Consider the following 72,089-nt stretch of genomic DNA (forward strand, 5'->3'; position numbering starts at 1 on the left):
CATCTGTCAGTTTGGCTAGATTTGCACTGAACATTGAATGAAGCAGCTTTCTCTAATAGAGAGACAAGCTTTTGAGCAGATTTGGGCTAGATTTCACTTCATTTGAACAGAAGCACTATTTCAACATTACTGGACTCAGAAACCTGTAAACTGACAATCTTGAGCATTGAAGTCCTAAAATAACTTTTTGTGCATATAACTTCTAACACATTAAAAACTGTCTTACAGCATTGCAGAAAACATTTTATTTCATAAGACATAAGCATCTGTCAGTTTGGCTAGATTTGCACTGAACATTGAATGAAGCAGCTTTCTCTAATAGAGAGACAAGCTTTTGAGCAGATTTGGGCTAGATTTCACTTCATTTGAACAGAAGCACTATTTCAACATTACTGGACTCAGAAACCTGTAAACTGACAATCTTGAGCATTGAAGTCCTAAAATACCTTTTTGTGCATATAACTTCTAACACATTAAAAACTGTCTTACAGCATTGCAGAAAACATTTTATTTCATAAGACATAAGCATCTGTCAGTTTGGCTAGATTTGCACTGAACATTGAATGAAGCAGCTTTCCCTAATAGAGAGACAAGCTTTTGAGCAGATTTGGGCTAGATTTAACTTCATTTGAACAGAAGCACTATTTCAACATTACTGGACTCAGAAACCTGTAAACTGACAATCTTGAGCATTGAAGCTCTAAAATAACTTTTTGTGCATATAACTTCTAACACATTAAAAACTGTCTTACAGCATTGCAGAAAACATTTTATTTCATAAGACATAAGCATCTGTCAGTTTGGCTAGATTTGCACTGAACATTGAATGAAGCAGCTTTCTCTAATAGAGAGACAAGCTTTTGAGCAGATTTGGGCTAGATTTCACTTCATTTGAACAGAAGCACTATTTCAACATTACTGGACTCAGAAACCTGTAAACTGACCATCTTGAGCATTGAAGTCCTAAAATAACTTTTTGTGCATATAACTTCTAACACTTTAAAAACTGTCTTACAGCATTGCAGAAAACATTTTATTTCATAAGACATAAGCATCTGTCAGTTTGGCTAGATTTGCACTGAACATTGAATGAAGCAGCTTTCTCTAATAGAGAGACAAGCTTTTGAGCAGATTTGGGCTAGATTTCACTTCATTTGAACAGAAGCACTATTTCAACATTACTGGACTCAGAAACCTGTAAACTGACAATCTTGAGCATTAAAGTCCTAACATAAGTTCCTTTTCAGGAACTCGAGCTGCGTCGAAACGCTTTTGGGGGAACGTCCCTGACGAGACCGACTCTGAATATCGTGTGCAATCAGTCCATCGGAAAGGCGTGACGTCACGGGCGGGGTGACGTAGCGACCAGGAAGCTATAAAAGCACGTGCCGTGCAGCTGGCTTCAGCTTCGAATCTGTCAGCAAGCGCTCTGTGTGTGCATGTGCAAAAGTCTGTCTGTTGGTCCTATTTATTGTTGTCTGTCCCTTAGCTTAAAAAGATCGCTAAAACAGCTACAATATGCCTAAACAAAAGCAAAAGACCAAACATTTGAAGGGCGATTCCAAGCCGCGTTACAGACTGTGTGTTCCTCCCTGCACTCGCTACATTACGAGTGGGGATACACACATGCTGTGCGTGGCTTGCCTGGGATCGAAGCACGCTGAGTCGGCTCTCGAGGGGGCCGACTGCCCGCATTGTGAACGTTTGCCAATGCGGACGCTTCGATCCCGGAGGGCTCTCTTCGAGGAGGGAGCCTTTACCAGCGTTCCTCGCGGTGCTGGCCCCGCTTCTGCCGAGGCAGAGCGGCTGCTGCACTCGTGGGGCTCGCAGGTGGATCTGTCAGAAGGAATGGAGACGGGCCAGTCCTTATCTCCTTCCTCATCTGCCAGATCCGGCGCCCAAACCCTGGGTTCGGAAGCACGCTCGTCGGTTTCTTCCCCCCAGGGTGAGGGATCAGCTCTTCACCTCTCGTCCTCCGAGGAGGTCGATGTGGAGACTGTTGCTGGGGATTCGCCACCCCTGTCGCCCCAGTATGAGGAGCTGTTGGAGGTGGTCACGCGGGCAGTAGATAAATTAAAAATTGACTGGCCTGCTGAAAAACAGACTGAGCCGCAGAGAAGCAAATTAGATGAACGCTTTCTGCGGCCGCAGCAACCACCTCCACGTCGGAGCCTTCCATATTTTCCCGATCTCCATGACGAGTTATCGAGATCGTGGAAACACCCGTATTCGACCCGCCTCTTTGGCCCTGATTCACTATACTATGGCAACGTGATGGGGCTGGGAGAGCGTGGTTATAGAGCGATGCCACGGGCTGAACAGACGCTCGCGAGCTATCTGTCACCCGGTTCGGCCTCGTCTCTAAAGGCTCCGACATTGCCCACTAAGCCGCTTCGAGTTACATCATCGCTAGTGGGCAAAGGTTATGTGGCAGCAGGTCAGGCTGGGGCGTGCCTTCATACTATGGCAGTCCTGCAAGCTTATCAGGCTGACCTGCTGAGAGATGTCGATGAGGGGGAGGGGATTAAGTCTGAGGAGATTGAAGAACTCAGGAAGACCGCTGATCTCTCCCTCCGCGCCACTAAGGAGACCGCTCGCGCAATTGGGCGGTCTATGGCAGCTTTAGTGGCCGCGGAGAGGCATTTGTGGCTGACCCTGTCAGAAATTAAAGAACGGGACAGGGTCTGCCTCCTGGACGCCCCGCTTCAAGCCTCGGGCCTGTTCGGCGACACAGTTAATACTGTCGTCGACAGGTTCCAGGAGGCGCACAAGCAGGCGGCGGCGTTCCAGAGTTTCCTCCCTCGTCGCTCTCGTGGTACATCTGGGCGGGAGATGACCACGCCACATACCGGCTCCTCACACCGGGTAGCGCAAAAACAGAGCGTCGCCACTCGTGCTCCCCCACGTCGGGACCGAGGGCAACGACGCTCTGAGTCGGGGGCTTCTAGGGCGAAAGCCGATTTAAGATCTGTCATCGAAGCCCGGAAGTCCTCGACGAAACGATCCTGACGCCAGGATCCAGAGGGTAGCCCCTGCTGGGGTAGAGCGCGGTTCACCTCATTACACGGTGCCCGTCTCACCTCAGTACCCTCAGGAGGTCGGTCTGCCAACCCTGCCAGAGTTTCAGGGCGCAGCGGCCTCCAGCGAGCACCACTCCCAGTTACTTCCGCCCGTGACCGTAGCGGAGCTGGGATGCTCGCCGCCCCTTCGGGGGCCTCTTACACCAGAGGTCAGTCTCGAGAGACTGATTCCCTTAGTAGATTATTTAGCAGCGTGGAAGCTACTGCCAAATGTATCTCAATGGGTCCTGCGTACAATAGAAAGAGGCTATTGCATTCAGTTCGGTCATCCACCACCGAAGTTCAACGGGGTTACACCGACTGTGGTCGGCCCCCAGCAGGCTCTGGTTATGGAACAAGAAGTGAATACCCTATTAAGGAAGGAGGCCATCGAGGTGGTCCCTCCTCTAGACAGGGAATCCGGATTTTACAGCCGGTATTTCATAGTTCCAAAGAAGGATGGGGGGTTGCGTCCGATCCTGGACTTGCGTCTCCTGAACCGCTCAGTTATGTCACTGAAGTTCAAGATGCTCACTGTCAACCAGGTTGTAGCTCAAATCAGATCCGAGGACTGGTTTGTCACAATAGATCTCAAAGATGCATACTTCCACATATCCATCCTTCCACAACACAGGAAGTTTCTGAGGTTCGCTTTCGGGGGCAAAGCTTATCAATATCGAGTACTTCCCTTTGGCCTCGCACTCTCACCCCGCACGTTCACGAAATGTATGGATGCGGCTCTGGTATCCCTCCGTATGCAGGGCATCCGCATTTTAAATTATATCGACGATTGGTTGATCCTAGCTCAATCAGAGCAGATGGCGGCTCGACATCGAGATGTCGTTCTCGCACACATGGGGGAGCTGGGTTTGAGACTAAACGCCAAGAAGAGTGTACTTTCTCCAGTTCAGAGAACCACCTATCTAGGCGTAGTGTGGAATTCGACCACGATGCAGGCACGCTTGTCTCCTGCTCGGATCGAGTCGATCCTCACATCAGTCGAGAGAGTCAAAGATGGCCAGTCACTCACTGTCAAACAATTCCAGAGATTGTTAGGGCTGATGGCAGCTGCGTCCAACGTGATACCTTTTGGCCTGCTGTACATGAGACCCCTACAGTGGTGGCTCAAGTCCAAGGGTTTTTCCCCGAGGGGAAATCCACGTCGAGTTATCAAGGTCACGCGGCGGTGCCTTCGTGCCTTAGACATGTGGAGGAAACCTTGGTTCTTGAATCAGGGCCCGGTGCTGGGAGTTCCTTGTCGCCGTGTAACGCTAGCGACAGATGCGTCCCTCACCGGTTGGGGTGCGGTCATGAGTGGCCACCCTGCCCGCGGTCTGTGGAGTGGTCGCCATCTAACATGGCACATCAATTGCCTAGAGATACTAGCGGTCTATCGAGCATTGAAATATTTCCTCCCGGACCTGAGAGGTCACCATGTGTTGGTGCGCACCGACAACACATCAGTGGTCTCTTATATCAGTCACCAGGGGGGTCTGCGTTCGCGCCCCTTGTACAAGCTGGCACACCAGATCCTTCTGTGGTCCCAGGGCAAGCTCCTCTCGATCAGAGCAGCGTATATTCCTGGGAGATTGAATGTGGGAGCAGACATACTGTCGAGACAGGGGCCGAGGCCCGGGGAATGGATGCTTCACCCCGAGGTGGTGAAGCAGATATGGAGAGTATTTGGTACAGCTCAGGTGGACCTCTTTGCGACTCAGGAGACATCGCAATGTCCCCTCTGGTTCTCTCTAGTTCATCCAGCTCCTCTGGGACTGGACGCTATGGTACAGACCTGGCCGAGGCTTCGTCTTTACGCTTTTCCCCCTATCGCTCTGCTCCCGGGAGTTCTGGCGAGAGTACGCCGGGACGGGGCCCGTCTACTACTAGTAGCCCCGTTCTGGCCGGGCCGAGTATGGTTCTCAGATCTAGTCTCGCTCCTCGACGGCTCTCCGTGGGAGATACCGATCAGGACAGACCTACTCTCACAGGCGCAGGGCACGATAATTCACCCTCGCCCGGAGTTGTGGAGGCTGTGGGTGTGGCCCCTGAGGGGGCACAGCTGTTAGCAGCCGGTCTCTCAACCGAGGTTGTTGAGACCCTACTCCAATCCAGAGCTCCCTCTACGAGGAAACTGTACGCCCTGAAGTGGAAGCTCTTCACTTCATGGTGCAGAGACCGCCAGCTTGACCCAGCAGACTGCCCAGTTGGTACAGTTCTGGAGTTTTTACAAGCCAGGCTCTCTGCGGGGTTATCCCACTCCACCTTAAAGGTTTACGTGGCGGCCATAGCTGCTTTCCACGTCCCTTTCAATGGTCAGTCAGTGGGTAGACACCCCCTAGTTACACGTTTCCTCCGCGGTGCGCTGAGGCTGAGACCTCCAGTACGATCCCGTGTTCCCCCCTGGGATTTGGTTGTGGTTCTAGAGGCTCTTTGTAAAGCTCCATTCGAGCCTATACAAGATATCTCAGATAGACATCTGACACTTAAAACTGCCCTATTACTGGCAATCACCTCACTAAAGAGAGTTGGAGATCTTCAGGCCCTTTCGGTGGCCCCTACCTACTTAGACTTTGCCCCTGGTATGGCCAAAGCATTTTTATACCCTCGAGCGGGTTACGTTCCGAAGGTTCCCTCTGTTACACCACAGCCTATCGTACTGCAGGCCTTCTGTCCTCCTCCCTTTCGGGAGCACGACCAAGAGAAGCTAAACTGTATGTGTCCAGTGCGAGCACTGGACGCATACGTCCACAGAGCTGCCCTGTGGAGAAAATCAGACCAATTGCTTGTTTGCTACGGTCCTTCTAACAAGGGTTCTCCTGCCACCAAGCAGACCCTTAGTCGTTGGATAGTCGAGGCTATCAACCTCTCCTATGAGTCCTCTGGTCTTCCCCCCCCTTTGGGGGCCAAGGCTCACTCTACTCGGAGTATGGCGCCCTCCAAGGCCTTCTCAGCAGGTGTGTCCCTCTTGGACATCTGCAACGCTGCGGGGTGGTCCACGCCCTCCACATTTGTCCGATTTTACGATCTTGACATGCGAGCCACGCCGGGCTCTTCTGTCCTCTCGTCTTAGCTGTGCTCTTTTGACTACACACTAGGCAGGGATTTGGAAGTCTGGCAGCGTTGGCACATCGTTCCCCAAAAGCGTTTCGACGCAGCTCGAGTTCCTGAAAAGGAACGTCCCAAGGTTACGTATGTAACCCTAGTTCCTTGAAGGAACGAGACGCTGCGTCGCAGAGCCATACTCCCGGCACCCCTGCCGGCGCTTGCTTCCCTACTCGAAGCTGAAGCCAGCTGCACGGCACGTGCTTTTATAGCTTCCTGGTCGCTACGTCACCCCGCCCGTGACGTCACGCCTTTCCGATGGACTGATTGCACACGATATTCAGAGTCGGTCTCGTCAGGGACGTTCCCCAAAAGCGTTTCGACGCAGCGTCTCGTTCCTTCAAGGATCTAGGGTTACATACGTAACCTTGGGACGTTTTTGTGCATATAACTTCTAACACATTAAAAACTGTCTTACAGCATTGCAAAAACATTGTATTTCATAAGGCATTAGCATCTTTCAGTTTGGCAAGATTTGCACTGAATATTGAATGAAGCAGCTTTCTCTAATAGAGAGACAAGCTTTTGAGCAGATTTGGGCTATGTTTCCCTTCATTTGAACAGAAGCACTATTTCAACATTACTGGACTCAGAAACCTGTAAACTGACAATCTTGAGCATTGAAGCTCTAACATTAGTTTTTGTGCATATAACTTCTAACACATTAAAAACTGTCTTACAGCATTGCAGAAAACATTGTATTTCATAAGACATACGCATCTTTCAGTTTGGCAAGATTTGCACTGAACATTGAATGAAGCAGCTCTATCTCACAGAGAGAGAAGCTTTTTAGCAGATTTGGGCTAGATTTCACTTCATTTGAACAGAAGCACTATTTCAACATTACTGAACTCAGAAACCTGTAAACTGACCATCTTGAGCATTAAAGTCCTAAAATAACTTTTTGTGCATATAACTTCTAACACATTAAAAACTGTCTTACAGCATTGCAGAAAACATTTTATTTCATAAGACATAAGCATCTGTCAGTTTGGCTAGATTTGCACTGAACATTGAATGAAGCAGCTTTCTCTAATAGAGAGACAAGCTTTTGAGCAGATTTGGGCTAGATTTCACTTCATTTGAACAGAAGCACTATTTCAACATTACTGGACTCAGAAACCTGTAAACTGACAATCTTGAGCATTGAAGTCCTAAAATAACTTTTTGTGCATATAACTTCTAACACATTAAAAACTGTCTTACAGCATTGCAGAAAACATTTTATTTCATAAGACATAAGCATCTGTCAGTTTGGCTAGATTTGCACTGAACATTGAATGAAGCAGCTTTCTCTAATAGAGAGACAAGCTTTTGAGCAGATTTGGGCTAGATTTCACTTCATTTGAACAGAAGCACTATTTCAACATTACTGGACTCAGAAACCTGTAAACTGACAATCTTGAGCATTGAAGTCCTAAAATACCTTTTTGTGCATATAACTTCTAACACATTAAAAACTGTCTTACAGCATTGCAGAAAACATTTTATTTCATAAGACATAAGCAACTGTCAGTTTGGCTAGATTTGCACTGAACATTGAATGAAGCAGCTTTCCCTAATAGAGAGACAAGCTTTTGAGCAGATTTGGGCTAGATTTAACTTCATTTGAACAGAAGCACTATTTCAACATTACTGGACTCAGAAACCTGTAAACTGACAATCTTGAGCATTGAAGCTCTAAAATAACTTTTTGTGCATATAACTTCTAACACATTAAAAACTGTCTTACAGCATTGCAGAAAACATTTTATTTCATAAGACATAAGCATCTGTCAGTTTGGCTAGATTTGCACTGAACATTGAATGAAGCAGCTTTCTCTAATAGAGAGACAAGCTTTTGAGCAGATTTGGGCTAGATTTCACTTCATTTGAACAGAAGCACTATTTCAACATTACTGGACTCAGAAACCTGTAAACTGACCATCTTGAGCATTGAAGTCCTAAAATAACTTTTTGTGCATATAACTTCTAACACATTAAAAACTGTCTTACAGCATTGCAGAAAACATTTTATTTCATAAGACATAAGCATCTGTCAGTTTGGCTAGATTTGCACTGAACATTGAATGAAGCAGCTTTCTCTAATAGAGAGACAAGCTTTTGAGCAGATTTGGGCTAGATTTCACTTCATTTGAACAGAAGCACTATTTCAACATTACTGGACTCAGAAACCTGTAAACTGACAATCTTGAGCATTGAAGTCCTAAAATACCTTTTTGTGCATATAACTTCTAACACATTAAAAACTGTCTTACAGCATTGCAAAAACATTGTATTTCATAAGGCATAAGCTTCTTTCAGTTTGGCAAGATTTGCACTGAATATTGAATGAAGCAGCTTTCTCTAATAGAGAGACAAGCTATTGAGCAGATTTGGGCTAGATTTCACTTCATTTGAATAGAAGCACTATTTCAACATTACTGGACTCAGAAACCTGTAAACTGACCATCTTGAGCATTGAAGTCCTAAAATAACTTTTTCTGCATATAACTTCTAACACATTAAAAACTGTCTTACAGCATTGCAGAAAACATTTTATTTCATAAGACATAAGCATCTGTCAGTTTGGCTAGATTTGCACTGAACATTGAATGAAGCAGCTTTCTCTAATAGAGAGACAAGCTTTTGAGCAGATTTGGGCTAGATTTCACTTCATTTGAACAGAAGCACTATTTCAACATTACTGGAATCAGAAACCTGTAAACTGACCATCTTGAGCATTGAAGTCCTAAAATAACTTTTTGTGCATATAACTTCTAACACATTAAAAACTGTCTTACAGCATTGCAGAAAACATTTTATTTCATAAGACATAAGCATCTGTCAGTTTGGCTAGATTTGCACTGAACATTGAATGAAGCAGCTTTCCCTAATAGAGAGACAAGCTTTTGAGCAGATTTGGGCTAGATTTCACTTCATTTGAACAGAAGCACTATTTCAACATTACTGGACTCAGAAACCTGTAAACTGACAATCTTGAGCATTGAAGTCCTAAAATACCTTTTTGTGCATATAACTTCTAACACATTAAAAACTGTCTTACAGCATTGCAAAAACATTTTATTTCATAAGACATAAGCATCTGTCAGTTTGGCTAGATTTGCACTGAATATTGAATGAAGCAGCTTTCTCTAATTGAGAGACAAGCTTTTGAGCAGATTTGGGCTAGATTTCACTTCATTTGAACAGAAGCACTATTTCAACATTACTGGACTCAGAAACCTGTAAAACTGACAATCTTGAGCATTGAAGTCCTAAAATAACTTTTTCTGCATATAACTTCTAACACATTAAAAACTGTCTTACAGCATTGCAGAAAACATTTTATTTCATAAGACATAAGCATCTGTCAGTTTGGCTAGATTTGCACTGAACATTGAATGAAGCAGCTTTCTCTAATAGAGAGACAAGCTTTTGAGCAGATTTGGGCTAGATTTCACTTCATTTGAACAGAAGCACTATTTCAACATTACTGGACTCAGAAAACTGTAAACTGACAATCTTGAGCATTGAAGTCCTAAAATACCTTTTTGTGCATATAACTTCTAACACATTAAAAACTGTCTTACAGCATTGCAGAAAACATTTTATTTCATAAGACATAAGCATCTGTCAGTTTGGCTAGATTTGCACTGAATATTGAATGAAGCAGCTTTCTCTAATAGAGAGACAAGCTTTTGAGCAGATTTGGGCTAGATTTCACTTCATTTGAACAGAAGCACTATTTCAACATTACTGGACTCAGAAACCTGTAAACTGACCATCTTGAGCATTGAAGTCCTAAAATAACTTTTTCTGCATATAACTTCTAACACATTAAAAACTGTCTTACAGCATTGCAGAAAACATTTTATTTCATAAGACATAAGCATCTGTCAGTTTGGCTAGATTTGCACTGAACATTGAATGAAGCAGCTTTCTCTAATAGAGAGACAAGCTTTTGAGCAGATTTGGGCTAGATTTCACTTCATTTGAACAGAAGCACTATTTCAACATTACTGGAATCAGAAACCTGTAAACTGACCATCTTGAGCATTGAAGTCCTAAAATACCTTTTTGTGCATATAACTTCTAACACATTAAAAACTGTCTTACAGCATTGCAGAAAACATTTTATTTCATAAGACATAAGCATCTGTCAGTTTGGCTAGATTTGCACTGAACATTGAATGAAGCAGCTTTCCCTAATAGAGAGACAAGCTTTTGAGCAGATTTGGGCTAGATTTCACTTCATTTGAACAGAAGCACTATTTCAACATTACTGGACTCAGAAACCTGTAAACTGACAATCTTGAGCATTGAAGTCCTAAAATACCTTTTTGTGCATATAACTTCTAACACATTAAAAACTGTCTTACAGCATTGCAAAAACATTGTATTTCATAAGGCATAAGCTTCTTTCAGTTTGGCAAGATTTGCACTGAATATTGAATGATGCAGCTTTCTCTAATAGAGAGACAAGCTATTGAGCAGATTTGGGCTAGATTTCACTTCATTTGAATAGAAGCACTATTTCAACATTACTGGACTCAGAAACCTGTAAACTGACCATCTTGAGCATTGAAGTCCTAAAATAACTTTTTCTGCATATAACTTCTAACACATTAAAAACTGTCTTACAGCATTGCAGAAAACATTTTATTTCATAAGACATAAGCATCTGTCAGTTTGGCTAGATTTGCACTGAACATTGAATGAAGCAGCTTTCTCTAATAGAGAGACAAGCTTTTGAGCAGATTTGGGCTAGATTTCACTTCATTTGAACAGAAGCACTATTTCAACATTACTGGAATCAGAAACCTGTAAACTGACCATCTTGAGCATTGAAGTCCTAAAATAACTTTTTGTGCATATAACTTCTAACACATTAAAAACTGTCTTACAGCATTGCAGAAAACATTTTATTTCATAAGACATAAGCATCTGTCAGTTTGGCTAGATTTGCACTGAACATTGAATGAAGCAGCTTTCCCTAATAGAGAGACAAGCTTTTGAGCAGATTTGGGCTAGATTTCACTTCATTTGAACAGAAGCACTATTTCAACATTACTGGACTCAGAAACCTGTAAACTGACAATCTTGAGCATTGAAGTCCTAAAATACCTTTTTGTGCATATAACTTCTAACACATTAAAAACTGTCTTACAGCATTGCAAAAACATTTTATTTCATAAGACATAAGCATCTGTCAGTTTGGCTAGATTTGCACTGAATATTGAATGAAGCAGCTTTCTCTAATTGAGAGACAAGCTTTTGAGCAGATTTGGGCTAGATTTCACTTCATTTGAACAGAAGCACTATTTCAACATTACTGGACTCAGAAACCTGTAAAACTGAAAATCTTGAGCATTGAAGTCCTAAAATAACTTTTTCTGCATATAACTTCTAACACATTAAAAACTGTCTTACAGCATTGCAGAAAACATTTTATTTCATAAGACATAAGCATCTGTCAGTTTGGCTAGATTTGCACTGAACATTGAACGAAGCAGCTTTCTCTAATAGAGAGACAAGCTTTTGAGCAGATTTGGGCTAGATTTCACTTCATTTGAACAGAAGCACTATTTCAACATTACTGGACTCAGAAAACTGTAAACTGACAATCTTGAGCATTGAAGTCCTAAAATACCTTTTTGTGCATATAACTTCTAACACATTAAAAACTGTCTTACAGCATTGCAGAAAACATTTTATTTCATAAGACATAAGCATCTGTCAGTTTGGCTAGATTTGCACTGAATATTGAATGAAGCAGCTTTCTCTAATAGAGAGACAAGCTTTTGAGCAGATTTGGGCTAGATTTCACTTCATTTGAACAGAAGCACTATTTCAACATTACTGGACTCAGAAACCTGTAAACTGACCATCTTGAGCATTGAAGTCCTAAAATAACTTTTTCTGCATATAACTTCTAACACATTAAAAACTGTCTTACAGCATTGCAGAAAACATTTTATTTCATAAGACATAAGCATCTGTCAGTTTGGCTAGATTTGCACTGAACATTGAATGAAGCAGCTTTCTCTAATAGAGAGACAAGCTTTTGAGCAGATTTGGGCTAGATTTCACTTCATTTGAACAGAAGCACTATTTCAACATTACTGGAATCAGAAACCTGTAAACTGACCATCTTGAGCATTGAAGTCCTAAAATAATTTTTGTGCATATAACTTCTAACACATTAAAAACTGTCTTACAGCATTGTAGAAAACATTTTATTTCATAAGACATAAGCATCTGTCAGTTTGGCTAGATTTGCACTGAACATTGAATGAAGCAGCTTTCCCTAATAGAGAGACAAGCTTTTGAGCAGATTTGGGCTAGATTTCACTTCATTTGAACAGAAGCACTATTTCAACATTACTGGACTCAGAAACCTGTAAACTGACAATCTTGAGCATTGAAGTCCTAAAATAACTTTTTCTGCATATAACTTCTAACACATTAAAAACTGTCTTACAGCATTGCAGAAAACATTTTATTTCATAAGACATAAGCATCTGTCAGTTTGGCTAGATTTGCACTGAACATTGAATGAAGCAGCTTTCTCTAATAGAGAGACAAGCTTTTGAGCAGATTTGGGCTAAATTTCACTTCATTTGAACAGAAGCACTATTTCAACATTACTGGAATCAGAAACCTGTAAACTGACCATCTTGAGCATTGAAGTCCTAAACTAACTTTTTGTGCATATAACTTCTAACACATTAAAAACTGTCTTACAGCATTGCAGAAAACATTTTATTTCATAAGACATAAGCATCTGTCAGTTTGGCTAGATTTGCACTGAACATTGAATGAAGCAGCTTTCCCTAATAGAGAGACAAGCTTTTGAGCAGATTTGGGCTAGATTTAACTTCATTTGAACAGAAGCACTATTTCAACATTACTGGACTCAGAAACCTGTAAACTGACAATCTTGAGCATTGAAGCTCTAACATTAGTTTTTGTGCATATAACTTCTAACACATTAAAAACTGTCTTACAGCATTGCAGAAAACATTGTATTTCATAAGACATAAGCATCTTTCAGTTTGGCAAGATTTGCACTGAACATTGAATGAAGCAGCTCTATCTCACAGAGAGAGAAGCTTTTTAGCAGATTTGGGCTAGATTTCACTTCATTTGAACAGAAGCACTATTTCAACATTACTGGAATCAGAAACCTGTAAACTGACCATCTTGAGCATTGAAGTCCTAAAATAACTTTTTGTGCATATAACTTCTAACACATTAAATACTGTCTTACAGCATTGCAGAAAACATTTTATTTCATAAGACATAAGCATCTGTCAGTTTGGCTAGATTTGCACTGAACATTGAATGAAGCAGCTTTCTCTAATAGAGAGACAAGCTTTTGAGCAGATTTGGGCTAGATTTCACTTCATTTGAACAGAAGCACTATTTCAACATTACTGGACTCAGAAACCTGTAAACTGACAATCTTGAGCATTGAAGCTCTAACATTAGTTTTTGTGCATATAACTTCTAACACATTAAAAACTGTCTTACAGCATTGCAGAAAACATTTTATTTCATAAGACATAAGCATCTGTCAGTTTGGCTAGATTTGCACTGAACATTGAATGAAGCAGCTTTCCCTAATAGAGAGACAAGCTTTTGAGCAGATTTGGGCTAGATTTAACTTCATTTGAACAGAAGCACTATTTCAACATTACTGGACTCAGAAACCTGTAAACTGACAATCTTGAGCATTGAAGCTCTAAAGTAACTTTTTGTGCATATAACTTCTAACACATTAAAAACTGTCTTACAGCATTGCAGAAAACATTTTATTTCATAAGACATAAGCATCTGTCAGTTTGGCTAGATTTGCACTGAACATTGAATGAAGCAGCTTTCTCTAATAGAGAGACAAGCTTTTGAGCAGATTTGGGCTAGATTTCACTTCATTTGAACAGAAGCACTATTTCAACATTACTGGACTCAGAAACCTGTAAACTGACCATCTTGAGCATTGAAGTCCTAAAATAACTTTTTGTGCATATAACTTCTAACACATTAAAAACTGTCTTACAGCATTCCAGAAAACATTTTATTTCATAAGACATAAGCATCTGTCAGTTTGGCTAGATTTGCACTGAACATTGAATGAAGCAGCTTTCTCTAATAGAGAGACAAGCTTTTGAGCAGATTTGGGCTAGATTTCACTTTATTTGAACAGAAGCACTATTTCAACATTACTGGACTCAGAAACCTGTAAACTGACAATCTTGAGCATTGAAGTCCTAAAATACCTTTTTGTGCATATAACTTCTAACACATTAAAAACTGTCTTACAGCATTGCAAAAACATTGTATTTCATAAGGCATAAGCTTCTTTCAGTTTGGCAAGATTTGCACTGAATATTGAATGAAGCAGCTTTCTCTAATAGAGAGACAAGCTATTGAGCAGATTTGGGCTAGATTTCACTTCATTTGAATAGAAGCACTATTTCAACATTACTGGACTCAGAAACCTGTAAACTGACAATCTTGAGCATTGAAGCTCTAACATTAGTTTTTGTGCATATAACTTCTAACACATTAAAAACTGTCTTACAGCATTGCAGAAAACATTGTATTTCATAAGACATAAGCATCTTTCAGTTTGGCAAGATTTGCACTGAACATTGAATGAAGCAGCTCTATCTCACAGAGAGAGAAGCTTTTTAGCAGATTTGGGCTAGATTTCACTTCATTTGAACAGAAGCACTATTTCAACATTACTGAACTCAGAAACCTGTAAACTGACAATCTTGAGCATTGAAGTCCTAAAATAACTTTTTGTGCATATAACTTCTAACACATTAAAAACTGTCTTACAGCATTGCAGAAAACATTTTATTTCATAAGACATAAGCATCTGTCAGTTTGGCTAGATTTGCACTGAACATTGAATGAAGCAGCTTTCTCTAATAGAGAGACAAGCTTTTGAGCAGATTTGGGCTAGATTTCCCTTCATTTGAACAGAAGCACTATTTCAACATTACTGGACTCAGAAACCTGTAAACTGACAATCTTGAGCATTGAAGTCCTAAAATAACTTTTTGTGCATATAACTTCTAACACATTAAAAACTGTCTTACAGCATTGCAGAAAACATTTTATTTCATAAGACATAAGCATCTGTCAGTTTGGCTAGATTTGCACTGAACATTGAATGAAGCAGCTTTCTCTAATAGAGAGACAAGCTTTTGAGCAGATTTGGGCTAGATTTCACTTCATTTGAACAGAAGCACTATTTCAACATTACTGGAATCAGAAACCTGTAAACTGACCATCTTGAGCATTGAAGTCCTAAAATAACTTTTTGTGCATATAACTTCTAACACATTAAATACTGTCTTACAGCATTGCAGAAAACATTTTATTTCATAAGACATAAGCATCTGTCAGTTTGGCTAGATTTGCACTGAACATTGAATGAAGCAGCTTTCTCTAATAGAGAGACAAGCTTTTGAGCAGATTTGGGCTAGATTTCACTTCATTTGAACAGAAGCACTATTTCAACATTACTGGACTCGGAAACCTGTAAACTGACAATCTTGAGCATTGAAGCTCTAACATTAGTTTTTGTGCATATAACTTCTAACACATTAAAAACTGTCTTACAGCATTGCAGAAAACATTTTATTTCATAAGACATAAGCATCTGTCAGTTTGGCTAGATTTGCACTGAACATTGAATGAAGCAGCTTTCCCTAATAGAGAGACAAGCTTTTGAGCAGATTTGGGCTAGATTTAACTTCATTTGAACAGAAGCACTATTTCAACATTACTGGACTCAGAAACCTGTAAACTGACAATCTTGAGCATTGAAGCTCTAAAATAACTTTTTGTGCATATAACTTCTAACACATTAAAAACTGTCTTACAGCATTGCAGAAAACATTTTATTTCATAAGACATAAGCATCTGTCAGTTTGGCTAGATTTGCACTGAACATTGAATGAAGCAGCTTTCTCTAATAGAGAGACAAGCTTTTGAGCAGATTTGGGCTAGATTTCACTTCATTTGAACAGAAGCACTATTTCAACATTACTGGACTCAGAAACCTGTAAACTGACCATCTTGAGCATTGAAGTCCTAAAATAACTTTTTCTGCATATAACTTCTAACACATTAAAAACTGTCTTACAGCATTGCAGAAAACATTTTATTTCATAAGACATAAGCATCTGTCAGTTTGGCTAGATTTGCACTGAACATTGAATGAAGCAGCTTCCTCTAATAGAGAGACAAGCTTTTGAGCAGATTTGGGCTAGATTTCACTTCATTTGAACAGAAGCACTATTTCAACATTACTGGACTCAGAAACCTGTAAACTGACAATCTTGAGCATTGAAGTCCTAAAATACCTTTTTGTGCATATAACTTCTAACACATTAAAAACTGTCTTACAGCATTGCAAAAACATTGTATTTCATAAGGCATAAGCTTCTTTCAGTTTGGCAAGATTTGCACTGAATATTGAATGAAGCAGCTTTCTCTAATAGAGAGACAAGCTTTTGAGCAGATTTGGGCTAGATTTCACTTCATTTGAACAGAAGCACTATTTCAACATTACTGGACTCAGAAACCTGTAAACTGACAATCTTGAGCATTGAAGTCCTAAAATACCTTTTTGTGCATATAACTTCTAACACATTAAAAACTGTCTTACAGCATTGCAAAAACATTGTATTTCATAAGGCATAAGCTTCTTTCAGTTTGGCAAGATTTGCACTGAATATTGAATGAAGCAGCTTTCTCTAATAGAGAGACAAGCTTTTGAGCAGATTTGGGCTAGATTTAACTTCATTTGAACAGAAGCACTATTTCAACATTACTGGACTCAGAAACCTGTAAACTGACAATCTTGAGCATTGAAGCTCTAAAATAACTTTTTGTGCATATAACTTCTAACACATTAAAAACTGTCTTACAGCATTGCAGAAAACATTTTATTTCATAAGACATAAGCATCTGTCAGTTTGGCTAGATTTGCACTGAACATTGAATGAAGCAGCTTTCTCTAATAGAGAGACAAGCTTTTGAGCAGATTTGGGCTAGATTTCACTTCATTTGAACAGAAGCACTATTTCAACATTACTGGACTCAGAAACCTGTAAACTGACCATCTTGAGCATTGAAGTCCTAAAATAACTTTTTCTGCATATAACTTCTAACACATTAAAAACTGTCTTACAGCATTGCAGAAAACATTTTATTTCATAAGACATAAGCATCTGTCAGTTTGGCTAGATTTGCACTGAACATTGAATGAAGCAGCTTTCTCTAATAGAGAGACAAGCTTTTGAGCAGATTTGGGCTAGATTTCACTTCATTTGAACAGAAGCACTATTTCAACATTACTGGACTCAGAAACCTGTAAACTGACAATCTTGAGCATTGAAGTCCTAAAATACCTTTTTGTGCATATAACTTCTAACACATTAAAAACTGTCTTACAGCATTGCAAAAACATTGTATTTCATAAGGCATAAGCTTCTTTCAGTTTGGCAAGATTTGCACTGAATATTGAATGAAGCAGCTTTCTCTAATAGAGAGACAAGCTTTTGAGCAGATTTGGGCTAGATTTCACTTCATTTGAACAGAAGCACTATTTCAACATTACTGGACTCAGAAACCTGTAAACTGACCATCTTGAGCATTGAAGTCCTAAAATAACTTTTTGTGCATATAACTTCTAACACATTAAAAACTGTCTTACAGCATTGCAGAAAACATTTTATTTCATAAGACATAAGCATCTGTCAGTTTGGCTAGATTTGCACTGAACATTGAATGAAGCAGCTTTCTCTAATAGAGAGACAAGCTTTTGAGCAGATTTGGGCTAGATTTCACTTCATTTGAACAGAAGCACTATTTCAACATTACTGGACTCAGAAACCTGTAAACTGACAATCTTGAGCATTGAAGTCCTAAAATACCTTTTTGTGCATATAACTTCTAACACATTAAAAACTGTCTTACAGCATTGCAAAAACATTTTATTTCATAAGACATAAGCATCTGTCAGTTTGGCTAGATTTGCACTGAACATTGAATGAAGCAGCTTTCTCTAATAGAGAGACAAGCTTTTGAGCAGATTTGGGCTAGATTTCACTTCATTTGAACAGAAGCACTATTTCAACATTACTGGACTCAGAAACCTGTAAACTGACAATCTTGAGCATTGAAGCTCTAACATTAGTTTTTGTGCATATAACTTCTAACACATTAAAAACTGTCTTACAGCATTGCAGAAAACATTTTATTTCATAAGACATAAGCATCTGTCAGTTTGGCTAGATTTGCACTGAACATTGAATGAAGCAGCTTTCTCTAATAGAGAGACAAGCTTTTGAGCAGATTTGGGCTAGATTTCACTTAATTTGAACAGAAGCACTATTTCAACATTACTGGACTCAGAAACCTGTAAACTGACAATCTTGAGCATTGAAGCTCTAACATTAGTTTTTGTGCATATAACTTCTAACACATTAAAAACTGTCTTACAGCATTGCAGAAAACATTGTATTTCATAAGACATAAGCATCTTTCAGTTTGGCAAGATTTGCACTGAACATTGAATGAAGCAGCTCTATCTCACAGAGAGAGAAGCTTTTTAGCAGATTTGGGCTAGATTTCACTTCATTTGAACAGAAGCACTATTTCAACATTACTGAACTCAGAAACCTGTAAACTGACAATCTTGAGCATTGAAGTCCTAAAATAACTTTTTCTGCATATAACTTCTAACACATTAAAAACTGTCTTACAGCATTGCAGAAAACATTTTATTTCATAAGACATAAGCATCTGTCAGTTTGGCTAGATTTGCACTGAACATTGAATGAAGCAGCTTTCTCTAATAGAGAGACAAGCTTTTGAGCAGATTTGGGCTAGATTTCACTTCATTTGAACAGAAGCACTATTTCAACATTACTGGACTCAGAAACCTGTAAACTGACAATCTTGAGCATTAAAGTCCTAACATAAGTTTTTGTGCATATAACTTCTAACACATTAAAAACTGTCTTACAGCATTGCAAAAACATTGTATTTCATAAGGCATTAGCATCTTTCAGTTTGGCAAGATTTGCACTGAATATTGAATGAAGCAGCTTTCTCTAATAGAGAGACAAGCTTTTGAGCAGATTTGGGCTATGTTTCCCTTCATTTGAACAGAAGCACTATTTCAACATTACTGGACTCAGAAACCTGTAAACTGACAATCTTGAGCATTGAAGCTCTAACATTAGTTTTTGTGCATATAACTTCTAACACATTAAAAACTGTCTTACAGCATTGCAGAAAACATTGTATTTCATAAGACATAAGCATCTTTCAGTTTGGCAAGATTTGCACTGAACATTGAATGAAGCAGCTTTCTCTAATAGAGAGACAAGCTTTTGAGCAGATTTGGGCTAGATTTCACTTCATTTGAACAGAAGCACTATTTCAACATTACTGGACTCAGAAACCTGTAAACTGACAATCTTGAGCATTGAAGTCCTAAAATACCTTTTTGTGCATATAACTTCTAACACATTAAAAACTGTCTTACAGCATTGCAAAAACATTTTATTTCATAAGGCATAAGCTTCTTTCAGTTTGGCAAGATTTGCACTGAATATTGAAAGAAGCAGCTTTCTCTAATTGAGAGACAAGCTTTTGAGCAGATTTGGGCTAGATTTCACGTCATTTGAACAGAAGCACTATTTCAACATTACTGGACTCAGAAACCTGTAAACTGACCATCTTGAGCATTGAAGTCCTAAAATAACTTTTTCTGCATATAACTTCTAACACATTAAAAACTGTCTTACAGCATTGCAGAAAACATTTTATTTCATAAGACATAAGCATCTGTCAGTTTGGCTAGATTTGCACTGAACATTGAATGAAGCAGCTTTCCCTAATAGAGAGACAAGCTTTTGAGCAGATTTGGGCTAGATTTAACTTCATTTGAACAGAAGCACTATTTCAACATTACTGGACTCAGAAACCTGTAAACTGACAATCTTGAGCATTGAAGCTCTAACATTAGTTTTTGTGCATATAACTTCTAACACATTAAAAACTGTCTTACAGCATTGCAGAAAACATTGTATTTCATAAGACATAAGCATCTTTCAGTTTGGCAAGATTTGCACTGAACATTGAATGAAGCAGCTCTATCTCACAGAGAGAGAAGCTTTTTAGCAGATTTGGGCTAGATTTCACTTCATTTGAACAGAAGCACTATTTCAACATTACTGGAATCAGAAACCTGTAAACTGACCATCTTGAGCATTGAAGTCCTAAAATAACTTTTTGTGCATATAACTTCTAACACATTAAATACTGTCTTACAGCATTGCAGAAAACATTTTATTTCATAAGACATAAGCATCTGTCAGTTTGGCTAGATTTGCACTGAACATTGAATGAAGCAGCTTTCTCTAATAGAGAGACAAGCTTTTGAGCAGATTTGGGCTAGATTTCACTTCATTTGAACAGAAGCACTATTTCAACATTACTGGACTCAGAAACCTGTAAACTGACAATCTTGAGCATTGAAGCTCTAACATTAGTTTTTGTGCATATAACTTCTAACACATTAAAAACTGTCTTACAGCATTGCAGAAAACATTTTATTTCATAAGACATAAGCATCTGTCAGTTTGGCTAGATTTGCACTGAACATTGAATGAAGCAGCTTTCCCTAATAGAGAGACAAGCTTTTGAGCAGATTTGGGCTAGATTTAACTTCATTTGAACAGAAGCACTATTTCAACATTACTGGACTCAGAAACCTGTAAACTGACAATCTTGAGCATTGAAGCTCTAAAGTAACTTTTTGTGCATATAACTTCTAACACATTAAAAACTGTCTTACAGCATTGCAGAAAACATTTTATTTCATAAGACATAAGCATCTGTCAGTTTGGCTAGATTTGCACTGAACATTGAATGAAGCAGCTTTCTCTAATAGAGAGACAAGCTTTTGAGCAGATTTGGGCTAGATTTCACTTCATTTGAACAGAAGCACTATTTCAACATTACTGGACTCAGAAACCTGTAAACTGACCATCTTGAGCATTGAAGTCCTAAAATAACTTTTTGTGCATATAACTTCTAACACATTAAAAACTGTCTTACAGCATTGCAGAAAACATTTTATTTCATAAGACATAAGCATCTGTCAGTTTGGCTAGATTTGCACTGAACATTGAATGAAGCAGCTTTCTCTAATAGAGAGACAAGCTTTTGAGCAGATTTGGGCTAGATTTCACTTTATTTGAACAGAAGCACTATTTCAACATTACTGGACTCAGAAACCTGTAAACTGACAATCTTGAGCATTGAAGTCCTAAAATACCTTTTTGTGCATATAACTTCTAACACATTAAAAACTGTCTTACAGCATTGCAAAAACATTGTATTTCATAAGGCATAAGCTTCTTTCAGTTTGGCAAGATTTGCACTGAATATTGAATGAAGCAGCTTTCTCTAATAGAGAGACAAGCTATTGAGCAGATTTGGGCTAGATTTCACTTCATTTGAATAGAAGCACTATTTCAACATTACTGGACTCAGAAACCTGTAAACTGACAATCTTGAGCATTGAAGCTCTAACATTAGTTTTTGTGCATATAACTTCTAACACATTAAAAACTGTCTTACAGCATTGCAGAAAACATTGTATTTCATAAGACATAAGCATCTTTCAGTTTGGCAAGATTTGCACTGAACATTGAATGAAGCAGCTCTATCTCACAGAGAGAGAAGCTTTTTAGCAGATTTGGGCTAGATTTCACTTCATTTGAACAGAAGCACTATTTCAACATTACTGAACTCAGAAACCTGTAAACTGACAATCTTGAGCATTGAAGTCCTAAAATAACTTTTTGTGCATATAACTTCTAACACATTAAAAACTGTCTTACAGCATTGCAGAAAACATTTTATTTCATAAGACATAAGCATCTGTCAGTTTGGCTAGATTTGCACTGAACATTGAATGAAGCAGCTTTCTCTAATAGAGAGACAAGCTTTTGAGCAGATTTGGGCTAGATTTCCCTTCATTTGAACAGAAGCACTATTTCAACATTACTGGACTCAGAAACCTGTAAACTGACAATCTTGAGCATTGAAGTCCTAAAATAACTTTTTGTGCATATAACTTCTAACACATTAAAAACTGTCTTACAGCATTGCAGAAAACATTTTATTTCATAAGACATAAGCATCTGTCAGTTTGGCTAGATTTGCACTGAACATTGAATGAAGCAGCTTTCTCTAATAGAGAGACAAGCTTTTGAGCAGATTTGGGCTAGATTTCACTTCATTTGAACAGAAGCACTATTTCAACATTACTGGACTCGGAAACCTGTAAACTGACAATCTTGAGCATTGAAGCTCTAACATTAGTTTTTGTGCATATAACTTCTAACACATTAAAAACTGTCTTACAGCATTGCAGAAAACATTTTATTTCATAAGACATAAGCATCTGTCAGTTTGGCTAGATTTGCACTGAACATTGAATGAAGCAGCTTTCTCTAATAGAGAGACAAGCTTTTGAGCAGATTTGGGCTAGATTTAACTTCATTTGAACAGAAGCACTATTTCAACATTACTGGACTCAGAAACCTGTAAACTGACAATCTTGAGCATTGAAGCTCTAAAATAACTTTTTGTGCATATAACTTCTAACACATTAAAAACTGTCTTACAGCATTGCAGAAAACATTTTATTTCATAAGACATAAGCATCTGTCAGTTTGGCTAGATTTGCACTGAACATTGAATGAAGCAGCTTTCTCTAATAGAGAGACAAGCTTTTGAGCAGATTTGGGCTAGATTTCACTTCATTTGAACAGAAGCACTATTTCAACATTACTGGACTCAGAAACCTGTAAACTGACAATCTTGAGCATTGAAGTCCTAAAATACCTTTTTGTGCATATAACTTCTAACACATTAAAAACTGTCTTACAGCATTGCAAAAACATTGTATTTCATAAGGCATAAGCTTCTTTCAGTTTGGCAAGATTTGCACTGAATATTGAATGAAGCAGCTTTCTCTAATAGAGAGACAAGCTTTTGAGCAGATTTGGGCTAGATTTCACTTCATTTGAACAGAAGCACTATTTCAACATTACTGGACTCAGAAACCTGTAAACTGACAATCTTGAGCATTGAAGTCCTAAAATACCTTTTTGTGCATATAACTTCTAACACATTAAAAACTGTCTTACAGCATTGCAAAAACATTGTATTTCATAAGGCATAAGCTTCTTTCAGTTTGGCAAGATTTGCACTGAATATTGAATGAAGCAGCTTTCTCTAATAGAGAGACAAGCTTTTGAGCAGATTTGGGCTAGATTTAACTTCATTTGAACAGAAGCACTATTTCAACATTACTGGACTCAGAAACCTGTAAACTGACAATCTTGAGCATTGAAGCTCTAAAATAACTTTTTGTGCATATAACTTCTAACACATTAAAAACTGTCTTACAGCATTGCAGAAAACATTTTATTTCATAAGACATAAGCATCTGTCAGTTTGGCTAGATTTGCACTGAACATTGAATGAAGCAGCTTTCTCTAATAGAGAGACAAGCTTTTGAGCAGATTTGGGCTAGATTTCACTTCATTTGAACAGAAGCACTATTTCAACATTACTGGACTCAGAAACCTGTAAACTGACCATCTTGAGCATTGAAGTCCTAAAATAACTTTTTCTGCATATAACTTCTAACACATTAAAAACTGTCTTACAGCATTGCAGAAAACATTTTATTTCATAAGACATAAGCATCTGTCAGTTTGGCTAGATTTGCACTGAACATTGAATGAAGCAGCTTTCTCTAATAGAGAGACAAGCTTTTGAGCAGATTTGGGCTAGATTTCACTTCATTTGAACAGAAGCACTATTTCAACATTACTGGACTCAGAAACCTGTAAACTGACAATCTTGAGCATTGAAGTCCTAAAATACCTTTTTGTGCATATAACTTCTAACACATTAAAAACTGTCTTACAGCATTGCAAAAACATTGTATTTCATAAGGCATAAGCTTCTTTCAGTTTGGCAAGATTTGCACTGAATATTGAATGAAGCAGCTTTCTCTAATAGAGAGACAAGCTTTTGAGCAGATTTGGGCTAGATTTCACTTCATTTGAACAGAAGCACTATTTCAACATTACTGGACTCAGAAACCTGTAAACTGACAATCTTGAGCATTGAAGTCCTAAAATACCTTTTTGTGCATATAACTTCTAACACATTAAAAACTGTCTTACAGCATTGCAAAAACATTGTATTTCATAAGGCATAAGCTTCTTTCAGTTTGGCAAGATTTGCACTGAATATTGAATGAAGCAGCTTTCTCTAATAGAGAGACAAGCTATTGAGCAGATTTGGGCTAGATTTCACTTCATTTGAATAGAAGCACTATTTCAACATTACTGGACTCAGAAACCTGTAAACTGACCATCTTGAGCATTGAAGTCCTAAAATAACTTTTTCTGCATATAACTTCTAACACATTAAAAACTGTCTTACAGCATTGCAGAAAACATTTTATTTCATAAGACATAAGCATCTGTCAGTTTGGCTAGATTTGCACTGAACATTGAATGAAGCAGCTTTCTCTAATAGAGAGACAAGCTTTTGAGCAGATTTGGGCTAGATTTCACTTCATTTGAACAGAAGCACTATTTCAACATTACTGGAATCAGAAACCTGTAAACTGACCATCTTGAGCATTGAAGTCCTAAAATAACTTTTTGTGCATATAACTTCTAACACATTAAAAACTGTCTTACAGCATTGCAGAAAACATTTTATTTCATAAGACATAAGCATCTGTCAGTTTGGCTAGATTTGCACTGAACATTGAATGAAGCAGCTTTCCCTAATAGAGAGACAAGCTTTTGAGCAGATTTGGGCTAGATTTCACTTCATTTGAACAGAAGCACTATTTCAACATTACTGGACTCAGAAACCTGTAAACTGACAATCTTGAGCATTGAAGTCCTAAAATACCTTTTTGTGCATATAACTTCTAACACATTAAAAACTGTCTTACAGCATTGCAAAAACATTTTATTTCATAAGACATAAGCATCTGTCAGTTTGGCTAGATTTGCACTGAACATTGAATGAAGCAGCTTTCTCTAATAGAGAGACAAGCTTTTGAGCAGATTTGGGCTAGATTTCACTTCATTTGAACAGAAGCACTATTTCAACATTACTGGACTCAGAAACCTGTAAACTGACAATCTTGAGCATTGAAGCTCTAACATTAGTTTTTGTGCATATAACTTCTAACACATTAAAAACTGTCTTACAGCATTGCAGAAAACATTTTATTTCATAAGACATAAGCATCTGTCAGTTTGGCTAGATTTGCACTGAACATTGAATGAAGCAGCTTTCCCTAATAGAGAGACAAGCTTTTGAGCAGATTTGGGCTAGATTTAACTTCATTTGAACAGAAGCACTATTTCAACATTACTGGACTCAGAAACCTGTAAACTGACAATCTTGAGCATTGAAGCTCTAAAATAACTTTTTGTGCATATAACTTCTAACACATTAAAAACTGTCTTACAGCATTGCAGAAAACATTTTATTTCATAAGACATAAGCATCTGTCAGTTTGGCTAGATTTGCACTGAACATTGAATGAAGCAGCTTTCTCTAATAGAGAGACAAGCTTTTGAGCAGATTTGGGCTAGATTTCACTTCATTTGAACAGAAGCACTATTTCAACATTACTGGACTCAGAAACCTGTAAACTGACCATCTTGAGCATTGAAGTCCTAAAATAACTTTTTGTGCATATAACTTCTAACACATTAAAAACTGTCTTACAGCATTGCAGAAAACATTTTATTTCATAAGACATAAGCATCTGTCAGTTTGGCTAGATTTGCACTGAACATTGAATGAAGCAGCTTTCTCTAATAGAGAGACAAGCTTTTGAGCAGATTTGGGCTAGATTTCACTTCATTTGAACAGAAGCACTATTTCAACATTACTGGACTCAGAAACCTGTAAACTGACAATCTTGAGCATTGAAGTCCTAAAATACCTTTTTGTGCATATAACTTCTAACACATTAAAAACTGTCTTACAGCATTGCAAAAACATTGTATTTCATAAGGCATAAGCTTCTTTCAGTTTGGCAAGATTTGCACTGAATATTGAATGAAGCAGCTTTCTCTAATAGAGAGACAAGCTATTGAGCAGATTTGGGCTAGATTTCACTTCATTTGAATAGAAGCACTATTTCAACATTACTGGACTCAGAAACCTTTAAACTGACCATCTTGAGCATTGAAGTCCTAAAATAACTTTTTCTGCATATAACTTCTAACACATTAAAAACTGTCTTACAGCATTGCAGAAAACATTTTATTTCATAAGACATAAGCATCTGTCAGTTTGGCTAGATTTGCACTGAACATTGAATGAAGCAGCTTTCTCTAATAGAGAGACAAGCTTTTGAGCAGATTTGGGCTAGATTTCACTTCATTTGAACAGAAGCACTATTTCAACATTACTGGAATCAGAAACCTGTAAACTGACCATCTTGAGCATTGAAGTCCTAAAATAACTTTTTGTGCATATAACTTCTAACACATTAAAAACTGTCTTACAGCATTGCAAAAACATTTTATTTCATAAGACATAAGCATCTGTCAGTTTGGCTAGATTTGCACTGAATATTGAATGAAGCAGCTTTCTCTAATTGAGAGACAAGCTTTTGAGCAGATTTGGGCTAGATTTCACTTCATTTGAACAGAAGCACTATTTCAACATTACTGGACTCAGAAACCTGTAAAACTGACAATCTTGAGCATTGAAGTCCTAAAATAACTTTTTCTGCATATAACTTCTAACACATTAAAAACTGTCTTACAGCATTGCAGAAAACATTTTATTTCATAAGACATAAGCATCTGTCAGTTTGGCTAGATTTGCACTGAACATTGAATGAAGCAGCTTTCTCTAATAGAGAGACAAGCTTTTGAGCAGATTTGGGCTAGATTTCACTTCATTTGAACAGAAGCACTATTTCAACATTACTGGACTCAGAAAACTGTAAACTGACAATCTTGAGCATTGAAGTCCTAAAATACCTTTTTGTGCATATAACTTCTAACACATTAAAAACTGTCTTACAGCATTGCAGAAAACATTTTATTTCATAAGACATAAGCATCTGTCAGTTTGGCTAGATTTGCACTGAATATTGAATGAAGCAGCTTTCTCTAATAGAGAGACAAGCTTTTGAGCAGATTTGGGCTAGATTTCACTTCATTTGAACAGAAGCACTATTTCAACATTACTGGACTCAGAAACCTGTAAACTGACCATCTTGAGCATTGAAGTCCTAAAATAACTTTTTCTGCATATAACTTCTAACACATTAAAAACTGTCTTACAGCATTGCAGAAAACATTTTATTTCATAAGACATAAGCATCTGTCAGTTTGGCTAGATTTGCACTGAACATTGAATGAAGCAGCTTTCTCTAATTGAGAGACAAGCTTTTGAGCAGATTTGGGCTAGATTTCACTTCATTTGAACAGAAGCACTATTTCAACATTACTGGACTCAGAAACCTGTAAACTGACCATCTTGAGCATTGAAATCCTAAAATAACTTTTTCTGCATATAACTTCTAACACATTAAAAACTGTCTTACAGCATTGCAGAAAACATTTTATTTCATAAGACATAAGCATCTGTCAGTTTGGCTAGATTTGCACTGAACATTGAATGAAGCAGCTTTCTCTAATAGAGAGACAAGCTTTTGAGCAGATTTGGGCTAAATTTCACTTCATTTGAACAGAAGCACTATTTCAACATTACTGGAATCAGAAACCTGTAAACTGACCATCTTGAGCATTGAAGTCCTAAAATAACTTTTTGTGCATATAACTTCTAACACATTAAAAACTGTCTTACATCATTGCAGAAAACATTTTATTTCATAAGACATAAGCATCTGTCAGTTTGGCTAGATTTGCACTGAACATTGAATGAAGCAGCTTTCCCTAATAGAGAGACAAGCTTTTGAGCAGATTTGGGCTAGATTTCACTTCATTTGAACAGAAGCACTATTTCAACATTACTGGAATCAGAAACCTGTAAACTGACAATCTTGAGCATTGAAGTCCTAAAATACCTTTTTGTGCATATAACTTCTAACACATTAAAAACTGTCTTACAGCATTGCAAAAACATTTTATTTCATAAGACAAGCATCTGTCAGTTTGGCTAGATTTGCACTGAATATTGAATGAAGCAGCTTTCTCTAATTGAGAGACAAGCTTTTGAGCAGATTTGGGCTAGATTTCACTTCATTTGAACAGAAGCACTATTCAACATTACTGGACTCAGAAACCTGTAAACTGACCATCTTGAGCATTGAAGTCCTAAAATAACTTTTTCTGCATATAACTTCTAACACATTAAAAACTGTCTTACAGCATTGCAGAAAACATTTTATTTCATAAGACATAAGCATCTGTCAGTTTGGCTAGATTTGCACTGAACATTGAATGAAGCAGCTTTCTCTAATAGAGAGACAAGCTTTTGAGCAGATTTGGGCTAGATTTCACTTCATTTGAACAGAAGCACTATTTCAACATTACTGGACTCAGAAACCTGTAAACTGACAATCTTGAGCATTGAAGTCCTAAAATACCTTTTTGTGCATATAACTTCCAACACATTAAAAACTGTCTTACAGCATTGCAGAAAACATTTTATTTCATAAGACATAAGCATCTGTCAGTTTGGCTAGATTTGCACTGAATATCGAATGAAGCAGCTTTCTCTAATAGAGAGACAAGCTTTTGAGCAGATTTGGGCTAGATTTCACTTCATTTGAACAGAAGCACTATTTCAACATTACTGGACTCAGAAACCTGTAAACTGACAATCTTGAGCATTGAAGCTCTAACATTAGTTTTTGTGCATATAACTTCTAACACATTAAAAACTGTCTTACAGCATTGCAGAAAACATTTTATTTCATAAGACATAAGCATCTGTCAGTTTGGCTAGATTTGCACTGAACATTGAATGAAGCAGCTTTCCCTAATAGAGAGACAAGCTTTTGAGCAGATTTGGGCTAGATTTCACTTCATTTGAACAGAAGCACTATTTCAACATTACTGGACTCAGAAACCTGTAAACTGACCATCTTGAGCATTGAAGTCCTAAAATAACTTTTTGTTCATATAACTTCTAACACATTAAAAACTGTCTTACAGCATTGCAGAAAACATTTTATTTCATAAGACATAAGCATCTGTCAGTTTGGCTAGATTTGCACTGAACATTGAATGAAGCAGCTTTCTCTAATAGAGAGACAAGCTTTTGAGCAGATTTGGGCTAGATTTCACTTCATTATAACAGAAGCACTATTTCAACTTTACTGGACTCAGAAACCTGTAAACTGACCATCTTGAGCATTGAAGTCCTAAAATAACTTTTTGTGCATATAACTTCTAACACATTAAAAACTGTCTTACAGCATTGCAGAAAACATTTTATTTCATAAGACATAAGCATCTGTCAGTTTGGCTAGATTTGCACTGAACATTGAATGAAGCAGCTTTCTCTAATAGAGAGACCAGCTTTTGAGCAGATTTGGGCTAGATTTCACTTCATTTGAACAGAAGCACTATTTCAACATTACTGGACTCAGAAACCTGTAAACTGACAATCTTGAGCATTGAAGTCCTAAAATACCTTTTTGTGCATATAACTTCTAACACATTAAAAACTGTCTTACAGCATTGCAAAAACATTGTATTTCATAAGGCATAAGCTTCTTTCAGTTTGGCAAGATTTGCACTGAATATTGAATGAAGCAGCTTTCTCTAATAGAGAGACAAGCTATTGAGCAGATTTGGGCTAGATTTCACTTCATTTGAATAGAAGCACTATTTCAACATTACTGGACTCAGAAACCTGTAAACTGACCATCTTGAGCATTGAAGTCCTAAAATAACTTTTTCTGCATATATCTTCTAACACATTAAAAACTGTCTTACAGCATTGCAGAAAACATTTTATTTCATAAGACATAAGCATCTGTCAGTTTGGCTAGATTTGCACTGAACATTGAATGAAGCAGCTTTCTCTAATAGAGAGACAAGCTTTTGAGCAGATTTGGGCTAGATTTCACTTCATTTGAACAGAAGCACTATTTCAACATTACTGGACTCAGAAACCTGTAAACTGACAATCTTGAGCATTAAAGTCCTAACATAAGTTTTTGTGCATATAACTTCTAACACATTAAAAACTGTCTTACAGCATTGCAAAAACATTGTACATTGAATATTGAATATTGAATAAGGCATTAGCATCTTTCAGTTTGGCAAGATTTGCACTGAATATTGAATGAAGCAGCTTTCTCTAATAGAGAGACAAGCTTTTGAGCAGATTTGGGCTATGTTTCCCTTCATTTGAACAGAAGCATTATTTCAACATTACTGGACTCAGAAACCTGTAAACTGACCATCTTGAGCATTGAAGCTCTAACATTAGTTTTTGTGCATATAACTTCTAACACATTAAAAACTGTCTTACAGCATTGCAGAAAACATTGTATTTCATAAGACATAAGCATCTTTCAGTTTGGCAAGATTTGCACTGAACATTGAATGAAGCAGCTCTATCTCACAGAGAGAGAAGCTTTTTAGCAGATTTGGGCTAGATTTCACTTCATTTGAACAGAAGCACTATTTCAACATTACTGGACTCAGAAACCTGTAAACTGACCATCTTGAACATTGAAGTCCTAAAATAACTTTTTGTGCATATAACTTCTAACACATTAAAAACTGTCTTACAGCATTGCAGAAAACATTTTATTTCATAAGACATTAGCATCTTTCAGTTTGGCAAGATTTGCACTGAATATTGAATGAAGCAGCTTTCTCTAATAGAGAGACAAGCTTTTGAGCAGATTTGGGCTATGTTTCCCTTCATTTGAACAGAAGCACTATTTCAACATTACTGGACTCAGAAACCTGTAAACTGACAATCTTGAGCATTGAAGCTCTAACATTAGTTTTTGTGCATATAACTTCTAACACATTAAAAACTGTCTTACAGCATTGCAGAAAACATTGTATTTCATAAGACATAAGCATCTTTCAGTTTGGCAAGATTTGCACTGAACATTGAATGAAGCAGCTCTATCTCACAGAGAGAGAAGCTTTTTAGCAGATTTGGGCTAGATTTCACTTCATTTGAACAGAAGCACTATTTCAACATTACTGAACTCAGAAACCTGTAAACTGACAATCTTGAGCATTGAAGTCCTAAAATAACTTTTTGTGCATATAACTTCTAACACATTAAAAACTGTCTTACAGCATTGCAGAAAACATTTTATTTCATAAGACATAAGCATCTGTCAGTTTGGCTAGATTTGCACTGAATATTGAATGAAGCAGCTTTCTCTAATAGAGAGACAAGCTTTTGAGCAGATTTGGGCTAGATTTCACTTCATTTGAACAGAAGTACTATTTCAACATTACTGGACTCAGAAACCTGTAAACTGACCATCTTGAGCATTGAAGTCCTAAAATAACTTTTTCTGCATATAACTTCTAACACATTAAAAACTGTCTTACAGCATTGCAGAAAACATTTTATTTCATAAGACATAAGCATCTGTCAGTTTGGCTAGATTTGCACTGAACATTGAATGAAGCAGCTTTCTCTAATAGAGAGACAAGCTTTTGAGCAGATTTGGGCTAGATTTCACTTCATTTGAACAGAAGCACTATTTCAACATTACTGGACTCAGAAACCTGTAAACTGACAATCTTGAGCATTAAAGTCCTAACATAAGTTTTTGTGCATATAACTTCTAACACATTAAAAACTGTCTTACAGCATTGCAAAAACATTGTATTTCATAAGGCATTAGCATCTTTCAGTTTGGCAAGATTTGCACTGAATATTGAATGAAGCAGCTTTCTCTAGTAGAGAGACAAGCTTTTGAGCAGATTTGGGCTAGATTTCACTTCATTTGAACAGAAGCACTATTTCAACATTACTGGACTCTCAGAAACCTGTAAACTGACAATCTTGAGCATTGAAGTCCTAAAATACCTTTTTGTGCATATAACTTCTAACACATTAAAAACTGTCTTACAGCATTGCAAAAACATTGTATTTCATAAGGCATAAGCTTCTTTCAGTTTGGCAAGATTTGCACTGAATATTGAATGAAGCAGCTTTCTCTAATAGAGAGACAAGCTATTGAGCAGATTTGGGCTAGATTTCACTTCATTTGAATAGAAGCACTATTTCAACATTACTGGACTCAGAAACCTGTAAACTGACCATCTTGAGCATTGAAGTCCTAAAATAACTTTTTGTGCATATAACTTCTAACACATTAAAAACTGTCTTACAGCATTGCAGAAAACATTTTATTTCATAAGACATAAGCATCTGTCAGTTTGGCTAGATTTGCACTGAACATTGAATGAAGCAGCTTTCCCTAATAGAGAGACAAGCTTTTGAGCAGATTTGGGCTAGATTTCACTTCATTTGAACAGAAGCACTATTTCAACATTACTGGACTCAGAAACCTGTAAACTGACAATCTTGAGCATTGAAGTCCTAAAATACCTTTTTGTGCATATAACTTCTAACACATTAAAAACTGTCTTACAGCATTGCAAAAACATTTTATTTCATAAGACATAAGCATCTGTCAGTTTGGCTAGATTTGCACTGAACATTGAATGAAGCAGCTTTCTCTAATAGAGAGACAAGCTTTTGAGCAGATTTGGGCTAGATTTCACTTCATTATAACAGAAGCACTATTTCAACTTTACTGGACTCAGAAACCTGTAAACTGACCATCTTGAGCATTGAAGTCCTAAAATAACTTTTTGTGCATATAACTTCTAACACATTAAAAACTGTCTTACAGCATTGCAGAAAACATTTTATTTCATAAGACATAAGCATCTGTCAGTTTGGCTAGATTTGCACTGAACATTGAATGAAGCAGCTTTCTCTAATAGAGAGACCAGCTTTTGAGCAGATTTGGGCTAGATTTCACTTCATTTGAACAGAAGCACTATTTCAACATTACTGGACTCAGAAACCTGTAAACTGACAATCTTGAGCATTGAAGTCCTAAAATACCTTTTTGTGCATATAACTTCTAACACATTAAAAACTGTCTTACAGCATTGCAAAAACATTGTATTTCATAAGGCATAAGCTTCTTTCAGTTTGGCAAGATTTGCACTGAACATTGAATGAAGCAGCTCTATCTCACAGAGAGACAAGCTATTGAGCAGATTTGGGCTAGATTTCACTTCATTTGAACAGAAGCACTATTTCAACATTACTGGACTCAGAAACCTGTAAACTGACCATCTTGAACATTGAAGTCCTAAAATAACTTTTTGTGCATATAAGTTCTAACACATTAAAAACTGTCTTACAGCATTGCAGAAAACATTTTATTTCATAAGACATTAGCATCTTTCAGTTTGGCAAGATTTGCACTGAATATTGAATGAAGCAGCTTTCTCTAATAGAGAGACAAGCTTTTGAGCAGATTTGGGCTATGTTTCCCTTCATTTGAACAGAAGCACTATTTCAACATTACTGGACTCAGAAACCTGTAAACTGACAATCTTGAGCATTGAAGTCCTAAAATAACTTTTTGTGCATATAACTTCTAACACATTAAAAACTGTCTTACAGCATTGCAGAAAACATTTTATTTCATAAGACATAAGCATCTGTCAGTTTGGCTAGATTTGCACTGAATATTGAATGAAGCAGCTTTCTCTAATAGAGAGACAAGCTTTTGAGCAGATTTGGGCTAGATTTCACTTCATTTGAACAGAAGCACTATTTCAACATTACTGGACTCAGAAACCTGTAAACTGACCATCTTGAGCATTGAAGTCCTAAAATAACTTTTTCTGCATATAACTTCTAACACATTAAAAACTGTCTTACAGCATTGCAGAAAACATTTTATTTCATAAGACATAAGCATCTGTCAGTTTGGCTAGATTTGCACTGAACATTGAATGAAGCAGCTTTCTCTAATAGAGAGACAAGCTTTTGAGCAGATTTGGGCTAGATTTCACTTCATTTGAACAGAAGCACTATTTCAACATTACTGGACTCAGAAACCTGTAAACTGACAATCTTGAGCATTAAAGTCCTAACATAAGTTTTTGTGCATATAACTTCTAACACATTAAAAACTGTCTTACAGCATTGCAAAAACATTGTATTTCATAAGGCATTAGCATCTTTCAGTTTGGCAAGATTTGCACTGAATATTGAATGAAGCAGCTTTCTCTAGTAGAGAGACAAGCTTTTGAGCAGATTTGGGCTAGATTTCACTTCATTTGAACAGAAGCACTATTTCAACATTACTGGACTCTCAGAAACCTGTAAACTGACAATCTTGAGCATTGAAGTCCTAAAATACCTTTTTGTGCATATAACTTCTAACACATTAAAAACTGTCTTACAGCATTGCAAAAACATTGTATTTCATAAGGCATAAGCTTCTTTCAGTTTGGCAAGATTTGCACTGAATATTGAATGAAGCAGCTTTCTCTAATAGAGAGACAAGCTATTGAGCAGATTTGGGCTAGATTTCACTTCATTTGAATAGAAGCACTATTTCAACATTACTGGACTCAGAAACCTGTAAACTGACCATCTTGAGCATTGAAGTCCTAAAATAACTTTTTGTGCATATAACTTCTAACACATTAAAAACTGTCTTACAGCATTGCAGAAAACATTTTATTTCATAAGACATAAGCATCTGTCAGTTTGGCTAGATTTGCACTGAACATTGAATGAAGCAGCTTTCCCTAATAGAGAGACAAGCTTTTGAGCAGATTTGGGCTAGATTTCACTTCATTTGAACAGAAGCACTATTTCAACATTACTGGACTCAGAAACCTGTAAACTGACAATCTTGAGCATTGAAGTCCTAAAATACCTTTTTGTGCATATAACTTCTAACACATTAAAAACTGTCTTACAGCATTGCAAAAACATTTTATTTCATAAGACATAAGCATCTGTCAGTTTGGCTAGATTTGCACTGAACATTGAATGAAGCAGCTTTCTCTAATAGAGAGACAAGCTTTTGAGCAGATTTGGGCTAGATTTCACTTCATTATAACAGAAGCACTATTTCAACTTTACTGGACTCAGAAACCTGTAAACTGACCATCTTGAGCATTGAAGTCCTAAAATAACTTTTTGTGCATATAACTTCTAACACATTAAAAACTGTCTTACAGCATTGCAGAAAACATTTTATTTCATAAGACATAAGCATCTGTCAGTTTGGCTAGATTTGCACTGAACATTGAATGAAGCATCTTTCTCTAATAGAGAGACCAGCTTTTGAGCAGATTTGGGCTAGATTTCACTTCATTTGAACAGAAGCACTATTTCAACATTACTGGACTCAGAAACCTGTAAACTGACAATCTTGAGCATTGAAGTCCTAAAATACCTTTTTGTGCATATAACTTCTAACACATTAAAAACTGTCTTACAGCATTGCAAAAACATTGTATTTCATAAGGCATAAGCTTCTTTCAGTTTGGCAAGATTTGCACTGAATATTGAATGAAGCAGCTTTCTCTAATAGAGAGACAAGCTATTGAGCAGATTTGGGCTAGATTTCACTTCATTTGAATAGAAGCACTATTTCAACATTACTGGACTCAGAAACCTGTAAACTGACCATCTTGAGCATTGAAGTCCTAAAATAACTTTTTCTGCATATATCTTCTAACACATTAAAAACTGTCTTACAGCATTGCAGAAAACATTTTATTTCATAAGACATAAGCATCTGTCAGTTTGGCTGGATTTGCACTGAATATTGAATGAAGCAGCTTTCTCTAATAGAGAGACAAGCTTTTGAACAGATTTGGGCTATGTTTCCCTTCATTTGAACAGAAGCATTATTTCAACATTACTGGACTCAGAAACCTGTAAACTGACCATCTTGAGCATTGAAGCTCTAACATTAGTTTTTGTGCATATAACTTCTAACACATTAAAAACTGTCTTACAGCATTGCAAAAACATTTTATTTCATAAGACATAAGCATCTGTCAGTTTGGCTAGATTTGCACTGAACATTGAATGAAGCAGCTTTCTCTAATAGAGAGACAAGCTTTTGAGCAGATTTGGGCTAGATTTCACTTCATTATAACAGAAGCACTATTTCAACTTTACTGGACTCAGAAACCTGTAAACTGACCATCTTGAGCATTGAAGTCCTAAAATAACTTTTTGTGCATATAACTTCTAACACATTAAAAACTGTCTTACAGCATTGCAGAAAACATTTTATTTCATAAGACATAAGCATCTGTCAGTTTGGCTAGATTTGCACTGAACATTGAATGAAGCATCTTTCTCTAATAGAGAGACCAGCTTTTGAGCAGATTTGGGCTAGATTTCACTTCATTTGAACAGAAGCACTATTTCAACATTACTGGACTCAGAAACCTGTAAACTGACAATCTTGAGCATTGAAGTCCTAAAATACCTTTTTGTGCATATAACTTCTAACACATTAAAAACTGTCTTACAGCATTGCAAAAACATTGTATTTCATAAGGCATAAGCTTCTTTCAGTTTGGCAAGATTTGCACTGAATATTGAATGAAGCAGCTTTCTCTAATAGAGAGACAAGCTATTGAGCAGATTTGGGCTAGATTTCACTTCATTTGAATAGAAGCACTATTTCAACATTACTGGACTCAGAAACCTGTAAACTGACCATCTTGAGCATTGAAGTCCTAAAATAACTTTTTCTGCATATATCTTCTAACACATTAAAAACTGTCTTACAGCATTGCAGAAAACATTTTATTTCATAAGACATAAGCATCTGTCAGTTTGGCTGGATTTGCACTGAATATTGAATGAAGCAGCTTTCTCTAATAGAGAGACAAGCTTTTGAACAGATTTGGGCTATGTTTCCCTTCATTTGAACAGAAGCATTATTTCAACATTACTGGACTCAGAAACCTGTAAACTGACCATCTTGAGCATTGAAGCTCTAACATTAGTTTTTGTGCATATAACTTCTAACACATTAAAAACTGTCTTACAGCATTGCAGAAAACATTGTATTTCATAAGACATAAGCATCTTTCAGTTTGGCAAGATTTGCACTGAACATTGAATGAAGCAGCTCTATCTCACAGAGAGAGAAGCTTTTTAGCAGATTTGGGCTAGATTTCACTTCATTTGAACAGAAGCACTATTTCAACATTACTGGACTCAGAAACCTGTAAACTGACCATCTTGAACATTGAAGTCCTAAAATAACTTTTTGTGCATATAACTTCTAACACATTAAAAACTGTCTTACAGCATTGCAGAAAACATTTTATTTCATAAGACATTAGCATCTTTCAGTTTGGCAAGATTTGCACTGAATATTGAATGAAGCAGCTTTCTCTAATAGAGAGACAAGCTTTTGAGCAGATTTGGGCTATGTTTCCCTTCATTTGAACAGAAGCACTATTTCAACATTACTGGACTCAGAAACCTGTAAACTGACAATCTTGAGCATTGAAGCTCTAACATTAGTTTTTGTGCATATAACTTCTAACACATTAAAAACTGTCTTACAGCATTGCAGAAAACATTGTATTTCATAAGACATAAGCATCTTTCAGTTTGGCAAGATTTGCACTGAACATTGAATGAAGCAGCTCTATCTCACAGAGAGAGAAGCTTTTTAGCAGATTTGGGCTAGATTTCACTTCATTTGAACAGAAGCACTATTTCAACATTACTGAACTCAGAAACCTGTAAACTGACAATCTTGAGCATTGAAGTCCTAAAATAACTTTTTGTGCATATAACTTCTAACACATTAAAAACTGTCTTACAGCATTGCAGAAAACATTTTATTTCATAAGACATAAGCATCTGTCAGTTTGGCTAGATTTGCACTGAACATTGAATGAAGCAGCTTTCTCTAATAGAGAGACAAGCTTTTGAGCAGATTTGGGCTAGATTTCACTTCATTTGAACAGAAGCACTATTTCAACATTACTGGACTCAGAAACCTGTAAACTGACAATCTTGAGCATTAAAGTCCTAACATAAGTTTTTGTGCATATAACTTCTAACACATTAAAAACTGTCTTACAGCATTGCAAAAACATTGTATTTCATAAGGCATTAGCATCTTTCAGTTTGGCAAGATTTGCACTGAATATTGAATGAAGCAGCTTTCTCTAGTAGAGAGACAAGCTTTTGAGCAGATTTGGGCTAGATTTCACTTCATTTGAACAGAAGCACTATTTCAAGATTACTGGACTCAGAAACCTGTAAACTGACCATCTTGAGCATTGAAGTCCTAAAATAACTTTTTGTGCATATAACTTCTAACACATTAAAAACTGTCTTGTAAGACAGTTTTTGCTGTAGCATTGCAAAAACATTGTATTTCATAAGGCATAAGCATCTTTCAGTTTGGCAAGATTTGCACTGAATATTGAATGAAGCAGCTTTCTCTAATAGAGAGTCAAGCTTTTGAGCAGATTTGGGCTAGATTTCACTTCATTTGAACAGAAGCACTATTTCAACATTACTGAACTCAGAAACCTGTAAACTGACAATCTTGAGCATTGAAGTCCTAAAATACCTTTTTGTGCATATAACTTCTAACACATTAAAAACTGTCTTACAGCATTGCAAAAACATTTTATTTCATAAGACATAAGCATCTGTCAGTTTGGCTAGATTTGCACTGAATATTGAATGAAGCAGCTTTCTCTAATTGAGAGACAAGCTTTTGAGCAGATTTGGGCTAGATTTCACTTCATTTGAACAGAAGCACTATTTCAACATTACTGGACTCAGAAACCTGTAAACTGACCATCTTGAGCATTGAAGTCCTAAAATAACTTTTTCTGCATATAACTTCTAACACATTAAAAACTGTCTTACAGCATTGCAGAAAACATTTTATATCATAAGACATAAGCATCTGTCAGTTTGGCTAGATTTGCACTGAATATTGAATGAAGCAGCTTTCTCTAATAGAGAGACAAGCTTTTGATCAGATTTGGGCTAGATTTCACTTCATTTGAACAGAAGCACTATTTCAACATTACTGGACTCAGAAACCTGTAAACTGACCATCTTGAGCATTGAAGTCCTAAAATAACTTTTTCTGCATATAACTTCTAACACATTAAAAACTGTCTTACAGCATTGCAGAAAACATTTTATTTCATAAGACATAAGCATCTGTCAGTATGGCTAGATTTGCACTGAATATTGAATGAAGCAGCTTTCTCTAATAGAGAGACAAGCTTTTGAGCAGATTTGGGCTAGATTTTACTTCATTTGAACAGAAGCACTATTTCAACATTACTGGACTCAGAAACCTGTAAACTGACAATCTTGAGCATTAAAGTCCTAACATAAGTTTTTGTGCATATAACTTCTAACACATTAAAAACTGTCTTACAGCATTGCAAAAACATTGTATTTCATAAGGCATTAGCATCTTTCAGTTTGGCAAGATTTGCACTGAATATTGAATGAAGCAGCTTTCTCTAATAGAGAGACAAGCTTTTGAGCAGATTTGGGCTATTTTTCCCTTCATTTGAACAGAAGCACTATTTCAACATTACTGGACTCAGAAACCTGTAAACTGACAATCTTGAGCATTGAAGTCCTAAAATACCTTTTTGTGCATATAACTTCTAACACATTAAAAACTGTCTTACAGCATTGCAAAAACATTGTATTTCATAAGGCATAAGCTTCTTTCAGTTTGGCAAGATTTGCACTGAATATTGAATGAAGCAGCTTTCTCTAATAGAGAGACAAGCTTTTGAGCAGATTTGGCCTAGATTTCACTTCATTTGAACAGAAGCACTATTTCAACATTACTGGACTCAGAAACCTGTAAACTGACAATCTTGAGCATTAAAGTCCTAACATAAGTTTTTGTGCATATAACTTCTAACACATTAAAAACTGTCTTACAGCATTGCAAAAACATTGTATTTCATAAGGCATTAGCATCTTTCAGTTTGGCAAGATTTGCACTGAATATTGAATGAAGCAGCTTTCTCTAGTAGAGAGACAAGCTTTTGAGCAGATTTGGGCTAGATTTCACTTCATTTGAACAGAAGCACTATTTCAAGATTACTGGACTCAGAAACCTGTAAACTGACCATCTTGAGCATTGAAGTCCTAAAATAACTTTTTGTGCATATAACTTCTAACACATTAAAAACTGTCTTGTAAGACAGTTTTTGCTGTAGCATTGCAAAAACATTGTATTTCATAAGGCATAAGCATCTTTCAGTTTGGCAAGATTTGCACTGAATATTGAATGAAGCAGCTTTCTCTAATAGAGAGTCAAGCTTTTGAGCAGATTTGGGCTAGATTTCACTTCATTTGAACAGAAGCACTATTTCAACATTACTGAACTCAGAAACCTGTAAACTGACAATCTTGAGCATTGAAGTCCTAAAATACCTTTTTGTGCATATAACTTCTAACACATTAAAAACTGTCTTACAGCATTGCAAAAACATTTTATTTCATAAGACATAAGCATCTGTCAGTTTGGCTAGATTTGCACTGAATATTGAATGAAGCAGCTTTCTCTAATTGAGAGACAAGCTTTTGAGCAGATTTGGGCTAGATTTCACTTCATTTGAACAGAAGCACTATTTCAACATTACTGGACTCAGAAACCTGTAAACTGACCATCTTGAGCATTGAAGTCCTAAAATAACTTTTTCTGCATATAACTTCTAACACATTAAAAACTGTCTTACAGCATTGCAGAAAACATTTTATATCATAAGACATAAGCATCTGTCAGTTTGGCTAGATTTGCACTGAATATTGAATGAAGCAGCTTTCTCTAATAGAGAGACAAGCTTTTGATCAGATTTGGGCTAGATTTCACTTCATTTGAACAGAAGCACTATTTCAACATTACTGGACTCAGAAACCTGTAAACTGACCATCTTGAGCATTGAAGTCCTAAAATAACTTTTTCTGCATATAACTTCTAACACATTAAAAACTGTCTTACAGCATTGCAGAAAACATTTTATTTCATAAGACATAAGCATCTGTCAGTATGGCTAGATTTGCACTGAATATTGAATGAAGCAGCTTTCTCTAATAGAGAGACAAGCTTTTGAGCAGATTTGGGCTAGATTTTACTTCATTTGAACAGAAGCACTATTTCAACATTACTGGACTCAGAAACCTGTAAACTGACAATCTTGAGCATTAAAGTCCTAACATAAGTTTTTGTGCATATAACTTCTAACACATTAAAAACTGTCTTACAGCATTGCAAAAACATTGTATTTCATAAGGCATAAGCATCTTTCAGTTTGGCAAGATTTGCACTGAATATTGAATGAAGCAGCTTTCTCTAATAGAGAGTCAAGCTTTTGAGCAGATTTGGGCTAGATTTCACTTCATTTGAACAGAAGCACTATTTCAACATTACTGAACTCAGAAACCTGTAAACTGACAATCTTGAGCATTGAAGTCCTAAAATACCTTTTTGTGCATATAACTTCTAACACATTAAAAACTGTCTTACAGCATTGCAAAAACATTTTATTTCATAAGACATAAGCATCTGTCAGTTTGGCTAGATTTGCACTGAATATTGAATGAAGCAGCTTTCTCTAATTGAGAGACAAGCTTTTGAGCAGATTTGGGCTAGATTTCACTTCATTTGAACAGAAGCACTATTTCAACATTACTGGACTCAGAAACCTGTAAACTGACCATCTTGAGCATTGAAGTCCTAAAATAACTTTTTCTGCATATAACTTCTAACACATTAAAAACTGTCTTACAGCATTGCAGAAAACATTTTATATCATAAGACATAAGCATCTGTCAGTTTGGCTAGATTTGCACTGAATATTGAATGAAGCAGCTTTCTCTAATAGAGAGACAAGCTTTTGATCAGATTTGGGCTAGATTTCACTTCATTTGAACAGAAGCACTATTTCAACATTACTGGACTCAGAAACCTGTAAACTGACCATCTTGAGCATTGAAGTCCTAAAATAACTTTTTCTGCATATAACTTCTAACACATTAAAAACTGTCTTACAGCATTGCAGAAAACATTTTATTTCATAAGACATAAGCATCTGTCAGTATGGCTAGATTTGCACTGAATATTGAATGAAGCAGCTTTCTCTAATAGAGAGACAAGCTTTTGAGCAGATTTGGGCTAGATTTTACTTCATTTGAACAGAAGCACTATTTCAACATTACTGGACTCAGAAACCTGTAAACTGACAATCTTGAGCATTAAAGTCCTAACATAAGTTTTTGTGCATATAACTTCTAACACATTAAAAACTGTCTTACAGCATTGCAAAAACATTGTATTTCATAAGGCATTAGCATCTTTCAGTTTGGCAAGATTTGCACTGAATATTGAATGAAGCAGCTTTCTCTAATAGAGAGACAAGCTTTTGAGCAGATTTGGGCTATTTTTCCCTTCATTTGAACAGAAGCACTATTTCAACATTACTGGACTCAGAAACCTGTAAACTGACAATCTTGAGCATTGAAGTCCTAAAATACCTTTTTGTGCATATAACTTCTAACACATTAAAAACTGTCTTACAGCATTGCAAAAACATTGTATTTCATAAGGCATAAGCTTCTTTCAGTTTGGCAAGATTTGCACTGAATATTGAATGAAGCAGCTTTCTCTAATAGAGAGACAAGCTTTTGAGCAGATTTGGCCTAGATTTCACTTCATTTGAACAGAAGCACTATTTCAACATTACTGGACTCAGAAACCTGTAAACTGACCATCTTGAGCATTGAAGTCCTAAAATAACTTTTTCTGCATATAACTTCTAACACATTAAAAACTGTCTTACAGCATTGCAGAAAACATTTTATTTCATAAGACATAAGCATCTGTCAGTTTGGCTAGATTTGCACTGAACATTGAATGAAGCAGCTTTCTCTAATAGAGAGACAAGCTTTTGAGCAGATTTGGGCTAGATTTCACTTCATTTGAACAGAAGCACTATTTCAACATTACTGGACTCAGAAACCTGTAAACTGACAATCTTGAGCATTAAAGTCCTAACATAAGTTTTTGTGCATATAACTTCTAACACATTAAAAACTGTCTTACAGCATTGCAAAAACATTGTATTTCATAAGGCATTAGCATCTTTCAGTTTGGCAAGATTTGCACTGAATATTGAATGAAGCAGCTTTCTCTAATAGAGAGACAAGCTTTTGAGCAGATTTGGGCTATGTTTCCCTTCATTTGAACAGAAGCACTATTTCAACATTACTGGACTCAGAAACCTGTAAACTGACAATCTTGAGCATTAAAGCTCTAACATTAGTTTTTGTGCATATAACTTCTAACACATTAAAAACTGTCTTACAGCATTGCAGAAAACATTGTATTTCATAAGACATAAGCATCTTTCAGTTTGGCAAGATTTGAACTGAACATTGAATGAAGCAGCTCTATCTCACAGAGAGAGAAGCTTTTTAGCAGATTTGGGCTAGATTTCACTTCATTTGAACAGAAGCACTATTTCAACATTACTGAACTCAGAAACCTGTAAACTGACCATCTTGAGCATTAAAGTCCTAAAATAACTTTTTGTGCATATAACTTCTAACACATTAAAAACTGTCTTACAGCATTGCAGAAAACATTTTATTTCATAAGACATAAGCATCTGTCAGTTTGGCTAGATTTGCACTGAACATTGAATGAAGCAGCTTTCTCTAATAGAGAGACAAGCTTTTGAGCAGATTTGGGCTAGATTTCACTTCATTTGAACAGAAGCACTATTTCAACATTACTGGAATCAGAAACCTGTAAACTGACCATCTTGAGCATTGAAGTCCTAAAATAACTTTTTGTGCATATAACTTCTAACACATTAAAAACTGTCTTGTAAGACAGTTTTTGCTGTAGCATTGCAAAAACATTGTATTTCATAAGGCATAAGCATCTTTCAGTTTGGCAAGATTTGCACTGAATATTGAATGAAGCAGCTTTCTCTAATAGAAAGTCAAGCTTTTGAGCAGATTTGGGCTAGATTTCACTTCATTTGAACAGAAGCACTATTTCAACATTACTGAACTCAGAAACCTGTAAACTGACCATCTTGAGCATTGAAGTCCTAAAATAACTTTTTGTGCGTATAACTTCTAACACATTAAAAACTGTCTTACAGCATTGCAGAAAACATTTTATTTCATAAGACATAAGCATCTGTCAGTTTGGCTAGATTTGCACTGAACATTGAATGAAGCAGCTTTCTCTAATAGAGAGACAAGCTTTTGAGCAGATTTGGGCTAGATTTCACTTCATTTGAACAGAAGCACTATTTCAACATTACTGGACTCGGAAACCTGTAAACTGACAATCTTGAGCATTGAAGCTCTAACATTAGTTTTTGTGCATATAACTTCTAACACATTAAAAACTGTCTTACAGCATTGCAGAAAACATTTTATTTCATAAGACATAAGCATCTGTCAGTTTGGCTAGATTTGCACTGAACATTGAATGAAGCAGCTTTCCCTAATAGAGAGACAAGCTTTTGAGCAGATTTGGGCTAGATTTAACTTCATTTGAACAGAAGCACTATTTCAACATTACTGGACTCAGAAACCTGTAAACTGACAATCTTGAGCATTGAAGCTCTAAAATAACTTTTTGTGCATATAACTTCTAACACATTAAAAACTGTCTTACAGCATTGCAGAAAACATTTTATTTCATAAGACATAAGCATCTGTCAGTTTGGCTAGATTTGCACTGAACATTGAATGAAGCAGCTTTCTCTAATAGAGAGACAAGCTTTTGAGCAGATTTGGGCTAGATTTCACTTCATTTGAACAGAAGCACTATTTCAACATTACTGGACTCAGAAACCTGTAAACTGACCATCTTGAGCATTGAAGTCCTAACATAAGTTTTTGTGCATATAACTTCTAACACATTAAAAACTGTCTTACAGCATTGCAAAAACATTGTATTTCATAAGGCATTAGCATCTTTCAGTTTGGCAAGATTTGCACTGAATATTGAATGAAGCAGCTTTCTCTAATAGAGAGACAAGCTTTTGAGCAGATTTGGGCTATGTTTCCCTTCATTTGAACAGAAGCACTATTTCAACATTACTGGACTCAGAAACCTGTAAACTGACAATCTTGAGCATTGAAGCTCTAACATTAGTTTTTGTGCATATAACTTCTAACACATTAAAAACTGTCTTACAGCATTGCAGAAAACATTGTATTTCATAAGACATAAGCATCTTTCAGTTTGGCAAGATTTGAACTGAACATTGAATGAAGCAGATCTATCTCACAGAGAGAGAAGCTTTTTAGCAGATTTGGGCTAGATTTCACTTCATTTGAACAGAAGCACTATTTCAACATTACTGGAATCAGAAACCTGTAAACTGACCATCTTGAGCATTGAAGTCCTAAAATAACTTTTTGTGCATATAACTTCTAACACATTAAAAACTGTCTTGTAAGACAGTTTTTGCTGTAGCATTGCAAAAACATTGTATTTCATAAGGCATAAGCATCTTTCAGTTTGGCAAGATTTGCACTGAATATTGAATGAAGCAGCTTTCTCTAATAGAAAGTCAAGCTTTTGAGCAGATTTGGGCTAGATTTCACTTCATTTGAACAGAAGCACTATTTCAACATTACTGAACTCAGAAACCTGTAAACTGACCATCTTGAGCATTGAAGTCCTAAAATAACTTTTTGTGCATATAACTTCTAACACATTAAAAACTGTCTTACAGCATTGCAGAAAACATTTTATTTCATAAGACATAAGCATCTGTCAGTTTGGCTAGATTTGCACTGAACATTGAATGAAGCAGCTTTCTCTAATAGAGAGACAAGCTTTTGAGCAGATTTGGGCTAGATTTCACTTCATTTGAACAGAAGCACTATTTCAACATTACTGGACTCGGAAACCTGTAAACTGACAATCTTGAGCATTGAAGCTCTAACATTAGTTTTTGTGCATATAACTTCTAACACATTAAAAACTGTCTTACAGCATTGCAGAAAACATTTTATTTCATAAGACATAAGCATCTGTCAGTTTGGCTAGATTTGCACTGAACATTGAATGAAGCAGCTTTCCCTAATAGAGAGACAAGCTTTTGAGCAGATTTGGGCTAGATTTAACTTCATTTGAACAGAAGCACTATTTCAACATTACTGGACTCAGAAACCTGTAAACTGACAATCTTGAGCATTGAAGCTCTAAAATAACTTTTTGTGCATATAACTTCTAACACATTAAAAACTGTCTTACAGCATTGCAGAAAACATTTTATTTCATAAGACATAAGCATCTGTCAGTTTGGCTAGATTTGCACTGAACATTGAATGAAGCAGCTTTCTCTAATAGAGAGACAAGCTTTTGAGCAGATTTGGGCTAGATTTCACTTCATTTGAACAGAAGCACTATTTCAACATTACTGGACTCAGAAACCTGTAAACTGACCATCTTGAGCATTGAAGTCCTAAAATAACTTTTTCTGCATATAACTTCTAACACATTAAAAACTGTCTTACAGCATTGCAGAAAACATTTTATTTCATAAGACATAAGCATCTGTCAGTTTGGCTAGATTTGCACTGAACATTGAATGAAGCAGCTTTCTCTAATAGAGAGACAAGCTTTTGAGCAGATTTGGGCTAGATTTCACTTCATTTGAACAGAAGCACTATTTCAACATTACTGGACTCAGAAACCTGTAAACTGACAATCTTGAGCATTGAAGTCCTAAAATACCTTTTTGTGCATATAACTTCTAACACATTAAAAACTGTCTTACAGCATTGCAAAAACATTGTATTTCATAAGGCATAAGCTTCTTTCAGTTTGGCAAGATTTGCACTGAATATTGAATGAAGCAGCTTTCTCTAATAGAGAGACAAGCTTTTGAGCAGATTTGGGCTAGATTTCACTTCATTTGAACAGAAGCACTATTTCAACATTACTGGACTCAGAAACCTGTAAACTGACAATCTTGAGCATTGAAGTCCTAAAATACCTTTTTGTGCATATAACTTCTAACACATTAAAAACTGTCTTACAGCATTGCAAAAACATTGTATTTCATAAGGCATAAGCTTCTTTCAGTTTGGCAAGATTTGCACTGAATATTGAATGAAGCAGCTTTCTCTAATAGAGAGACAAGCTTTTGAGCAGATTTGGGCTAGATTTAACTTCATTTGAACAGAAGCACTATTTCAACATTACTGGACTCAGAAACCTGTAAACTGACAATCTTGAGCATTGAAGCTCTAAAATAACTTTTTGTGCATATAACTTCTAACACATTAAAAACTGTCTTACAGCATTGCAGAAAACATTTTATTTCATAAGACATAAGCATCTGTCAGTTTGGCTAGATTTGCACTGAACATTGAATGAAGCAGCTTTCTCTAATAGAGAGACAAGCTTTTGAGCAGATTTGGGCTAGATTTCACTTCATTTGAACAGAAGCACTATTTCAACATTACTGGACTCAGAAACCTGTAAACTGACCATCTTGAGCATTGAAGTCCTAAAATAACTTTTTCTGCATATAACTTCTAACACATTAAAAACTGTCTTACAGCATTGCAGAAAACATTTTATTTCATAAGACATAAGCATCTGTCAGTTTGGCTAGATTTGCACTGAACATTGAATGAAGCAGCTTTCTCTAATAGAGAGACAAGCTTTTGAGCAGATTTGGGCTAGATTTCACTTCATTTGAACAGAAGCACTATTTCAACATTACTGGACTCAGAAACCTGTAAACTGACAATCTTGAGCATTGAAGTCCTAAAATACCTTTTTGTGCATATAACTTCTAACACATTAAAAACTGTCTTACAGCATTGCAAAAACATTGTATTTCATAAGGCATAAGCTTCTTTCAGTTTGGCAAGATTTGCACTGAATATTGAATGAAGCAGCTTTCTCTAATAGAGAGACAAGCTTTTGAGCAGATTTGGGCTAGATTTCACTTCATTTGAACAGAAGCACTATTTCAACATTACTGGACTCAGAAACCTGTAAACTGACCATCTTGAGCATTGAAGTCCTAAAATAACTTTTTGTGCATATAACTTCTAACACATTAAAAACTGTCTTACAGCATTGCAGAAAACATTTTATTTCATAAGACATAAGCATCTGTCAGTTTGGCTAGATTTGCACTGAACATTGAATGAAGCAGCTTTCTCTAATAGAGAGACAAGCTTTTGAGCAGATTTGGGCTAGATTTCACTTCATTTGAACAGAAGCACTATTTCAACATTACTGGACTCAGAAACCTGTAAACTGACAATCTTGAGCATTGAAGTCCTAAAATACCTTTTTGTGCATATAACTTCTAACACATTAAAAACTGTCTTACAGCATTGCAAAAACATTTTATTTCATAAGACATAAGCATCTGTCAGTTTGGCTAGATTTGCACTGAACATTGAATGAAGCAGCTTTCTCTAATAGAGAGACAAGCTTTTGAGCAGATTTGGGCTAGATTTCACTTCATTTGAACAGAAGCACTATTTCAACATTACTGGACTCAGAAACCTGTAAACTGACAATCTTGAGCATTGAAGCTCTAACATTAGTTTTTGTGCATATAACTTCTAACACATTAAAAACTGTCTTACAGCATTGCAGAAAACATTTTATTTCATAAGACATAAGCATCTGTCAGTTTGGCTAGATTTGCACTGAACATTGAATGAAGCAGCTTTCTCTAATAGAGAGACAAGCTTTTGAGCAGATTTGGGCTAGATTTCACTTAATTTGAACAGAAGCACTATTTCAACATTACTGGACTCAGAAACCTGTAAACTGACAATCTTGAGCATTGAAGCTCTAACATTAGTTTTTGTGCATATAACTTCTAACACATTAAAAACTGTCTTACAGCATTGCAGAAAACATTGTATTTCATAAGACATAAGCATCTTTCAGTTTGGCAAGATTTGCACTGAACATTGAATGAAGCAGCTCTATCTCACAGAGAGAGAAGCTTTTTAGCAGATTTGGGCTAGATTTCACTTCATTTGAACAGAAGCACTATTTCAACATTACTGAACTCAGAAACCTGTAAACTGACAATCTTGAGCATTGAAGTCCTAAAATAACTTTTTCTGCATATAACTTCTAACACATTAAAAACTGTCTTACAGCATTGCAGAAAACATTTTATTTCATAAGACATAAGCATCTGTCAGTTTGGCTAGATTTGCACTGAACATTGAATGAAGCAGCTTTCTCTAATAGAGAGACAAGCTTTTGAGCAGATTTGGGCTAGATTTCACTTCATTTGAACAGAAGCACTATTTCAACATTACTGGACTCAGAAACCTGTAAACTGACAATCTTGAGCATTAAAGTCCTAACATAAGTTTTTGTGCATATAACTTCTAACACATTAAAAACTGTCTTACAGCATTGCAAAAACATTGTATTTCATAAGGCATTAGCATCTTTCAGTTTGGCAAGATTTGCACTGAATATTGAATGAAGCAGCTTTCTCTAATAGAGAGACAAGCTTTTGAGCAGATTTGGGCTATGTTTCCCTTCATTTGAACAGAAGCACTATTTCAACATTACTGGACTCAGAAACCTGTAAACTGACAATCTTGAGCATTGAAGCTCTAACATTAGTTTTTGTGCATATAACTTCTAACACATTAAAAACTGTCTTACAGCATTGCAGAAAACATTGTATTTCATAAGACATAAGCATCTTTCAGTTTGGCAAGATTTGCACTGAACATTGAATGAAGCAGCTTTCTCTAATAGAGAGACAAGCTTTTGAGCAGATTTGGGCTAGATTTCACTTCATTTGAACAGAAGCACTATTTCAACATTACTGGACTCAGAAACCTGTAAACTGACAATCTTGAGCATTGAAGTCCTAAAATACCTTTTTGTGCATATAACTTCTAACACATTAAAAACTGTCTTACAGCATTGCAAAAACATTTTATTTCATAAGGCATAAGCTTCTTTCAGTTTGGCAAGATTTGCACTGAATATTGAAAGAAGCAGCTTTCTCTAATTGAGAGACAAGCTTTTGAGCAGATTTGGGCTAGATTTCACGTCATTTGAACAGAAGCACTATTTCAACATTACTGGACTCAGAAACCTGTAAACTGACCATCTTGAGCATTGAAGTCCTAAAATAACTTTTTCTGCATATAACTTCTAACACATTAAAAACTGTCTTACAGCATTGCAGAAAACATTTTATTTCATAAGACATAAGCATCTGTCAGTTTGGCTAGATTTGCACTGAACATTGAATGAAGCAGCTTTCCCTAATAGAGAGACAAGCTTTTGAGCAGATTTTGGCTAGATTTAACTTCATTTGAACAGAAGCACTATTTCAACATTACTGGACTCAGAAACCTGTAAACTGACAATCTTGAGCATTGAAGCTCTAACATTAGTTTTTGTGCATATAACTTCTAACACATTAAAAACTGTCTTACAGCATTGCAGAAAACATTGTATTTCATAAGACATAAGCATCTTTCAGTTTGGCAAGATTTGCACTGAACATTGAATGAAGCAGCTCTATCTCACAGAGAGAGAAGCTTTTTAGCAGATTTGGGCTAGATTTCACTTCATTTGAACAGAAGCACTATTTCAACATTACTGGAATCAGAAACCTGTAAACTGACCATCTTGAGCATTGAAGTCCTAAAATAACTTTTTGTGCATATAACTTCTAACACATTAAATACTGTCTTACAGCATTGCAGAAAACATTTTATTTCATAAGACATAAGCATCTGTCAGTTTGGCTAGATTTGCACTGAACATTGAATGAAGCAGCTTTCTCTAATAGAGAGACAAGCTTTTGAGCAGATTTGGGCTAGATTTCACTTCATTTGAACAGAAGCACTATTTCAACATTACTGGACTCAGAAACCTGTAAACTGACAATCTTGAGCATTGAAGCTCTAACATTAGTTTTTGTGCATATAACTTCTAACACATTAAAAACTGTCTTACAGCATTGCAGAAAACATTTTATTTCATAAGACATAAGCATCTGTCAGTTTGGCTAGATTTGCACTGAACATTGAATGAAGCAGCTTTCTCTAATAGAGAGACAAGCTTTTGAGCAGATTTGGGCTAGATTTCACTTCATTTGAACAGAAGCACTATTTCAACATTACTGGACTCAGAAACCTGTAAACTGACAATCTTGAGCATTGAAGTCCTAAAATACCTTTTTGTGCATATAACTTCTAACACATTAAAAACTGTCTTACAGCATTGCAAAAACATTGTATTTCATAAGGCATAAGCTTCTTTCAGTTTGGCAAGATTTGCACTGAATATTGAATGAAGCAGCTTTCTCTAATAGAGAGACAAGCTTTTGAGCAGATTTGGGCTAGATTTCACTTCATTTGAACAGAAGCACTATTTCAACATTACTGGACTCAGAAACCTGTAAACTGACCATCTTGAGCATTGAAGTCCTAAAATAACTTTTTGTGCATATAACTTCTAACACATTAAAAACTGTCTTACAGCATTGCAGAAAACATTTTATTTCATAAGACATAAGCATCTGTCAGTTTGGCTAGATTTGCACTGAACATTGAATGAAGCAGCTTTCTCTAATAGAGAGACAAGCTTTTGAGCAGATTTGGGCTAGATTTCACTTCATTTGAACAGAAGCACTATTTCAACATTACTGGACTCAGAAACCTGTAAACTGACAATCTTGAGCATTGAAGTCCTAAAATACCTTTTTGTGCATATAACTTCTAACACATTAAAAACTGTCTTACAGCATTGCAAAAACATTTTATTTCATAAGACATAAGCATCTGTCAGTTTGGCTAGATTTGCACTGAACATTGAATGAAGCAGCTTTCTCTAATAGAGAGACAAGCTTTTGAGCAGATTTGGGCTAGATTTCACTTCATTTGAACAGAAGCACTATTTCAACATTACTGGACTCAGAAACCTGTAAACTGACAATCTTGAGCATTGAAGCTCTAACATTAGTTTTTGTGCATATAACTTCTAACACATTAAAAACTGTCTTACAGCATTGCAGAAAACATTTTATTTCATAAGACATAAGCATCTGTCAGTTTGGCTAGATTTGCACTGAACATTGAATGAAGCAGCTTTCTCTAATAGAGAGACAAGCTTTTGAGCAGATTTGGGCTAGATTTCACTTAATTTGAACAGAAGCACTATTTCAACATTACTGGACTCAGAAACCTGTAAACTGACAATCTTGAGCATTGAAGCTCTAACATTAGTTTTTGTGCATATAACTTCTAACACATTAAAAACTGTCTTACAGCATTGCAGAAAACATTGTATTTCATAAGACATAAGCATCTTTCAGTTTGGCAAGATTTGCACTGAACATTGAATGAAGCAGCTCTATCTCACAGAGAGAGAAGCTTTTTAGCAGATTTGGGCTAGATTTCACTTCATTTGAACAGAAGCACTATTTCAACATTACTGAACTCAGAAACCTGTAAACTGACAATCTTGAGCATTGAAGTCCTAAAATAACTTTTTCTGCATATAACTTCTAACACATTAAAAACTGTCTTACAGCATTGCAGAAAACATTTTATTTCATAAGACATAAGCATCTGTCAGTTTGGCTAGATTTGCACTGAACATTGAATGAAGCAGCTTTCTCTAATAGAGAGACAAGCTTTTGAGCAGATTTGGGCTAGATTTCACTTCATTTGAACAGAAGCACTATTTCAACATTACTGGACTCAGAAACCTGTAAACTGACAATCTTGAGCATTAAAGTCCTAACATAAGTTTTTGTGCATATAACTTCTAACACATTAAAAACTGTCTTACAGCATTGCAAAAACATTGTATTTCATAAGGCATTAGCATCTTTCAGTTTGGCAAGATTTGCACTGAATATTGAATGAAGCAGCTTTCTCTAATAGAGAGACAAGCTTTTGAGCAGATTTGGGCTATGTTTCCCTTCATTTGAACAGAAGCACTATTTCAACATTACTGGACTCAGAAACCTGTAAACTGACAATCTTGAGCATTGAAGCTCTAACATTAGTTTTTGTGCATATAACTTCTAACACATTAAAAACTGTCTTACAGCATTGCAGAAAACATTGTATTTCATAAGACATAAGCATCTTTCAGTTTGGCAAGATTTGCACTGAACATTGAATGAAGCAGCTTTCTCTAATAGAGAGACAAGCTTTTGAGCAGATTTGGGCTAGATTTCACTTCATTTGAACAGAAGCACTATTTCAACATTACTGGACTCAGAAACCTGTAAACTGACAATCTTGAGCATTGAAGTCCTAAAATACCTTTTTGTGCATATAACTTCTAACACATTAAAAACTGTCTTACAGCATTGCAAAAACATTTTATTTCATAAGGCATAAGCTTCTTTCAGTTTGGCAAGATTTGCACTGAATATTGAAAGAAGCAGCTTTCTCTAATTGAGAGACAAGCTTTTGAGCAGATTTGGGCTAGATTTCACGTCATTTGAACAGAAGCACTATTTCAACATTACTGGACTCAGAAACCTGTAAACTGACCATCTTGAGCATTGAAGTCCTAAAATAACTTTTTCTGCATATAACTTCTAACACATTAAAAACTGTCTTACAGCATTGCAGAAAACATTTTATTTCATAAGACATAAGCATCTGTCAGTTTGGCTAGATTTGCACTGAACATTGAATGAAGCAGCTTTCCCTAATAGAGAGACAAGCTTTTGAGCAGATTTTGGCTAGATTTAACTTCATTTGAACAGAAGCACTATTTCAACATTACTGGACTCAGAAACCTGTAAACTGACAATCTTGAGCATTGAAGCTCTAACATTAGTTTTTGTGCATATAACTTCTAACACATTAAAAACTGTCTTACAGCATTGCAGAAAACATTGTATTTCATAAGACATAAGCATCTTTCAGTTTGGCAAGATTTGCACTGAACATTGAATGAAGCAGCTCTATCTCACAGAGAGAGAAGCTTTTTAGCAGATTTGGGCTAGATTTCACTTCATTTGAACAGAAGCACTATTTCAACATTACTGGAATCAGAAACCTGTAAACTGACCATCTTGAGCATTGAAGTCCTAAAATAACTTTTTGTGCATATAACTTCTAACACATTAAATACTGTCTTACAGCATTGCAGAAAACATTTTATTTCATAAGACATAAGCATCTGTCAGTTTGGCTAGATTTGCACTGAACATTGAATGAAGCAGCTTTCTCTAATAGAGAGACAAGCTTTTGAGCAGATTTGGGCTAGATTTCACTTCATTTGAACAGAAGCACTATTTCAACATTACTGGACTCAGAAACCTGTAAACTGACAATCTTGAGCATTGAAGCTCTAACATTAGTTTTTGTGCATATAACTTCTAACACATTAAAAACTGTCTTACAGCATTGCAGAAAACATTTTATTTCATAAGACATAAGCATCTGTCAGTTTGGCTAGATTTGCACTGAACATTGAATGAAGCAGCTTTCCCTAATAGAGAGACAAGCTTTTGAGCAGATTTGGGCTAGATTTAACTTCATTTGAACAGAAGCACTATTTCAACATTACTGGACTCAGAAACCTGTAAACTGACAATCTTGAGCATTGAAGCTCTAAAGTAACTTTTTGTGCATATAACTTCTAACACATTAAAAACTGTCTTACAGCATTGCAGAAAACATTTTATTTCATAAGACATAAGCATCTGTCAGTTTGGCTAGATTTGCACTGAACATTGAATGAAGCAGCTTTCTCTAATAGAGAGACAAGCTTTTGAGCAGATTTGGGCTAGATTTCACTTCATTTGAACAGAAGCACTATTTCAACATTACTGGACTCAGAAACCTGTAAACTGACCATCTTGAGCATTGAAGTCCTAAAATAACTTTTTGTGCATATAACTTCTAACACATTAAAAACTGTCTTACAGCATTGCAGAAAACATTTTATTTCATAAGACATAAGCATCTGTCAGTTTGGCTAGATTTGCACTGAACATTGAATGAAGCAGCTTTCTCTAATAGAGAGACAAGCTTTTGAGCAGATTTGGGCTAGATTTCACTTTATTTGAACAGAAGCACTATTTCAACATTACTGGACTCAGAAACCTGTAAACTGACAATCTTGAGCATTGAAGTCCTAAAATACCTTTTTGTGCATATAACTTCTAACACATTAAAAACTGTCTTACAGCATTGCAAAAACATTGTATTTCATAAGGCATAAGCTTCTTTCAGTTTGGCAAGATTTGCACTGAATATTGAATGAAGCAGCTTTCTCTAATAGAGAGACAAGCTATTGAGCAGATTTGGGCTAGATTTCACTTCATTTGAATAGAAGCACTATTTCAACATTACTGGACTCAGAAACCTGTAAACTGACAATCTTGAGCATTGAAGCTCTAACATTAGTTTTTGTGCATATAACTTCTAACACATTAAAAACTGTCTTACAGCATTGCAGAAAACATTGTATTTCATAAGACATAAGCATCTTTCAGTTTGGCAAGATTTGCACTGAACATTGAATGAAGCAGCTCTATCTCACAGAGAGAGAAGCTTTTTAGCAGATTTGGGCTAGATTTCACTTCATTTGAACAGAAGCACTATTTCAACATTACTGAACTCAGAAACCTGTAAACTGACAATCTTGAGCATTGAAGTCCTAAAATAACTTTTTGTGCATATAACTTCTAACACATTAAAAACTGTCTTACAGCATTGCAGAAAACATTTTATTTCATAAGACATAAGCATCTGTCAGTTTGGCTAGATTTGCACTGAACATTGAATGAAGCAGCTTTCTCTAATAGAGAGACAAGCTTTTGAGCAGATTTGGGCTAGATTTCCCTTCATTTGAACAGAAGCACTATTTCAACATTACTGGACTCAGAAACCTGTAAACTGACAATCTTGAGCATTGAAGTCCTAAAATAACTTTTTGTGCATATAACTTCTAACACATTAAAAACTGTCTTACAGCATTGCAGAAAACATTTTATTTCATAAGACATAAGCATCTGTCAGTTTGGCTAGATTTGCACTGAACATTGAATGAAGCAGCTTTCTCTAATAGAGAGACAAGCTTTTGAGCAGATTTGGGCTAGATTTCACTTCATTTGAACAGAAGCACTATTTCAACATTACTGGAATCAGAAACCTGTAAACTGACCATCTTGAGCATTGAAGTCCTAAAATAACTTTTTGTGCATATAACTTCTAACACATTAAATACTGTCTTACAGCATTGCAGAAAACATTTTATTTCATAAGACATAAGCATCTGTCAGTTTGGCTAGATTTGCACTGAACATTGAATGAAGCAGCTTTCTCTAATAGAGAGACAAGCTTTTGAGCAGATTTGGGCTAGATTTCACTTCATTTGAACAGAAGCACTATTTCAACATTACTGGACTCGGAAACCTGTAAACTGACAATCTTGAGCATTGAAGCTCTAACATTAGTTTTTGTGCATATAACTTCTAACACATTAAAAACTGTCTTACAGCATTGCAGAAAACATTTTATTTCATAAGACATAAGCATCTGTCAGTTTGGCTAGATTTGCACTGAACATTGAATGAAGCAGCTTTCTCTAATAGAGAGACAAGCTTTTGAGCAGATTTGGGCTAGATTTAACTTCATTTGAACAGAAGCACTATTTCAACATTACTGGACTCAGAAACCTGTAAACTGACAATCTTGAGCATTGAAGCTCTAAAATAACTTTTTGTGCATATAACTTCTAACACATTAAAAACTGTCTTACAGCATTGCAGAAAACATTTTATTTCATAAGACATAAGCATCTGTCAGTTTGGCTAGATTTGCACTGAACATTGAATGAAGCAGCTTTCTCTAATAGAGAGACAAGCTTTTGAGCAGATTTGGGCTAGATTTCACTTCATTTGAACAGAAGCACTATTTCAACATTACTGGACTCAGAAACCTGTAAACTGACAATCTTGAGCATTGAAGTCCTAAAATACCTTTTTGTGCATATAACTTCTAACACATTAAAAACTGTCTTACAGCATTGCAAAAACATTGTATTTCATAAGGCATAAGCTTCTTTCAGTTTGGCAAGATTTGCACTGAATATTGAATGAAGCAGCTTTCTCTAATAGAGAGACAAGCTTTTGAGCAGATTTGGGCTAGATTTCACTTCATTTGAACAGAAGCACTATTTCAACATTACTGGACTCAGAAACCTGTAAACTGACAATCTTGAGCATTGAAGTCCTAAAATACCTTTTTGTGCATATAACTTCTAACACATTAAAAACTGTCTTACAGCATTGCAAAAACATTGTATTTCATAAGGCATAAGCTTCTTTCAGTTTGGCAAGATTTGCACTGAATATTGAATGAAGCAGCTTTCTCTAATAGAGAGACAAGCTTTTGAGCAGATTTGGGCTAGATTTAACTTCATTTGAACAGAAGCACTATTTCAACATTACTGGACTCAGAAACCTGTAAACTGACAATCTTGAGCATTGAAGCTCTAAAATAACTTTTTGTGCATATAACTTCTAACACATTAAAAACTGTCTTACAGCATTGCAGAAAACATTTTATTTCATAAGACATAAGCATCTGTCAGTTTGGCTAGATTTGCACTGAACATTGAATGAAGCAGCTTTCTCTAATAGAGAGACAAGCTTTTGAGCAGATTTGGGCTAGATTTCACTTCATTTGAACAGAAGCACTATTTCAACATTACTGGACTCAGAAACCTGTAAACTGACCATCTTGAGCATTGAAGTCCTAAAATAACTTTTTCTGCATATAACTTCTAACACATTAAAAACTGTCTTACAGCATTGCAGAAAACATTTTATTTCATAAGACATAAGCATCTGTCAGTTTGGCTAGATTTGCACTGAACATTGAATGAAGCAGCTTTCTCTAATAGAGAGACAAGCTTTTGAGCAGATTTGGGCTAGATTTCACTTCATTTGAACAGAAGCACTATTTCAACATTACTGGACTCAGAAACCTGTAAACTGACAATCTTGAGCATTGAAGTCCTAAAATACCTTTTTGTGCATATAACTTCTAACACATTAAAAACTGTCTTACAGCATTGCAAAAACATTGTATTTCATAAGGCATAAGCTTCTTTCAGTTTGGCAAGATTTGCACTGAATATTGAATGAAGCAGCTTTCTCTAATAGAGAGACAAGCTTTTGAGCAGATTTGGGCTAGATTTCACTTCATTTGAACAGAAGCACTATTTCAACATTACTGGACTCAGAAACCTGTAAACTGACAATCTTGAGCATTGAAGTCCTAAAATACCTTTTTGTGCATATAACTTCTAACACATTAAAAACTGTCTTACAGCATTGCAAAAACATTGTATTTCATAAGGCATAAGCTTCTTTCAGTTTGGCAAGATTTGCACTGAATATTGAATGAAGCAGCTTTCTCTAATAGAGAGACAAGCTATTGAGCAGATTTGGGCTAGATTTCACTTCATTTGAATAGAAGCACTATTTCAACATTACTGGACTCAGAAACCTGTAAACTGACCATCTTGAGCATTGAAGTCCTAAAATAACTTTTCTGCATATAACTTCTAACACATTAAAAACTGTCTTACAGCATTGCAGAAAACATTTTATTTCATAAGACATAAGCATCTGTCAGTTTGGCTAGATTTGCACTGAACATTGAATGAAGCAGCTTTCTCTAATAGAGAGACAAGCTTTTGAGCAGATTTGGGCTAGATTTCACTTCATTTGAACAGAAGCACTATTTCAACATTACTGGAATCAGAAACCTGTAAACTGACCATCTTGAGCATTGAAGTCCTAAAATAACTTTTTGTGCATATAACTTCTAACACATTAAAAACTGTCTTACAGCATTGCAGAAAACATTTTATTTCATAAGACATAAGCATCTGTCAGTTTGGCTAGATTTGCACTGAACATTGAATGAAGCAGCTTTCCCTAATAGAGAGACAAGCTTTTGAGCAGATTTGGGCTAGATTTCACTTCATTTGAACAGAAGCACTATTTCAACATTACTGGACTCAGAAACCTGTAAACTGACAATCTTGAGCATTGAAGTCCTAAAATACCTTTTTGTGCATATAACTTCTAACACATTAAAAACTGTCTTACAGCATTGCAAAAACATTTTATTTCATAAGACATAAGCATCTGTCAGTTTGGCTAGATTTGCACTGAACATTGAATGAAGCAGCTTTCTCTAATAGAGAGACAAGCTTTTGAGCAGATTTGGGCTAGATTTCACTTCATTTGAACAGAAGCACTATTTCAACATTACTGGACTCAGAAACCTGTAAACTGACAATCTTGAGCATTGAAGCTCTAACATTAGTTTTTGTGCATATAACTTCTAACACATTAAAAACTGTCTTACAGCATTGCAGAAAACATTTTATTTCATAAGACATAAGCATCTGTCAGTTTGGCTAGATTTGCACTGAACATTGAATGAAGCAGCTTTCCCTAATAGAGAGACAAGCTTTTGAGCAGATTTGGGCTAGATTTAACTTCATTTGAACAGAAGCACTATTTCAACATTACTGGACTCAGAAACCTGTAAACTGACAATCTTGAGCATTGAAGCTCTAAAATAACTTTTTGTGCATATAACTTCTAACACATTAAAAACTGTCTTACAGCATTGCAGAAAACATTTTATTTCATAAGACATAAGCATCTGTCAGTTTGGCTAGATTTGCACTGAACATTGAATGAAGCAGCTTTCTCTAATAGAGAGACAAGCTTTTGAGCAGATTTGGGCTAGATTTCACTTCATTTGAACAGAAGCACTATTTCAACATTACTGGACTCAGAAACCTGTAAACTGACCATCTTGAGCATTGAAGTCCTAAAATAACTTTTTGTGCATATAACTTCTAACACATTAAAAACTGTCTTACAGCATTGCAGAAAACATTTTATTTCATAAGACATAAGCATCTGTCAATTTGGCTAGATTTGCACTGAACATTGAATGAAGCAGCTTTCTCTAATAGAGAGACAAGCTTTTGAGCAGATTTGGGCTAGATTTCACTTCATTTGAACAGAAGCACTATTTCAACATTACTGGACTCAGAAACCTGTAAACTGACAATCTTGAGCATTGAAGTCCTAAAATACCTTTTTGTGCATATAACTTCTAACACATTAAAAACTGTCTTACAGCATTGCAAAAACATTGTATTTCATAAGGCATAAGCTTCTTTCAGTTTGGCAAGATTTGCACTGAATATTGAATGAAGCAGCTTTCTCTAATAGAGAGACAAGCTATTGAGCAGATTTGGGCTAGATTTCACTTCATTTGAATAGAAGCACTATTTCAACATTACTGGACTCAGAAACCTTTAAACTGACCATCTTGAGCATTGAAGTCCTAAAATAACTTTTTCTGCATATAACTTCTAACACATTAAAAACTGTCTTACAGCATTGCAGAAAACATTTTATTTCATAAGACATAAGCATCTGTCAGTTTGGCTAGATTTGCACTGAACATTGAATGAAGCAGCTTTCTCTAATAGAGAGACAAGCTTTTGAGCAGATTTGGGCTAGATTTCACTTCATTTGAACAGAAGCACTATTTCAACATTACTGGAATCAGAAACCTGTAAACTGACCATCTTGAGCATTGAAGTCCTAAAATAACTTTTTGTGCATATAACTTCTAACACATTAAAAACTGTCTTACAGCATTGCAAAAACATTTTATTTCATAAGACATAAGCATCTGTCAGTTTGGCTAGATTTGCACTGAATATTGAATGAAGCAGCTTTCTCTAATTGAGAGACAAGCTTTTGAGCAGATTTGGGCTAGATTTCACTTCATTTGAACAGAAGCACTATTTCAACATTACTGGACTCAGAAACCTGTAAAACTGACAATCTTGAGCATTGAAGTCCTAAAATAACTTTTTCTGCATATAACTTCTAACACATTAAAAACTGTCTTACAGCATTGCAGAAAACATTTTATTTCATAAGACATAAGCATCTGTCAGTTTGGCTAGATTTGCACTGAACATTGAATGAAGCAGCTTTCTCTAATAGAGAGACAAGCTTTTGAGCAGATTTGGGCTAGATTTCACTTCATTTGAACAGAAGCACTATTTCAACATTACTGGACTCAGAAAACTGTAAACTGACAATCTTGAGCATTGAAGTCCTAAAATACCTTTTTGTGCATATAACTTCTAACACATTAAAAACTGTCTTACAGCATTGCAGAAAACATTTTATTTCATAAGACATAAGCATCTGTCAGTTTGGCTAGATTTGCACTGAATATTGAATGAAGCAGCTTTCTCTAATAGAGAGACAAGCTTTTGAGCAGATTTGGGCTAGATTTCACTTCATTTGAACAGAAGCACTATTTCAACATTACTGGACTCAGAAACCTGTAAACTGACCATCTTGAGCATTGAAGTCCTAAAATAACTTTTTCTGCATATAACTTCTAACACATTAAAAACTGTCTTACAGCATTGCAGAAAACATTTTATTTCATAAGACATAAGCATCTGTCAGTTTGGCTAGATTTGCACTGAACATTGAATGAAGCAGCTTTCTCTTATAGAGAGACAAGCTTTTGAGCAGATTTGGGCTAGATTTCACTTCATTTGAACAGAAGCACTATTTCAACATTACTGGAATCAGAAACCTGTAAACTGACCATCTTGAGCATTGAAGTCCTAAAATAATTTTTTGTGCATATAACTTCTAACACATTAAAAACTGTCTTACAGCATTGTAGAAAACATTTTATTTCATAAGACATAAGCATCTGTCAGTTTGGCTAGATTTGCACTGAACATTGAATGAAGCAGCTTTCCCTAATAGAGAGACAAGCTTTTGAGCAGATTTGGGCTAGATTTCACTTCATTTGAACAGAAGCACTATTTCAACATTACTGGACTCAGAAACCTGTAAACTGACAATCTTGAGCATTGAAGTCCTAAAATACCTTTTTGTGCATATAACTTCTAACACATTAAAAACTGTCTTACAGCATTGCAGAAAACATTTTATTTCATAAGACATAAGCATCTGTCAGTTTGGCTAGATTTGCACTGAACATTGAATGAAGCAGCTTTCTCTAATAGAGAGACAAGCTTTTGAGCAGATTTGGGCTAGATTTCACTTCATTTGAACAGAAGCACTATTTCAACATTACTGGAATCAGAAACCTGTAAACTGACCATCTTGAGCATTGAAGTCCTAAAATAACTTTTTGTGCATATAACTTCTAACACATTAAAAACTGTCTTACAGCATTGTAGAAAACATTTTATTTCATAAGACATAAGCATCTGTCAGTTTGGCTAGATTTGCACTGAACATTGAATGAAGCAGCTTTCCCTAATAGAGAGACAAGCTTTTGAGCAGATTTGGGCTAGATTTCACTTCATTTGAACAGAAGCACTATTTCAACATTACTGGACTCAGAAACCTGTAAACTGACAATCTTGAGCATTGAAGTCCTAAAATACCTTTTTGTGCATATAACTTCTAACACATTAAAAACTGTCTTACAGCATTGCAAAAACATTTTATTTCATAAGACATAAGCATCTGTCAGTTTGGCTAGATTTGCACTGAATATTGAATGAAGCAGCTTTCTCTAATTGAGAGACAAGCTTTTGAGCAGATTTGGGCTAGATTTCACTTCATTTGAACAGAAGCACTATTTCAACATTACTGGACTCAGAAACCTGTAAACTGACCATCTTGAGCATTGAAATCCTAAAATAACTTTTTCTGCATATAACTTCTAACACATTAAAAACTGTCTTACAGCATTGCAGAAAACATTTTATTTCATAAGACATAAGCATCTGTCAGTTTGGCTAGATTTGCACTGAACATTGAATGAAGCAGCTTTCCCTAATAGAGAGACAAGCTTTTGAGCAGATTTGGGCTAGATTTCACTTCATTTGAACAGAAGCACTATTTCAACATTACTGGACTCAGAAACCTGTAAACTGACAATCTTGAGCATTGAAGTCCTAAAATACCTTTTTGTGCATATAACTTCTAACACATTAAAAACTGTCTTACAGCATTGCAGAAAACATTTTATTTCATAAGACATAAGCATCTGTCAGTTTGGCTAGATTTGCACTGAACATTGAATGAAGCAGCTTTCTCTAATAGAGAGACAAGCTTTTGAGCAGATTTGGGCTAGATTTCACTTCATTTGAACAGAAGCACTATTTCAACATTACTGGAATCAGAAACCTGTAAACTGACCATCTTGAGCATTGAAGTCCTAAAATAACTTTTTGTGCATATAACTTCTAACACATTAAAAACTGTCTTACAGCATTGTAGAAAACATTTTATTTCATAAGACATAAGCATCTGTCAGTTTGGCTAGATTTGCACTGAACATTGAATGAAGCAGCTTTCCCTAATAGAGAGACAAGCTTTTGAGCAGATTTGGGCTAGATTTCACTTCATTTGAACAGAAGCACTATTTCAACATTACTGGACTCAGAAACCTGTAAACTGACAATCTTGAGCATTGAAGTCCTAAAATACCTTTTTGTGCATATAACTTCTAACACATTAAAAACTGTCTTACAGCATTGCAAAAACATTTTATTTCATAAGACATAAGCATCTGTCAGTTTGGCTAGATTTGCACTGAATATTGAATGAAGCAGCTTTCTCTAATTGAGAGACAAGCTTTTGAGCAGATTTGGGCTAGATTTCACTTCATTTGAACAGAAGCACTATTTCAACATTACTGGACTCAGAAACCTGTAAACTGACCATCTTGAGCATTGAAATCCTAAAATAACTTTTTCTGCATATAACTTCTAACACATTAAAAACTGTCTTACAGCATTGCAGAAAACATTTTATTTCATAAGACATAAGCATCTGTCAGTTTGGCTAGATTTGCACTGAACATTGAATGAAGCAGCTTTCTCTAATAGAGAGACAAGCTTTTGAGCAGATTTGGGCTAAATTTCACTTCATTTGAACAGAAGCACTATTTCAACATTACTGGAATCAGAAACCTGTAAACTGACCATCTTGAGCATTGAAGTCCTAAAATAACTTTTTGTGCATATAACTTCTAACACATTAAAAACTGTCTTACAGCATTGCAGAAAACATTTTATTTCATAAGACATAAGCATCTGTCAGTTTGGCTAGATTTGCACTGAACATTGAATGAAGCAGCTTTCCCTAATAGAGAGACAAGCTTTTGAGCAGATTTGGGCTAGATTTCACTTCATTTGAACAGAAGCACTATTTCAACATTACTGGAATCAGAAACCTGTAAACTGACAATCTTGAGCATTGAAGTCCTAAAATACCTTTTTGTGCATATAACTTCTAACACATTAAAAACTGTCTTACAGCATTGCAAAAACATTTTATTTCATAAGACAAGCATCTGTCAGTTTGGCTAGATTTGCACTGAATATTGAATGAAGCAGCTTTCTCTAATTGAGAGACAAGCTTTTGAGCAGATTTGGGCTAGATTTCACTTCATTTGAACAGAAGCACTATTCAACATTACTGGACTCAGAAACCTGTAAACTGACCATCTTGAGCATTGAAGTCCTAAAATAACTTTTTCTGCATATAACTTCTAACACATTAAAAACTGTCTTACAGCATTGCAGAAAACATTTTATTTCATAAGACATAAGCATCTGTCAGTTTGGCTAGATTTGCACTGAACATTGAATGAAGCAGCTTTCTCTAATAGAGAGACAAGCTTTTGAGCAGATTTGGGCTAGATTTCACTTCATTTGAACAGAAGCACTATTTCAACATTACTGGACTCAGAAACCTGTAAACTGACAATCTTGAGCATTGAAGTCCTAAAATACCTTTTTGTGCATATAACTTCCAACACATTAAAAACTGTCTTACAGCATTGCAGAAAACATTTTATTTCATAAGACATAAGCATCTGTCAGTTTGGCTAGATTTGCACTGAATATCGAATGAAGCAGCTTTCTCTAATAGAGAGACAAGCTTTTGAGCAGATTTGGGCTAGATTTCACTTCATTTGAACAGAAGCACTATTTCAACATTACTGGACTCAGAAACCTGTAAACTGACAATCTTGAGCATTGAAGCTCTAACATTAGTTTTTGTGCATATAACTTCTAACACATTAAAAACTGTCTTACAGCATTGCAGAAAACATTTTATTTCATAAGACATAAGCATCTGTCAGTTTGGCTAGATTTGCACTGAACATTGAATGAAGCAGCTTTCCCTATTAGAGAGACAAGCTTTTGAGCAGATTTGGGCTAGATTTCACTTCATTTGAACAGAAGCACTATTTCAACATTACTGGACTCAGAAACCTGTAAACTGACCATCTTGAGCATTGAAGTCCTAAAATAACTTTTTGTTCATATAACTTCTAACACATTAAAAACTGTCTTACAGCATTGCAGAAAACATTTTATTTCATAAGACATAAGCATCTGTCAGTTTGGCTAGATTTGCACTGAACATTGAATGAAGCAGCTTTCTCTAATAGAGAGACAAGCTTTTGAGCAGATTTGGGCTAGATTTCACTTCATTATAACAGAAGCACTATTTCAACTTTACTGGACTCAGAAACCTGTAAACTGACCATCTTGAGCATTGAAGTCCTAAAATAACTTTTTGTGCATATAACTTCTAACACATTAAAAACTGTCTTACAGCATTGCAGAAAACATTTTATTTCATAAGACATAAGCATCTGTCAGTTTGGCTAGATTTGCACTGAACATTGAATGAAGCAGCTTTCTCTAATAGAGAGACCAGCTTTTGAGCAGATTTGGGCTAGATTTCACTTCATTTGAACAGAAGCACTATTTCAACATTACTGGACTCAGAAACCTGTAAACTGACAATCTTGAGCATTGAAGTCCTAAAATACCTTTTTGTGCATATAACTTCTAACACATTAAAAACTGTCTTACAGCATTGCAAAAACATTGTATTTCATAAGGCATAAGCTTCTTTCAGTTTGGCAAGATTTGCACTGAATATTGAATGAAGCAGCTTTCTCTAATAGAGAGACAAGCTATTGAGCAGATTTGGGCTAGATTTCACTTCATTTGAATAGAAGCACTATTTCAACATTACTGGACTCAGAAACCTGTAAACTGACCATCTTGAGCATTGAAGTCCTAAAATAACTTTTTCTGCATATATCTTCTAACACATTAAAAACTGTCTTACAGCATTGCAGAAAACATTTTATTTCATAAGACATAAGCATCTGTCAGTTTGGCTAGATTTGCACTGAACATTGAATGAAGCAGCTTTCTCTAATAGAGAGACAAGCTTTTGAGCAGATTTGGGCTAGATTTCACTTCATTTGAACAGAAGCACTATTTCAACATTACTGGACTCAGAAACCTGTAAACTGACAATCTTGAGCATTAAAGTCCTAACATAAGTTTTTGTGCATATAACTTCTAACACATTAAAAACTGTCTTACAGCATTGCAAAAACATTGTACATTGAATATTGAATATTGAATAAGGCATTAGCATCTTTCAGTTTGGCAAGATTTGCACTGAATATTGAATGAAGCAGCTTTCTCTAATAGAGAGACAAGCTTTTGAGCAGATTTGGGCTATGTTTCCCTTCATTTGAACAGAAGCATTATTTCAACATTACTGGACTCAGAAACCTGTAAACTGACCATCTTGAGCATTGAAGCTCTAACATTAGTTTTTGTGCATATAACTTCTAACACATTAAAAACTGTCTTACAGCATTGCAGAAAACATTGTATTTCATAAGACATAAGCATCTTTCAGTTTGGCAAGATTTGCACTGAACATTGAATGAAGCAGCTCTATCTCACAGAGAGAGAAGCTTTTTAGCAGATTTGGGCTAGATTTCACTTCATTTGAACAGAAGCACTATTTCAACATTACTGGACTCAGAAACCTGTAAACTGACCATCTTGAACATTGAAGTCCTAAAATAACTTTTTGTGCATATAACTTCTAACACATTAAAAACTGTCTTACAGCATTGCAGAAAACATTTTATTTCATAAGACATTAGCATCTTTCAGTTTGGCAAGATTTGCACTGAATATTGAATGAAGCAGCTTTCTCTAATAGAGAGACAAGCTTTTGAGCAGATTTGGGCTATGTTTCCCTTCATTTGAACAGAAGCACTATTTCAACATTACTGGACTCAGAAACCTGTAAACTGACAATCTTGAGCATTGAAGCTCTAACATTAGTTTTTGTGCATATAACTTCTAACACATTAAAAACTGTCTTACAGCATTGCAGAAAACATTGTATTTCATAAGACATAAGCATCTTTCAGTTTGGCAAGATTTGCACTGAACATTGAATGAAGCAGCTCTATCTCACAGAGAGAGAAGCTTTTTAGCAGATTTGGGCTAGATTTCACTTCATTTGAACAGAAGCACTATTTCAACATTACTGAACTCAGAAACCTGTAAACTGACAATCTTGAGCATTGAAGTCCTAAAATAACTTTTTGTGCATATAACTTCTAACACATTAAAAACTGTCTTACAGCATTGCAGAAAACATTTTATTTCATAAGACATAAGCATCTGTCAGTTTGGCTAGATTTGCACTGAATATTGAATGAAGCAGCTTTCTCTAATAGAGAGACAAGCTTTTGAGCAGATTTGGGCTAGATTTCACTTCATTTGAACAGAAGTACTATTTCAACATTACTGGACTCAGAAACCTGTAAACTGACCATCTTGAGCATTGAAGTCCTAAAATAACTTTTTCTGCATATAACTTCTAACACATTAAAAACTGTCTTACAGCATTGCAGAAAACATTTTATTTCATAAGACATAAGCATCTGTCAGTTTGGCTAGATTTGCACTGAACATTGAATGAAGCAGCTTTCTCTAATAGAGAGACAAGCTTTTGAGCAGATTTGGGCTAGATTTCACTTCATTTGAACAGAAGCACTATTTCAACATTACTGGACTCAGAAACCTGTAAACTGACAATCTTGAGCATTAAAGTCCTAACATAAGTTTTTGTGCATATAACTTCTAACACATTAAAAACTGTCTTACAGCATTGCAAAAACATTGTATTTCATAAGGCATTAGCATCTTTCAGTTTGGCAAGATTTGCACTGAATATTGAATGAAGCAGCTTTCTCTAGTAGAGAGACAAGCTTTTGAGCAGATTTGGGCTAGATTTCACTTCATTTGAACAGAAGCACTATTTCAACATTACTGGACTCTCAGAAACCTGTAAACTGACAATCTTGAGCATTGAAGTCCTAAAATACCTTTTTGTGCATATAACTTCTAACACATTAAAAACTGTCTTACAGCATTGCAAAAACATTGTATTTCATAAGGCATAAGCTTCTTTCAGTTTGGCAAGATTTGCACTGAATATTGAATGAAGCAGCTTTCTCTAATAGAGAGACAAGCTATTGAGCAGATTTGGGCTAGATTTCACTTCATTTGAATAGAAGCACTATTTCAACATTACTGGACTCAGAAACCTGTAAACTGACCATCTTGAGCATTGAAGTCCTAAAATAACTTTTTGTGCATATAACTTCTAACACATTAAAAACTGTCTTACAGCATTGCAGAAAACATTTTATTTCATAAGACATAAGCATCTGTCAGTTTGGCTAGATTTGCACTGAACATTGAATGAAGCAGCTTTCCCTAATAGAGAGACAAGCTTTTGAGCAGATTTGGGCTAGATTTCACTTCATTTGAACAGAAGCACTATTTCAACATTACTGGACTCAGAAACCTGTAAACTGACAATCTTGAGCATTGAAGTCCTAAAATACCTTTTTGTGCATATAACTTCTAACACATTAAAAACTGTCTTACAGCATTGCAAAAACATTTTATTTCATAAGACATAAGCATCTGTCAGTTTGGCTAGATTTGCACTGAACATTGAATGAAGCAGCTTTCTCTAATAGAGAGACAAGCTTTTGAGCAGATTTGGGCTAGATTTCACTTCATTATAACAGAAGCACTATTTCAACTTTACTGGACTCAGAAACCTGTAAACTGACCATCTTGAGCATTGAAGTCCTAAAATAACTTTTTGTGCATATAACTTCTAACACATTAAAAACTGTCTTACAGCATTGCAGAAAACATTTTATTTCATAAGACATAAGCATCTGTCAGTTTGGCTAGATTTGCACTGAACATTGAATGAAGCAGCTTTCTCTAATAGAGAGACCAGCTTTTGAGCAGATTTGGGCTAGATTTCACTTCATTTGAACAGAAGCACTATTTCAACATTACTGGACTCAGAAACCTGTAAACTGACAATCTTGAGCATTGAAGTCCTAAAATACCTTTTTGTGCATATAACTTCTAACACATTAAAAACTGTCTTACAGCATTGCAAAAACATTGTATTTCATAAGGCATAAGCTTCTTTCAGTTTGGCAAGATTTGCACTGAACATTGAATGAAGCAGCTCTATCTCACAGAGAGACAAGCTATTGAGCAGATTTGGGCTAGATTTCACTTCATTTGAACAGAAGCACTATTTCAACATTACTGGACTCAGAAACCTGTAAACTGACCATCTTGAACATTGAAGTCCTAAAATAACTTTTTGTGCATATAACTTCTAACACATTAAAAACTGTCTTACAGCTTTGCAGAAAACATTTTATTTCATAAGACATTAGCATCTTTCAGTTTGGCAAGATTTGCACTGAATATTGAATGAAGCAGCTTTCTCTAATAGAGAGACAAGCTTTTGAGCAGATTTGGGCTATGTTTCCCTTCATTTGAACAGAAGCACTATTTCAACATTACTGGACTCAGAAACCTGTAAACTGACAATCTTGAGCATTGAAGTCCTAAAATAACTTTTTGTGCATATAACTTCTAACACATTAAAAACTGTCTTACAGCATTGCAGAAAACATTTTATTTCATAAGACATAAGCATCTGTCAGTTTGGCTAGATTTGCACTGAATATTGAATGAAGCAGCTTTCTCTAATAGAGAGACAAGCTTTTGAGCAGATTTGGGCTAGATTTCACTTCATTTGAACAGAAGCACTATTTCAACATTACTGGACTCAGAAACCTGTAAACTGACCATCTTGAGCATTGAAGTCCTAAAATAACTTTTTCTGCATATAACTTCTAACACATTAAAAACTGTCTTACAGCATTGCAGAAAACATTTTATTTCATAAGACATAAGCATCTGTCAGTTTGGCTAGATTTGCACTGAACATTGAATGAAGCAGCTTTCTCTAATAGAGAGACAAGCTTTTGAGCAGATTTGGGCTAGATTTCACTTCATTTGAACAGAAGCACTATTTCAACATTACTGGACTCAGAAACCTGTAAACTGACAATCTTGAGCATTAAAGTCCTAACATAAGTTTTTGTGCATATAACTTCTAACACATTAAAAACTGTCTTACAGCATTGCAAAAACATTGTATTTCATAAGGCATTAGCATCTTTCAGTTTGGCAAGATTTGCACTGAATATTGAATGAAGCAGCTTTCTCTAGTAGAGAGACAAGCTTTTGAGCAGATTTGGGCTAGATTTCACTTCATTTGAACAGAAGCACTATTTCAACATTACTGGACTCTCAGAAACCTGTAAACTGACAATCTTGAGCATTGAAGTCCTAAAATACCTTTTTGTGCATATAACTTCTAACACATTAAAAACTGTCTTACAGCATTGCAAAAACATTGTATTTCATAAGGCATAAGCTTCTTTCAGTTTGGCAAGATTTGCACTGAATATTGAATGAAGCAGCTTTCTCTAATAGAGAGACAAGCTATTGAGCAGATTTGGGCTAGATTTCACTTCATTTGAATAGAAGCACTATTTCAACATTACTGGACTCAGAAACCTGTAAACTGACCATCTTGAGCATTGAAGTCCTAAAATAACTTTTTGTGCATATAACTTCTAACACATTAAAAACTGTCTTACAGCATTGCAGAAAACATTTTATTTCATAAGACATAAGCATCTGTCAGTTTGGCTAGATTTGCACTGAACATTGAATGAAGCAGCTTTCCCTAATAGAGAGACAAGCTTTTGAGCAGATTTGGGCTAGATTTCACTTCATTTGAACAGAAGCACTATTTCAACATTACTGGACTCAGAAACCTGTAAACTGACAATCTTGAGCATTGAAGTCCTAAAATACCTTTTTGTGCATATAACTTCTAACACATTAAAAACTGTCTTACAGCATTGCAAAAACATTTTATTTCATAAGACATAAGCATCTGTCAGTTTGGCTAGATTTGCACTGAACATTGAATGAAGCAGCTTTCTCTAATAGAGAGACAAGCTTTTGAGCAGATTTGGGCTAGATTTCACTTCATTATAACAGAAGCACTATTTCAACTTTACTGGACTCAGAAACCTGTAAACTGACCATCTTGAGCATTGAAGTCCTAAAATAACTTTTTGTGCATATAACTTCTAACACATTAAAAACTGTCTTACAGCATTGCAGAAAACATTTTATTTCATAAGACATAAGCATCTGTCAGTTTGGCTAGATTTGCACTGAACATTGAATGAAGCAGCTTTCTCTAATAGAGAGACCAGCTTTTGAGCAGATTTGGGCTAGATTTCACTTCATTTGAACAGAAGCACTATTTCAACATTACTGGACTCAGAAACCTGTAAACTGACAATCTTGAGCATTGAAGTCCTAAAATACCTTTTTGTGCATATAACTTCTAACACATTAAAAACTGTCTT

This window comes from Carassius carassius, chromosome 3 (genome assembly GCF_963082965.1).
Source record: "Carassius carassius chromosome 3, fCarCar2.1, whole genome shotgun sequence".
NCBI lineage: Eukaryota > Metazoa > Chordata > Actinopteri > Cypriniformes > Cyprinidae > Carassius > Carassius carassius.